This window comes from Perna viridis, chromosome 8 (assembly GCF_037379345.1).
Source record: "Perna viridis isolate PV_CMFRI_1.1 ecotype Kerala chromosome 8, ASM3737934v1, whole genome shotgun sequence".
In the NCBI taxonomy this organism is placed as follows: Eukaryota; Metazoa; Mollusca; class Bivalvia; order Mytilida; family Mytilidae; genus Perna; species Perna viridis.
In genome coordinates, this window is record NC_142452.1 from 7,084,550 (window position 1) to 7,142,184 (window position 57,635).

A 57,635-nucleotide genomic window follows, 5' to 3' on the forward strand; every position below is an offset into this window, starting at 1 on the left:
AATGTTTACTATAAAGATTTGTACGATAAAGTTACAATCATTAATTATATAAAGCCTCTTTCAAGGAGATACTTAGTGATAATTTTTTTCAAAGAGGATATAATTGGCGGAAAAATAGAGAAATGTAATGGGAATTTAAGTTTTTTTTAATATTACAAAATGTTCTCTTTAACATGTGAAAGAAGGTCAATTATTTGTCGTTTACATAAACGTGTAAGAAATTGTATATACCAGATTTTTAATTAGCTACCAAAAAATGAAAATTTTCTACATAATGCTTTTAAAATGTAAAAATATGTTTTTTATTTCGGCTCAATTATCCCAAAATCAAGTTCAGTGACCTATGTTTCATAAATATGTTCATTGAAGGTTATCTTGGAAACCTAGGAAAATTTATCTACTAGAAAATATGAGGTAAGATCTTCCTTTCGGAAGGACCGTCAGCAACGTCATATATATATATGTATATATATATATATATATATATACAACGTCTCAGAATGTGACGACTCTATTCGCTACACTGCTCCATCGGATCAAATTGATACAGGGAAGATATGTAAACGTATAGAAAGGTCTGAAAAATTCCCAACGATGTTAGAACTGTCAAATTTGCGATGCAAATTTTTGGTCGTTCCCTCCGCGGGACTCGAACTCGTACCGCTGTGACATCTATGGCAACACCGCCTACACAAAGTCCAGTGCCCTAGACCATTCGACCAGCTAGGCTATATAAAAATATAGCTTTCGCTGGCCGGGTCATTCCTCCTCAGAGGATGAATCTAGGGCTGTAACTTAGTACACGATGTATGGTAGTACGGGACAGTTCATATAGATGTTATTATGTAGGATAGAGGATCAAATTGATGATGCATGTCACAACATAGAATAGAGTCGTCACATTCTGAGACTTATATATATATATATATATATATATATATATATATATATATATATATATATATACACACACGTCTCAGAATGTGCATCGGATTAAACTGATACAGGGAAGATATGTAAACGTATAGAAAGGTCTGAAAAATTCCCAACGATGTTAGAACTGTCGGGTCATTCATCCTCGTAGGATTAATCTAGGACTGTAACTAGCCTATCTGGACTTTGTGCAGGCGGTGTTGCCATTATAGATGTCACAGCAGTACGAGTTCGAGTCCCCCGAGGGAACGACCAAAAATTTGCATCGCAAATTTGACAGTTCTAACATCGTTGGGAATTTTTCAGACCTTTCTATATATATATATATCTAGATGCTCTAAAACATGATTGGCGTAAACTCTTCATGTCGGAAGTGACGTATTTCTGAAATGATATATGGAATTAGTTAGTGATTATTTGAACTTTTAATGCAAACAAAAAGCGTGTGTTATTGGCAGTTTCGTATATTACCGTTTGATATAACTTCATAAAGGTGCATTATCGAAAAAGTTTAGGGTTATGAGTACAAAAAGCTGTGTCCCACATAAACAAAGTTTAATATATTATCCAAAAATTAATACGATTTTTGTCATAATTGTACTGACTATCGAAATTGCTGGAAATTAAACAATGCGCCAATTATAAAAGTGACTTGATTGAATGATTATACATGATTCATATGCCATTCGTTCCAAAGGACACATTCACTTAAAAGAAAACTTAGTATGTTAAAAATTTGAGCTGACCTACTGATAGAAAATCATACAATGGCAATGAGGAAATTATTACTAACAGATATGAATATTAATGGGTTTTTAATTACAAAAACTCAATGAATTATTCTGACCTTAATTATGGGCCCTGTCATTCCTGTGATATCGACAGGTGGGTGTTACAATTGACCCTTCGTTATTTGATATCCAATGGAGTGATAAAGGTAAGATGTAATGTGAAGGAAATGAGAAAATATGTAACGAGTGGCATTTCACGAAGATACAATAAAGTTCCGCAAATTGTTTTAATTCGATCTGTTTAATTTCCCAACAATAATTTGATGACAACATGCTTCGACAAGCCTTATTTGGTAACTCCAATATCATTTTGTGTTCAAAATTCATGGAAAATATAGAAGTGCGATTAATTGTGTTACGCACTACAATGTACTAAACTGTCGCTTGAACTATATACGAAGTCATTTTTGCTTTTGAATTTAGGGCTCATTTGATGTTACACGCATTATTCAGTTAAAAATTTTAAGCTGAATGACATTTTCCTTAATCAATATTATATTGACAAAGAAGAAAAAACGTAGATTATACAGTATCATGTTTAAAGAGATAACTAATTTCAAGGAATGTGGTATAAAATGCAGTACAAATAAACCAAAAAAGTTATAAACGATGAAATTTCACACAAGTATTATATACGAAAACACAAAATAAGAAGACATTATGCAAAATGAGAAAACATTATACAAAACAACATGAATGAGGACAACAACAATTATTATAAGACAATGTGACATAAAGAGTCAAGTAGAACTCAAGATAAGAATCATGCAAAATGTGATTCATGGCTGGAAAGCCTACATAGTTTATTTTTGATATTTTGTTTAAAATTTTGTAGTAAACAGAAATTAACATGTGGATTTTCATATAACCCTTTTCTTAGGAGATAAGAGTTATATAGAATGTACAGTATAATTCAAAATTAAGGGCGATAACTCTGTAGATGACACTAAATACAATAGAAACTTAGTTTTTCAATGTGGATTATCTCCTGAGTAGACAGATTGGCATGAATAGTTAAACATTTCATGGAAAACCATAAATCTGTGCAAACCTCTTTTGGTCTCTCTACCAAGGACGATGATTGTTATTTACCGTCTATGTACTGGATTCCTAAACTCCGTAAGAATCCATACAAACAACGTTTTATAGCTGGATCTGCAAAATGTACCACCAAACCTCTTTCAAAACTTTTAACTTCTAAACTCACAATTGTCAAAGAGGGTCTACAGCCTTACCACAATACTTGTTACTCTCGTAGTGGTATTAATTCAATGTGGATTCTGAAATATTCGAAAGATCTTTTGGAGACAATCAGTTCAAGACTATTATCTGAATATAATAGCATTAAAACCTATAATTTTTCAACACTGTATACTTCTATTCCCCACACTCAGTTAAAATCCCGACTTAAAAACATTATACATCGTTGTTTTTTCCAAAAAAGGTGATACACCTAGATACAAATATACAATTCTTGGTAGAGATTTCTCATACTTTGTAAGAAATAATTCCAAATCATCTCCCAAATATACAGAGGAAGATGTTTACGAAATGCTGGAATTTTAATCGACAACATATTTGTCCAGTGTGGTGGACGTGTTTTTCAACAAACGGTCGGCATTCCAATGGGAACAAATTGTGCTCCTTTACTTGCTGACCTTTTTCTTCACTCTTATGAGACTGACTTTAGAGCTGATCTGATTCGAAAGAAAGACTATCGTTAAGCTAGATCCCTTAATCTCAGTTTCCGCTATATAGATGACGTATTTTCTTTAAACAATCCTAATTTCGGGGATTTGATACATCGCATATACCTCAAAGAATTTGAGATAAAGGATACTACAGACACTGTGAAGTCAACCTCATATCTTGACATACACTTAGAAATCGATGGTGAAGGAAAACTATTGACCAAACTTTACTTTACGTGATGACTTTTCATTCAAAATTGTCAACTTTCCTTTCATCTGTGGCAACATCCCTTCGGCGGGTGTTTCGAGAAAAGCAGAGGACGTTTGCCCTACCGGTGCACCTGGTCCATGCTCCCAGTTTTTAGTGGAGTCCGAGTTGCTCATTTGCTTTTGTTACTTTGTATGTATGATTTTAGTTACTTTATGTTCTTTGTTGTGTATGTCTGTTTTCCATGTCTGGTCTTTGTCCCTGGATTACATTCTTTTGATTACCGCAATAACCTTGGTTCCATTGATTACTCTATCATATATACCTATAAATCAATTTAATAACAAAACTAAAAGTGTGTAGCCTTTTTTGGAATGCGTCACATATTACAGAATTTGCATGATCTTACAAAAACTAATACTTGACAACAATAATCGTTAACAATAAATACTAAACACTGAGCCGGTCACATTCTTATATGACAAATTCTAAATGTATTTCATACAGTGTAGTCTTAAAAAAGGAGTATTAATAAGCAAAGCTGGCTTTTATGATACCAAGTAATATCTTTGCTGTTGCTATTACCAAATCATTTTTATTTGTCAATTAATAAAAAATTAGAGTATTACAAGTATTGTCTTGTAAAAGCGCCAACGACCAGTTTTACTGGTAATTTGATTACTTTTTTTTCATTCAAACATTAACAAAAAAGTCCACACAATAACAGGTTGAATGAATAAGCACTTATCGGGTATAGTTATACATTTGTGTATCCATCATTCACACCAATAAAAAATGAAGTCAAAATAATCGATATGTATTAAAAAAAAATTATTCCTCTGGTAAAATATCAAAAAGTGGTTCCTGTACTGTCTCTACACAATGTCATCGATTACATTTTGGTAAAAACTCCCTGAAACAAGAATTAACCAGAATATTACATAATTTTTAAGAACAAAACGTCAATGAATTTTCTCCATAAAGTTTTAATTGGTGAACTGTATATCTTAAGGTGAAAATGAATTTACACAAACCCATGTACTGATAATATCGTCTCTGAATATTGTCTACTTACATGAAACATGTAAAGAGTTTAAGAGACAACAAAATCACAGCCCGGGCACGATTTGTGCACTATATACCCCCAAAATAACAATTAAAACAAACAAACCAGAGCTAAATAAAAACCAAAGAAACAAACTTGAACTAAGTTAGAAAAATATGGTATTGGTTACCGGTATTTGTTTCGTATAAATAGAATAATCAAGAGGTAACCGTACCGCGTGTGTTAACCACAGGAGTGGTTTTAAGTACCTATTGGGTGGGTTGCAATGTCACACTACAATTTCATTGGCTCTTCATGGACCTTAACGCAATAATTAGCACCTGCAAACTGACCAAATTATTTCCTGGATCCGATAGGTCTGCTGGTCCATATTATTAGCAAATACACACAATTTACATTTTTATTACCATTACCGATTACAAAATATATAACAAATAATGCCAAAGTGTCAACCTGGTGAAATCAATACTTTATTTGTGATAATTGATTAATACAGTACTTAAGTACTTACCTTAATGATAGATAACATTTTGAATAATTATTCAAAGTTCATTCACATAAATGACAGCAATACATAATGATAAATACTTACTTTGTTTAAATTGCTAGTATTAATTGTTTCGTCAAATGTGAATACATTTTCATTTAGTGAAGGAGTCTCCGTTGGATCTGGAGATAAGGAGAATGCTACAGGAGATGTCGGAGACTGTGAGAGTCCACTGTCTATTGACACAGATCTTAAGATATGATCTGCGGCTTTCTCCAACTCCGAGCTTGTCATTTTCAAATCTTCGTCTTCATCATCGGAACTTTCTCTAGTAAGATCTGGTACGCTTGAGACAGCACCAATCATTGCTAATGATGCAAAACTATTCATTGCAGAAAGTACAGTGCTGCTCTTTCGTCTTTTCCCTTAAATTAATAGGTTTTACTCTTTTACATATGAGCATATTTTTGTCTATCAAAGTTCAACGAGCAATAAATAAAATTCCGCTTTCTATAAAATGGTTGATTAATTACTTCAAAGCAAGTGTGAGCTTTAGGTACCAATCTTGCATTTCAAGAGCGGGTGTACGTCACAAGAGGGTATAAAAATCATTCGTTTTCTTTTTGTTTCTTTTAATCTAATGTTTGTCAAAAAAATGAACTATGGATTACAAAATATAGCAAACATAACTCTTGAAGATGACAACCTTTTTTGTTGAGAAAGTTTAACATTATAATATAATATTGAAAAGGTAGGTTTGATAAGTGCAAAACGAAAGTAAAAGTATAGAAAATAGCTATTGATAGTTTAGGGCTACTTTCCTATTTTTTTTTTTTTTATATTTCTAGCATTTCCTAATGACTTAGGAAGGTATAAAAAGGAAAACTTACTATTAATGTTGTCAAAAAAAAAATCAAATTCATTGAAGAGATGGGTCGTGATTAACATTTTTATCGCTATGGAGCGGACATACGAACAAAATGATAATATGAAGTATATAACCGAACCTAAACCAAAAGTCCTGTTATATTCCTGTGTATTAACATTGTTTGATAAAATTATATTTGTCTTTATTTTCAGGTTTTGTCTGAGGGCCACTGTACGTTATTGCTCCCTGATATTACATTGTCGAAGGTTTAAAACTATTGAATAAGAGTCAGAAAACATAGTATCTTGTGTGTCCTGTTGTGTTAGGATTTCCTCGTCATTCATTGAAGACTCATTGGTGGCTTTGAGCTGACTTGTTTCATCCCGGTGATGTTGTTGTCTATTTCATGTGGACATATATGAACATATTCACAATATCGATTCTCGTTATACTGTATGTTTTCGTTATTTGAATATGAAATCGTATAAGAATCAAGTCTTCAATACTGACACTTTTATGCTCTATTGAATCGCGAGCATAATTAAACATTTCAGGTTGAAAGAAATGGAGGCAGTAAAGGGTTGTCATATTAGTAAATATAAATAATTGAAAGAATAATGCATTTGAGAAAGAAAAGAGAATTGGGAGAATGGTTATTTACAAATTTCTAAAGCAACATTTAACAGGTTTTTAATAAATATACAAATGTAAAAACATCATAGGCATTGAAGAAACTACAACATAGTTTTTAGATTCCTTGTATCTGTTTAGTAGATAATGTTTAAGGGAAACAGACTTACCAGGATACATTAAATAACACGGTAATAATTATTCTAGATTATCGAAAGACAAGAAAAATAGACAGAAACAACAAAGACAATGAAATATCCAAAATAACCCATACAAAGATATAAAAGTAAATGAATAACCTGAACCCCAACTAAACACTGGAAAATAAGACCAAGTGCACTGGTAAGGTATGCGTCAAATAAGTTAAGAAGTTTACACTGGTGAACAGAAAGATAACTATTTTAACCATGACACTTTTTTCTATCATGCATAATAGTTAGCTAAAATTTCGTTTTTTTTTTGCAAAATCTTTCAGACAAAAAATATGACTTAATTTTCACTACATCTTTTGTTTTCATTTTTAAATAATTTCTGATCAATTCAAATGAGTAAATTCTGGTAACAGTGTTGATTTAAAACAAACGTATGACAAGAAATAAATAACACGAAAATAATAATAGTGAAAATAACAATAGTAATAACGATGATATGGATAACCAGAAATTAAGTGAGCAGGCTCGCAAAGAGAATACACCCCCACTTGAAATGAAGTTCATTATAAAACCCGTAAGTTCAATTATCTCCCTTTGGAGTAATTTGAAAGAATCTACATTCCTCAAAAACATCTACATATAATAAATTCCTTTAAAATTTCATTATAATCCCTTCAGTGGTATAGGAGGAGTTGTGCTAACGAGGTATTAAGACGTAAAAGTCTTCAGTTGGATTATCTCAGTGACTATTTTCCTTCGTGTGCATCTACATATGATTACCAACCTTCCTATAAAATTTCAGCTTAAAGGAAACGTGGACACATGGAAAGACAGACGTACAAACGGGGTGGTACTTTTATACCACCAAACTTGTATGCGGGGTATAATAATCTCCTTTTTAATTTAAGCAGGGAATATACATAAATTATTACTAGGTTAAAATATGGTTCTGTATTATAAATACATTCTTTAATAGAATATGAAAGTTCTTCTTTAAATGCACCAGTGATAACTTGATAATTTGTAAGTCTCAATTTGATGCCAGGAAAATTTAAGTTCAACTGAAAAAAGTCAGTTTTTTCGTAGTTTTAAAAGGGTAGAATTTAAGACAATACTTTCACTTTTGTTTCGAGAAAAATATTGTACTATTCTGTCGTAAGTATAACAATTTAAACCTATTTAGTCCTGAAGTAGTTGCTCAATGGGGAAAGAATGAGATGCTTTTAGGTATCATCAAAAGGGACAAGATAACCCGAACACACGAACGAACGACAGGTTAACATAACAGTCATGATGACATTATATTTATAGATCGTTACTAACCCTGTCATATTATATCACATTAACACATTAAGCTTCTATTACTTATCTACAAAAACAATCAAACTTTGTGTAATAATCATTCTCTTTCATGTCAATCATTTCGATGATGTATTAACTTTGTGACCTGTTTATACACAATAAAAAATTGCAAGTGACCCAGTTAGCGAAAGATACGTAATTAACTTCGAAAACGACAAGAATGTTGTCTCATATAACTTTGTTATGAATGGACACGGCAAGCAAGTTATTTTTTTTTATCAGTCATTCACTTGTAATTACATTAAATAAAGTTGAATAAAGCGAAGGATTTACCCTTTTCAATTTGTAATAGAAATTTTTTAGACATCAATGTATGATTAAGCAATATTGTAACTTGAAATATTTGACCGTTTTCGACAGTTTTCATTGTGTAGAAAAAAGATTTGATTCTTTATATACTTGAAGCCCTTGTTTTTTTTTTATTTTGGTCAACACAATTTAAATAAATGGTAGAGATTCGTCCTTACTACATGTACACTTACTCATCTACATGCTTTATTAACCAAGTAATAGAACATATTACAATTTGAACTATCTAACTAGTAGTTTGACTATAGTTAAAATTAAAGTAAAAAGAAACATCCCAAATGTGCACCACGGGCATTAAGGTTATTTCAAATAGACCGAAAACATATAACAGTCATTCCTTATAATTTGTACCCAACTTACCAAATGGAGCACAAGACTGTATCTCATCTTCGTTAGCTCCATATTTACGACTGAGACCTTGAAGTTTTCTTGTTTCTGCCTATAATAAAACGCCAAAAAATAAATGAATAAATAAAAAGTGTTACTATCAAGCCTTGTGGCTTGTGGGATTACGATTTATAGTGAAACCATTTAGAGTAACTTTGAAGAGCACTAGTTCACTAGTTTGATTAGGTAACTCTTGATAACCCATATATGTTTTTTTTATAATGAACGTCGAAACTTAATTGATTTTAATCGTGTTCCATTCAGTTTTTATTCTATAAAAGGATGCCCGTGGAAGTACGGTCGAATGAAAAAAGAATGAACACAGTACTTATTTGACGGATTCAAACAAAATGAGTAATCGTTGTAAAGGATCTAAGATCATCTACCATACATCAATGGTGTGCAGTTTTGTTCAAATTGCTTTAGTGGTTTAAGAGGAGTTGACCATTAATTTTTCAGGGGGACTTGGTTTTCTTTTTGACTCAGAATTGTTCTTTTGTGCGCGCAGCGCGCAAAATATGTCTTTTTCTAACTCATGCAAGCGAAGTATTATGTTTTTTTTATTCTCATTACTTACTTATTAATCCTTCCTTACAAAATTATCTTTTCTCCACAGTCAGGATCAAAATATTTTTTAACAACCAAAGAAACCCCCCTCCCCCCGGAAGTTAAATGGTGCGTCCCTAAGCAAAATTTCATATCATCATGCCAATGAACTTTCCTGGAAAAATGGGTTTAATCTGGGACTAAGAAGCTGTTTTATTGTTCCAAGGTTTAATTTGACCCAGGGGTATGGAAGGAGCTGATGTTTTACGACGACGATGATGACACCAACAAACACATACTGAAGACTTCAAAAGTTGATATGGCCCGTTGAGGAAAAAACAAACTCACTAATTAAAATACACTTGCAATAAACAATCTGACTGCTCAAGACATGCATTTCGTCAATGACGTATTTTTGCAGCGATCGATTTATTCAAGATTAGCAGTCTCTACCTGTAACCCTGGTGCTATTAGCTGGTTACCTGAGACTTCGCCCAAGTTTTCACTCCATTGGCAGTGGGCAACATAAGTGTAACCTTGATTGTTATGTTATCAATAATTCCGCTTATGTGCATGATACACGTGGTCTTCTTTGTCTGGTGTGAGGGTGTTAACGTTTTTTCATTGTTGAAGACTCTCATTCAACATCAAGACGCAGAAGAAGCATCCAAGCCCTGTTCCTTGATATTGGTTATTTTCAATGTATCGTGTGAGTTTTTCAGACGCACATTCACTCCGTAACCACCCTTTTACATGTATATACAAATTTGAGATCAACCCCCAAACTGGGACGTTCGCTCGTAATTTTCTAATAGGTAAATTGGCAAGAAAAGTGGAAAGGGGACATTCTAGCATTTTGTCCTATAAAGTGGTGTCTTGTTAATTCGAAAAATATTTTGTATCTAGCTCAAAATTGACATGCATGTATTTTTGTGCTTAACAACTGTACAAAGTTTTGTTTATCAAATGAAAAACACCGGGAGATGAAGGGGGAAGGTTTACCCGCGTACTTCGAGTGTACGTGTTTTTACACATTACATGGGAAAGGTTTACTTCGACATATTCTAAATGTGTGAAAAATGTTAATTTCTGTTTGTTTGTGATTGATGATCCAGTCGTTTTTTTTTGTGTTTATATTTGGGGAATGGGGTGGGAGGGAAGGGGGACCTGGGTTGAACACCCTTTAATTTTCTGAAGGTTCCGCTCCACCCAGTTAAAAATGCATAATATAATAAATTATCAAATTATTCAAAAGAATGGGTGGGGGGTTTACCAATCATGCCAGTTTACAAATAAAAAGGAGGAGATGCAGATGTTTATACATAGAAGACGGAAGGTTTATTTCGACACTTTCTACGCCTTTCCATGTCTGGACAGTTTTGCACCCCCCAAAAATGGCGTATGTCGTTGAATTCAGCAAAACAATGAAATTGCAATACTCGTGTAACACATGTACACATGATCCGGACAGTACGTCGATTGTGCATGCGCTAAAGCGTATTATAACACATGGACCATTGACGGTCTTCGAATTTGGATATTTTCCAAAAGACTGTTTCAAAGACAAATTTAGGGAGTACACAACACTGCATTTATACCTCATATCACAAATATATTCTACTTTATATGGTTTCAGAAAAGTTGCGGCTCAAAGAAATCGGTCTCTTCCTTTAGTAGTATAGATATTTATTATAGCGTTTTGACATATCATTTGGTGCACTTATCAGCCCTGACGAGGAGAAAGGTTGACAGTAATCACAAACTCACACTCAAACTGCATCAACTTTACAATTGAAATTGACTTTTCAAACCAATATGTCACATCTATATTGTTTATCTGATAAGCTTGTATCATGAATCAATTCATAAAGTCCCAAATCTTACTGTGATATTCTGTGCATTTTGTTTGTTATGCAGTTTTTCACAGGAAATTCGGAGAAAGGATGTACACTATATCGTATTGAAGTACATGTATGTATTTAAAACTTTACTATTTCTTGACTGGTAGGAAATGGACATGAAAATCACGCAATAATCAAGGATTTATAATAAATAATTTAAATGTCCCCTATCTTTTTATTGAGGTAAAATTGTCTATAACTTACGGCCTTCAAAACAGTTTCTCTGTCATTTTAGGCCATGTTTGACATTATTATTTTAGATATAGTATAGTATAGTATAGTATAACCTTTAAACAAAGAGACATGGACTGAAAAAGATTACTCAATTCATTGTTAACTTCAAGATTTTGACAGACTGAAATACATGTGTGCAAAATGAGAAAGTGGAATCATGTAAAAAGTAGGTCAGACTTTGTTTAAATCTATAGTATTTATTAACTGTTTGTTTGTTTGTTTGTTGGGGTTTAACGTCCGAGCAGCAATATTTCAGCTATATTCAGAGGGTGAACATGAAATGGATGATAAAATGAACATGAAATGATGAAATAAAAAAGGATGGGACACAAAGATAATAGGGTGGACAAATTTTGATTGCCACTAGAAAAAGGGGGGTGGGTAAGGTCGGGCAATTTAGCCTCCTGTAGCGGAGCGCAAAGGTTCCTACTCCTATCGAATACCACAGCAGGGTTCTTTAACGTGCGAGGAACGTGACAACTTTCCCAACACGGTGCACCACTATGATTTGTGGTCAGGTTTTCCGTATTATAGCCTGACAACCCCAGCACGTAACACGCCAGGGGTACCCTATTCCACCACCTGGGACACACATCCCAGTTGCTCTGTGGGCAGAGCCGCTAGCCCCCGGCTAGGTTTCTGAGCACTATTTAGTCGCCTTCTACGACAAGCTTAGCGCTGCTGCAGGCCTATTCTTTTGACACCCGGACCTGCACGGGGCTTTATTAACTGTAAGATATTGCTTAAGTGGAAGCGCGTCTTTTCAAGAGCATGAAAGCAAAGGTTAACAAATAGTAGTATACAACACGAGAGTTATCTAACACAGACACAGACATGCGTTCATACTCGAACGCATGTCTGTGTTACTTCATATGTTGGTTATTTTCAAGGATTTTCCTATTGCATAAGTGATTTGACGCTGAGTCAAGTCAAGAAAGGTCTTCGTGGTTTGCTAACTGCTGCTTTCAACCTTTAAATGACAAATGTGGTTTAAAAAATTCTTATTAATGTTTTTACGCTTCCGCCATGTGTACTCGGATTATGAATATACATGTGTTGTCTCTCAATTTTTATGCTTCGGTATAATTTGCCGATATTTGGAAAAAACATTTTTGATGTGGGATTCAAAGTTAATTTTTTTTTTATCATTTTGTTTACAAAATTATTTTTAGAAGAGGAAGCTACTATACTGGTGCATCTGGTCCATGGTCCCGGTTTTTAGTGGAGTTCGAGTTGTTTATTTACTTTTGTTTCTTTGAACACGTTATTTTGATTATTTCATATTCTTTGTTGTGTGTTTCCGAGTTTCCTGTCTAGTTCTTTATCCCTGGATTGTATTCTTTTGATTTCCGCTAGAGACTTGGTTCTCGTGCTTACTTTTACATTCGGTGAGTGAACCGGAAGACTAATTAAAGCACAAAAAGTCAATTAAAAAATAAACGCTGTAAACAAAAACACGGCACTTGCATGATAATTCAATGACATGAATAATAATTAAATTATATCAAAACATTCCGTAGAACATTTTGTGATTAGACACCATGATAGAGTTGACTTGATATCTACAATGCTTACCTCCTAAAAGTCATGTAGAAATAATGCTTAATAAATGAAAGGATAAGGAAATAAAAGTTACTAAGGACATTGACATTTTACATACCCTGTAACCATCTGTTTTGTTCTTCAACTCATTAGCTCTCTTTACAGTACGTCTGTATTGTTGTTTTACTATCTTCAGTTGAACTAAATCTTTTTCTTGTATGACCAAAACAAAGCCTGGAGAATAAGATAGATTGTGCTTCAAACATGAATGAATTTTTCATCCACGACTTATACACTGACTTTAGTATAAACAAACGTAGCTAAATTTTTTATGTTAGTACAGACTGGGGCGAATGAACTTTTTAGACTACTATTGACATAATGGTATGCTGAAACACCTTTCTAAAAGTTTCGAGGTTTTTCAAGGCCTTATTGCAAAATATATCAATCAAATAACCACGGAAAACCGTAATTAGAAGAAAACATCCCATCAAATCTAATGTTTAATATTTATTTATACACAAACAATTCAACAAAGTCGACCATATGCAAATTTATACACCGAATTTTGACTAGAGGTTATAAAAAGTAAAAAGGGAAAGGCCAGGTGAACTTTAAAAACTTAAATACTTCATTAATCAGAAAACAACACAATTTTCATTTTAACAATTTTTAATTGTGCCAGTATATCATTTAATGTTTAATTTTGAGAAACAGTTGTATACAAAACAATTTGTATTAGTTGTTTTTACAGCTAAACACAAGAGTCTGGTGAAATAAATGAAATAGATTTTATTCAAAATGTGTACGTAAATTGTGACATTGAAAGTAAGTGAGTCATACATTCTTGCAGATATAACCAGAATCCATACAACAGACTCCATGCATAAATACTTTTTACATATTATATAAGTTTTGTGTCTATAAAAAGATAAGGCTGATATGATTAAGCAGACAAACTAGAAACACAGCAAGCAAGCTTACTAAGGGAATTCAAATGAAATTAAATGGAATTAAATTAAATTAAATGAAAAACCCTAAAGTTGGATTATGTTATGCACAGCCTTCCTGTAAAATTCTATCAAAATATATTGAGCGGTTATTGTGGAAATGCGCAGATGAGAAAAATAGACAGACGGGCGGGCAATGGCAACCTAATTTGATTATTTCCTCAAGCAATAATTATTTTTATGCACATGTTCATACGGTGCCCGATATATTAAAACATTTCAACAAAATTTTCTAAACAGTTAAACAAAGTTGTAATATGTAAAATCCTAAATTTGCATTATCCATCATCCGATAATACTAGTAATCTTTAATGTACATCCACATATGACGCCCAACAGCTTAGACATATGACGTTTTAACATGAAAAACATTGTTAATATTCCTTCTGAAAGTCTTTTTTAGTCTTCCATATTTATTTTTTTCCTTTATACACATTTGGTATTCAATCTTGCTAAAACAATTCATCGAAATTCCATTGAGCAGAGAGGGGGAGTTGTGCCCACAAGAAATGTAGAATGATAGACTGACACAGACAGACAGACAGTGTGATTCCTATCTACCCATAAACCTGCTTGCTGGTAGAAAATGAGATGGAAAATGACGTTCGTGTTCTCTCTTGCAACTGCAGCCAGACCCTTTGAACATCAAATTATTCCAATCAACTCATTTATATTAAAAATTGTATAACGTTCCTCTTTAGTTTACTCCGACTTTCTTAGAGGGTTGTAGTAAATTCGGACGTCAGACGTTGTTCGGAGCTTGGAAAAACTTAGGAAAATTTTATTGAAGGAGAAAGTAAACTTTACGGATAAACAATAGAAAGTTAAAACTATAGTCAGTAAAATATGAGTTACAGAACCGAGTAATTAATGTTTTCTGGTTTAAAGATTTTTGTGAACGCAAATTTTTTTATTATTTAAAACCAACCTTTTATTAATTATTGTTGACTTGAAATTCATAACCGACAAAATTTATTATTTCATAAAAATGAAAGTTGTATTATACGAAGGCAGTAATCACTAATATCAGATTCTTACGTATACTGATAGTTACATTACTTAAAAGGTACGATTATGGTTTACTAGTTCTGTCACTTATTCCTTTGTCGTCTTCTAACACAGTTGACAAATATCTAAGTCAAGGAAATTCCCACTTTACGAGCTCTTTGCGTCTTAATTGCATTTTTTGTTTCAAATAGGTGTTTTAATATGAAGTTAGATAAATTGTGTGCCCATGACATTAATTTCAGGTAAAAAATAAAGTGGCAGATAAGCAAAATAAGTGACAAAATGACTGTTACCCAGACACATTCATCTTTGTTTCACTTTTTTTGCAAAATATTATACATATATATATGTATATATTATAAAGATAAAAAGTTATGGTTTTTTTTTTTTAAAGATTTACTTTTATCATCCGTACGATATTCTTATATTCAGTCATAATTTAATACCATAAGTAGTTATTTATTAACTGGTTTTATCGAAATTTATAAAAGGAAACGAATGATACAACAAACACACATTTTTGGATTAAATTATTTTGATATAGTGTGTTTTATCGTGTATTGTTCATCTATCAGGTACACTTCATTATATTGAAGTTATATTGGAAAATAATACATGTCATATATTGTCATCTTATACGATTTGGTATATTAGTAATATTAAATTGAAACTTATAGAAATTTTAAACAAACAGCGTAATAAGGGTTAATGTATTTATGTATATATTTTCAGCTGAATACCTCTGAACACTAGTCAAAGTTATGTCAATATTGCATCAGGTACAATTACTATTGCTCTCGAACACTGTACTCTGCATTGTAACAATTGTTTCTGGTGAACACAATAACCATTGTCTTCGTACAATATACTATTCATAGTCACCATTGATTCTGGTGAACACAATTACCATTGTCCTCGGACAGTGTATTATGCACTGTCACCATCAATTCTGGTGAACACAATTACCCTTGTATTTCGACAATGTACTATGCAGTGTCATCATTGTTTCTCGGGAACATGATAGTCATGCCTTCGGACAGTGTACTATGCAGTGTCACCATAGATTTTAGTAAACAAAATTAAACCCTGTCGCCAATGATTCCGGTGAACACAATTACCGTTGTCTCCGGACAGTGTACTATGCATTGTCGCTGTTGATTCTGGTAAACACAATTAACATTGTCTCCGGACGTTTAATCATATGATGTCACAACTGGTTCTGGTCAACACAATTACCATTGTCTCTTGACAGTGTACTCTGCAGTGTCACCACTGTTTCTGGTGATAACAATTACCATTGTCTCCTGACAGTGTACTAAACAGTGTCACCATCAATTCTAATGAACACAATTACCGTTGTCTTTGGACAATGTACTATGAGTGTCATCATTGTTTCTGGTGAACACTATAGCCATTGTCTTCCGACAGTGTGTCATGCAGTGTCACCATCGATTCTGGTGAACACAATTGAAATTGTCCTCGAAAGTGTTCTATGCCATGTCACCATTGATTCTGGTGAACGAAATTACCATTTTCCTCGGACATGGTACTATACAACGTCATCGACGATTCTAGTAAACATATTTACCATTGTCTTCGAAAATTGTGCTTTGCAGTGTCACCATTGTGTAGGATGAACACAAAAACCATTGCCCCAAGCACCGTACTATGTAGTGTCACCGTTTGTTTCTGGTGAACACAATTACCATTGCCCCAAGCACCGTTGTATGTAGTGTCACCGTTGTTTCTGGTGAACACAATTACCATTGCCCCAAGCACCGTAGTATGTAGTATCACCGTTGTTTCTAGTGAACACAATAACCAATGTCCGAAGCACCTTTGTATGTAGTGTCACCGTTGTTTCTGGTGAACACAATTACCATTGCCCCAAGCACCGTAGTATGTAGTGTCACCGTTGTTTCTGGTGAACACAATTACCATTGCCTCAAGCACCGTAGTATGTAGTGTCACCACTTTTCTAGTGTAACACAATTACCATTGTTCTCGGGCTTTGTACTTTGCAATATCACCATTATTTATGGTGCACATTAATTACTAAGGTATGTATCATTATACATATGAATCAAAACATAATAATTTGGTTTGACCAACAAAACATATGTACGTTTCTTATCAGATACAAACAATCTGTCTTTTCTAAATTTGAAAGGATGTACCTGAAACGGGGAGATAATTAATATTTTGGTTATTATTTATATATAGTTTTGCAGGTAATTAATATTTTAACACATTGTTGTCAGTTATGGCAGAATGATGTCTATAGTTTTCATAATTACATACAATGTTGAATATAGCTGTCACTTGAGTTGATATCCTACAATATGTTACTTATGAAAAAAAACCTATTAGAAAAATGATGATCAATAGAAAACTATAGTTTAGTCATCGTATGTTTTTGTTTTGCCAAATTAGATATCTACAACAGATATTGAGGTTACAAGCATGTGTGTTTTTGGATAATTGAAGAAACATGACACATTTTATCAAAGAACATATTAAGATTTTAAATATGTAATTATGAAATAATGGTATGAAAATGCATACACATATGAAGCATTGTGTAGAGTAAGTTGAGCATTCAACGTTCTGTTTCCGATCATACATTGTTACTGACTTTCTATTCGTTTTACGGTGTATCCATCCGCACCATAAAAACTGATTTGTTCAATGTGGCATAGATTTCCTTTCCTCTGCCGTCTACCTTGGACTTGACTTTTTATGAGGAACTAGGCCTGTGTTTCTAGAGAAGCAGAGGACGCTTATCTTACCAGTACACCTGGTCCATGCTTCCAGTTTTTCTAGCGGAGGGGTCACAATGCTCATTTGTTACTTTTTTTACTTTGTATGTAATATTTTGGTAATTTTATGCTGTATTTGTCTGTTTCCATGTCCAGTCTTTGTCCCTGGATTACATTTTCTTTTAATTTTCGCTAGAATTATGGTTACCTTGATAACTCTTTTGCATTTGATTAGTAAATATTGAATAAACATTTGCTGCCCTCGAATTCATTCATTAACAACCAACTTTCATGACATCTGTAAAATGTCTATACACAGACTTTAATAATTTTGTGTACATGAAATTCGTATACCACTGTAACACCCCAATCAGTGTATAATATTATCCTTTCATACTAGTAAACTTAACTATGTTAAAGACATTAAATATAACTTGAGAACTTACTGTTGACGATCCTTATCACTCTCCATGGCAGAATAAAGATAAGTATAGTTGCTGCTTCAGTTCCAGGTTTTGCCCATATACCGTCATAAAAGGCAATATCTAAGCACCATGATACTGTTACAACAAAGGCGTCAAAAACCTGACGGAATTTAAATTATGAGGTATACATCCGTCATATAGTACATTGTACTATGTTTTGTTCATAAAACAGAAAATGCTCCAAAATAGAGTTTTAATCTTACAGGCTTTTGGGTATGTTAATTTTGTATACAATTAGTACTTATATGACATGAGGAACCCGTGTGCGAAGTAAAAAAGGTTAAATGCATTCTTCATTTGTATCCATCTGCACCATGAAAACTGATTTATTCAACGGGTCATAGATTTCCTTTCCTCGTTTGTCTACCCCGGACTTGACTTTTATGAGTCGGCGTGTGTTTCTAGAAAAGCAGAGGACGCTTACCCTACCGGTACACCTGGTCCATGCTCCCAGTATTTAGTGGAGTCCGAGTTGCTCATTTGCTTTTGTTCCATGTCTGGTCTTTGTCCCTGGATTACGTTCTTTTGATTACCGCTATATCCTTGGTTCCCTTGATTACTCTATAATGCGTATATACCTATAATTTCAACTCTATCCCTGGTTTAAATTGTTTGAAAAAAACTCAGAACTCAGACTCTGGTATTCTACCAACTTATGAATAGGTTGAAATTTGTGATTGAAATTGTTTTCAGAAATTAAAAAGGTTAGAAATTCCTTCACGTAAATATTATGAATCTTTTCTTTTACCTTAGTGTATTTTGGACGTTCAAGAAGGTACAATATCCCTGACAGGTATATGAAAATGTTTTTCGGCATTCTGTGACAATGTAAAATGTAATATTATAAACAAAGTTTCAAGTCAATGAATTATCTTTTAGTTTATTTTACTTTGCAGATTTGTATTTTATTGTTTGGTTTATTTTATAAATTGTGATCTCATTTACGCCCAACATCAAAATCAACTGTAAAACAACAAAATCAATTTTGCTTGAAGTATTCAAGTTTCTTATTACCTCTAGTCTGTGGTGCAGAAATTTCTCACCCATTGCGAATATTTTGGTAAAAGTCTGTAACGATTTAAAATAATTAAAAAAAATATATATTACGATAATAAAACTTACCTCTAAACCAAATACTCTATCACACAACAGAGTTGTGTATCTATTTGAAACACTTAAAAAGATATAAAAAAACCAAAACGAAACAAAACAAAATTAACAGAATAAACCAAGTGGTCCGATGTGGAAACTTGGTGTTGCTATTTTAAGCCGTTGGTGTATTTTTTTTACTTTCTTTAAGCTTTAGATGTTGTAGTTTAGTTCTAGCCTTGGGTTTCCTTAATTCTTTTTAAAAATAACATAAACACCAGTAACTGGACAATATCCGACGAATTCAAAGTATAAACCCGTGTAATAAATGGAATAATATTGCCATTTAAAAGCCTTAATAGATAAGTTTAGATTAGTTTACGTCGATTTTTTTTCATAAATATCATCAGGTGTAAAATGTGTATAGTTACTCACCTCTACAAGCAGCAACCACAAGATCAGGAGTAAAATGTGCACAGTAACTCACCTCTACTACCAACATCGACAGGATCAGGAGTAATATATGTACAGTAACTCATCTCTACAACCAACATCGAAAAGATCAGGAGTAAAATGTGTACAGTAACTCACCTCTACAACCAATATCGACAAGATCAGAAGTAAAATGTGTACAGTAACTCACCTCTACAACCAACATCGACAAGATCAAGAGTAAAATGTGTACAGTAACTCACCTCTACAACCAACATCGAAAAGATCAGGAGTAAAATATGTACAGTACCTCACCTCTATAACCAACATAGACAGAATAACCATACTTCCGAGATGAAAAACATGAGTCAACTCCTCAAGAAGAGTATGCTCATTGTGACCGTCATCACCACCTCCAGCAAATGGTTCTACACTCAATAACTTTCTAGTCACATATGAGCTATGAACAGGAATGTCATAATCTAGATTTTGTCGTAATTGTTTTCTATTACTCATTTTTTTATGAAGTGGAATATCATGAATAAGGCTATGTCCATCATCTGTAAGGGAGTTAGGTGGATCTTGGCCACAATCTTTTATTTTGCTTAAAAAGTCAACTATAGACTGTAGTGATGAAGTAGGGTCTGAATTGTTCAATGCTGGACAAACTTTCATGATTGCAGTTGTTGCAGCTTGTTCCAAGACTTCACTGTCGTGTATCTTTTCTAAATAAACATCGAAATAGAAATTAAGAGAACTCGATTTCTATCTTTGGACTTGAAAAGCTTATTCATCAGTTCAACTTGTTATCCATTTTAAAAAAGGAAGTATACTTAATTTGAGGTTTTCTAAATTATTTTGCAATACTTCTTTAGACATGTGACATTAAAAGTACGATACCAGGGTGTAGCAAGCGCCTTCTATTATAAACGTACTTTTTACTAATTTTACCAATTTTGTATTAAATACTAGTATATTCTAAAAAAATAATGAATGTTGCAGGAAGAATTTTTCTAAACTACCTGTCATTATGAGTATGTCGCAGATAATTTGGCCCAACACACACGAAGCATCTAAGGCGCTGAGTATACAGACAGTTATCAGGGCAATATGTGTGTGTAATAACTGAGATACCCGTCGTCTACATCTGAAAAAAAAATATGAAGAATAAAACTTTAAACGAAAGAAAACAGGTTATCTTCCTTGTCACTGTTTTTATTGATTATCTAGGAACAATCTATAAGACAAAAGGGCAAAGATGGATACAATCACTGTTCCTCATGAGATCAGGATATTCTTTAGCCGATGAATGTGTATGAACTGTGGATATTTCAACTGGTAATGTTAAATTTAAAGAGGTTCAGATGAAAGAAAATTAATACTTGGAGCATGTCTGTATGTGTTATAATAACATTTATAGCATTGTTATGCCAAATCGTAGCTTATAACTAAGTTGAAATTTCTGAAAATAAACAAGAAAATGGATAATTTTGTTGTTTTGCATTTGTATTAGAGTTGTGTCTTTGTGATTAAAAGTTATACAATGACTCGTCAAAACTCTCTACACACATATATATATATATATATGTGGTACCCCAACAAAGTTGGAGACATATTGTTTTTACTTCTTATTTGCTTTTTTTTTCTTCTAACCTCTGTCTTGTCAGCCCAACTCCACTGAAACGACTGAATGGATTAAATCATAACATGGCACAACAATAGACATTGAAGCGAACAAAGTGATTTGATAATGGGTGAGCTGTGCGTAACAATTATATTTAATTAATAACACTTTTATTCATGCTATACATGTTTCGAATCGTTTTATCTTGAGATTAGACGAGACTGTGAAATCTTTAATCTTATAATTAATGCCAGGAAACTTTTGCATCCCTTTCATATAAATGTTTATACGTCTCATGTTAATTAATGGCAAAATAGAGAGACAAAGACCTCGCACATACACGGTAAGACATGAAAAGGACATTAAGTAGCTAGCTTTGAAAAAAAATGTCCCGTAAAATATAGACTTGACGCTTTGAGAAACAAACAGGTAGCATTTATATTTTTTTTTATCTTTTCCAAAAAAAAAAAAACCAAAAAAAAAAAAATCAAATAAGATGATTTGCATTGCCGCTGTCATTTAGCACCTTTTAAATCATTGGGGACTTTCAGAATAACATTGTAATTCTTTTGTGAATGGGTTGGGACTCATTTTATGATGACAAAAATCACCTTTCAACAGGAAGTTCATTATGAACCACCTATCATATACACTTTTAACCTGTCAAAATGTACTGTAGCTTAAGTTAAAAAGATTGATACCAATAAAAATAGAGAGTAAAAACCTTAAATCCATTCGTAGACCCCCTACACTGGGTTTGAATAATAAACATGAACAGTTTTGTTGATTTACGACAACATGGAGTAATAATTTGTTTTCCGGTCATGAATGTGATCAAAGATGCGAAAGTAAACCAAACACATTCTATTAATGTCATGAAAACCTAAATCACAACAATAAAAAAGTAGTTTGAAGAGAAAGACATTCAAAAATTCATCATCCATCAACATGACAATGAGATTTAAACGAAAAGTCATCACAAATTCTCTTGCATTGTCCGTTGGTTTCCTTCCTGAACTTTAAAGATCCTAATAACCAAAATCAGAGACAAAATATGAAAAGCAGGGAAAAGACATCGAAACATAAAGTTAACACAAAGAAGTGTCTAAATCTGAAGGGCTTCTATATCTAATTTGCTATATTGATACCCAAGTCATGCAAATGTGGTCCTTCCCTGTATGCATTTCGAACCCTTCTCTGCTTTTACGTCTATACATGGCAACACCGCCTGATGGCAATATTCCTTAATCAACATACAACGTAGTTTATAATGTCAAAAGTCTCTTACACAGTAGATAATTATCAATTGACCTGGTGTGCACATTAAACATTTACTTAATATTTATTACTGTATTCAACATACGTCGAATTAATTGATTATAACTATTGTAATTAGTAATTTATCTACTTGTTTGTTTGTTTCACACTGACAATTGAAATTCATAATAGGGAGTAGTAAGTAACAAGAACAATGCATTCTCGGAACTTCATTTTATTTGACAAGCTCATGACCTAGAAATTACACGTAATTGATCAAAGTTAAACTTTACATACATCTGCTTAATCTTCATTCATGGGATACCAGCTTTCAACCACAATGGTAGCCGATGGTTTACTTTATTATTTTGAATTAACTATGACGATAACCCTGCGACAAAAAGTGCATAGCATTGCTCAAATCAAACAATTAACAGAAATCGTTTTTAGAACATCTTTAATTTGAAAGTATGAATTATATCCCACTCTTTTCCCATTTTTATACTTATCGTTCATGTTAAACTTGCAATCGTCGAAATTCCAAAGATCTAAATGATCATTAGTATTCAGAGAATGACACATAACATGTAAATTCCTTCACATGTTTATTATATAATTTCCTCGGAAAAAGTGACAAAAATTGATTATAAAGAAAGTCTTTTAAAACTTGAAAAATAATACGAACTTTTTGTATAGACTTAAAAGGGTTTTCATGACCTATGCTACCTTCTTATTTATAGGGTTTTGCAAAGGGATGCAATATATTTGTCAGAAACCTGAATGATTACATGTTTCTACTCTACACTGAGTGTATTTGTTACAAACTTAGATGATTACATGTTTTCAATGCAAGAGAAAACAGGCAAATATTTTCAAAATCAATGTATAAATGAACATACATTTTTTGTGGACTCATAAAACAAACCTGGACATTAATCGAAATTGCACATATAAGTAATTTAGAGACTTGTCTCGAAGACACATGAGATTAAAATCGTAAGACTTTCTGAAGCATATATAGTGGAAGCACTTGTTAGAACCCCTAAAATCTTTTGGAAGGCATACTTGTTAGAAACCTGGATGGCTGTCGGGACCATACTTGTTATAACATTGGTACTTGTCGGAGGCACACTTTAGAACCTAAGATGCTTTTTTGGGGACTTTCTTGATGGGAACTTTTTTGCCCGTGAGACAAACGTATGGCCAAGTAAATGGAAAGCTATCGTAAAATTGTCACATGGTATAGCAAGATGTATGAATCATCTTTCCCGTCGTAACAATGTTATGTTGTATATAATATATAAATTAATATCTATTTATTTATGGTTTTACAATTCTTGACCAATTTATGTGAACTTCCCATTGAGAATTCGCAATTTATGAACTGCAAAGCGGAACTATAAATATCGTATCTGTCTTTGTTAGTTACCAAGGAGACAATAGTCCATATCCTCACAGCAGGCGCTTCCGGCTGTCCTACTGCAGTGTTGTATTATATTGTATAACAAATTATTACTGTCCTTTCTTTGTTACCTTTGTTTTAGTATTGTTTTGGAGGGAAGCCATAAATTAACCTATGTTATATCAAAAACCATTAACTACTTCCAAGTGTACACTTGCATATGATAATGTATCACAAAATGTTGTACAAACAACATATAACAGTGCATTTAGCTTTTTAAAAGTTCAAATGTTTTATCAGAATCACAAGGATATAGCGCCCAGGAAAAAGTACTTGTTTGAATTAATTTCGTCCTGTCCTCGAACACGCCGATAACTTCAATTTATCCTATAATTTTAAATATACAAAAACGTGTAGATGTGAATTCGAAATTCATTTCGTTAGTATACGCACTAGGAAGAAATTCAATTCCTTTAACATGCCAAACTTAACGTAGAAATTCAGAAGAATATTTATACATGATATTTACATGCATTATATACTACATTAATGCTATCCATGTCATATAGCAGAATAAACAAATTCACAAGATTGACTTCTTAGAAAATGTATGCTTGTCTGCATTAGCCTTTGGCATCATTAAATGTTTGATGTTTTCCTCATTCTAATATTAAAATTCAATCTGCAAAATCTCTAACGTTAAAGTCACACTAAGTGTACAACTTAACCTCAATTTCGGTGTTTTTCCCGTCAATTAGCTACAAATTTAGCAAAGTAGAGTTTATAAATAGTTTATTATAGTTTAAAGTGTCTGAATTTGAGGTACAATATATAGGATATGTATCTTGATTTACCTGTAATTGTATCATTTATATTCTTTCACGACACATTTATGTATACTTTGCGTAAATTAAGGTTGTCTTTAAAAGGTATATAACAGCTGCTTCCGTGCAGGCCCGGGTGTTAAAAGAATAGGCCTGCAGCAGCGCTAAGCTTGTCGTATAAGGCGACTAAATAGTGCTCAGAAACCTAGAGCAACTGGGATCTGTGCCCCAGGTGGTGGAATGGGGTACCCCTGGCGTGTTATATGCTGGGGTTGTCAGGCTATAATACGGAAAACTTGACCGCAAACCATAGTGGTGCACCGTGTTGGGAAAGATGCCACGTTCCTCGCACGTTAAAGAACCCTGCTGTGGTATTCGATAGGAGTAGGGACCTTTGCGCTCCGCCACAGGAGGCTAAATTGCCCGACCTTACCCATCCCCTCTTTTTCCAGTGGCAATCAAAATTTTCGACCCTATTATCCTTGTGACCCATCCTTTTTTTCATTTCATGTTCATTTTATCATCCATTTCATGTTCATTGTCTGAATATTGCTGCTCGGACGTTAAACCCCAACAAACAAACAAACAAACAAACAAACAGCTGCTTCCGACGTATCCAAGTCAAAATAGGATATCAATGCTTTAAAATATAACACCATTTATAATATTTTTTTTCTATTTTTTGTCAGTCATTTAAGTTTATGAAAGTACATTTTATACATATATATGATAATCATCTATTTCAGGTGTTCCTATTCATGCAATATCTAAGATTCTGATGTCTCTGTATTGACGTTTTGTTTTGATGCTTCGGTATTTATTCGCCGATATTTTAGAACTTTAAATATTTTGCTCAAGCTAAAATAATCTTTGCATCAATTTTTCTGAAAAAAAAACATGGTACAACTAGTTTAAAGTTAATAAAACTAAATTATAAGCTCTTAAATGGTATAAACTTCCCTATTACACCATATACCATCCCCATTCCCCATAGAATTCCCATTGCATGTTTCTTATCAAATAGCCCCGTGCAGGTCCGTGGGTCACAACCATAGGCCTACAGCAGCGCTAAGCTTGTCGTAACTTCTCTCTAACACCATATACCATCCCATATTCCCCATAGAATCCCCATGTTTCTAATCAAATATTTCAGTTATCAGATAAAATTTTACATTTTAAAACATTTTAGATGTTATTTTCAATTAAATTTTATATGTTTTTTTGTATGAATAATACAAAACTAATTCCCCCATCTATCCCCTTCAAATTCCCCATTCCTCCATATGCCATAGAATGGTAAGCTCTCCCCATACAAGTAGTAACTATCTCTGGCAAATAATGTTTAAATATTAGCACACCAGTACTCTTGACGTCCAAGTTAACTACTACTGCGCTAATTACACATTGCGACCAGATATCCATGCGCATTCATGGCTTGTCTTGTGTTATACAGTTTTTTTTTCGGGTTTTGTGTTTGTTTGTTTGTTTGTTTGTTTGTTTGTTTTCTTTTTGGCGGGAGGGGTTACTGCCCTTAAGAATAAAAATGAGACATTTTTTTTGTGGTTGAAAAGTTTAGAAATTTGTTTAAGTCTTCTGTTTGTCAAAACAGTATCTGGATGTTTTGAGTTTGAGTTACTGACATTAGTGTATACATATTATCTCGATTTTTAAGATGTTATGCAGACATATTTTTTCAAACTGTATTAAATATGCAATGATTGAAAATGTACATCTGTTTTAAAGTTCTTGTCTTTTTATGATTTAAAATCAATAAATCCAAATAAACTGACACTTCCTCTGGAAATCCATGATTGTACTCTCTGTACCATCAATGCAATGCAGGCTACGACATTTAGTGTCAGAAGTTAAAAAAATATTGAGTTCAAAACATCGATCAAAATCATATTCGAAATATTTCAAAACAATTTAGCCTTATTAATATTTAAATGTGATTTGTTTTATAAGAAATGTCTCGTGATGTTATAAATATGCACTAAAAATTTAAGCATATCTAGCACATGGTTGATCTTCTTTAATATGAGAGGCTTCAATGAATTGAAAATGAATGCATGACATATCTCCAATACATATGGATTTTAACAGAACCAAGACAAGGAATACCAATATTTACCTTTATACATAATACCTCAGTTACCTACAAAAAAGAACCCTTTCTCAAGACATTACAACGAAACAAAAAAAGCAGAATATATAAGGATGAAATGGTGGTATTTACATAAAACCAGTGACAATCACCTTGATTTAGCTTTCGTGTCTGCAACTTATAATGGAGGGGAAACTTATCCGAATTCGGCTTTCTTGAAAATATAAGTGTTTACATTAATATCAATTTATATCTGATTAAAATGTATTGAACAATGAAGATCGACCTGAGTGGGAGTTAATTAATGTAAATGTTCTGCATTATACTTATTATAATATAAATCATATATTTTACAAATGTGACCCGTGCAAACTTGATATGACTGTTACGTCATAAGATTTGAAAACAATTGAATGCATAAATCTATTAGAAGAAAATATTATGGAAATCTTATAGCACTGAATGCATTCGAGGGTAATAGTCAAAGGGCGATAACTAGTGGCGCTATCTCAAAAATTCACATTTGATAGTTTTCAAAACTTGAGAAACAGTATAGTTATATACACACAGATATGCCGTGTAACCATACGTTTAGTTACTGTTCAACTTCCAGAAACAGTAAAATAATTGAAGAAAAAGCCTGTGTAAAGTTCATTTATAATAGGTGTTAAGGAATGTCTAGTAATTAATCAAGGGGCACTGTGAAAGCAACTTATCTTTAACGATGCATCATGTAAATGACTCAGTTATTGTGGGTGTTTTTGACTTCGTTAACAATTCAACAAACAAGACAGCAAGCGTTAAATGTGCATGTTAACAAAAATGATCAGTTTCGTATATTTTCTTTCACTTTGTTTGTAAAAGGAAGTGTCAAATGAAGTTAATTAACGATGTTGAATTCACTTTTATCTTTTTCCACTCATTCAACTGACAGATTGCACCGAAATCATCTAACGTATTTGTTTGATTACAATTAAAATAAACATTAAATTTTGCAGTTGATACATATGTATTTTTGTTTTGCTGATTGGTTCATATTGCTGTTTAAAATTTCGGGAAAAACCCAGAAAATACCTTCTTTTTTCTTCAGAAATGAAAATAGTTTCATAACTAGATTTTACATAAAGAAATTATCATTAAATTTGTTTATATGTTTTAATGTTTACTATGAATTTAAAGCATCGGTCACGTCTAAAGACTTTTATTAAAGATAGTTTCGTGTGTTTAGAAATCATTAGTCACGCGATAGATGTACAACAAATGGTCGGCATTCCATTGGGACCAAATTGTGCTCCACTACGCACTGACCTTTTCATGCACTCTTATGTAGCTAATCTGATCCTTAGAAGGAACATCTTTAGTCAGCTCCTTTGATCTCAGTCTCCACTACATAGATGTAATATTATCGATAAACAATCCTAGTTTCATGGATTTTATACAACAACATCAAGGAACCTGAAATAATGACATTACATATACCATGAGGTCAAGCTCATTTTTTGACAGTCACAAAGATATCGATGGTAAAAAAAAACTCTTGACGGAAGTATACGACAAACGCAATGAATCCTTTTCCGTATTGTCAACTTTAAGTACATCTGTGGTAATATCTCTTCAACACCAGCGCGTTGAGTTTTCATATCACAATTAATACGCTACGGCAGAGCTTGTTGTAAATAGTTTACAGTTTTTTTTTAAATTTATTAGTCATGTGCTGGTTTCCTGTGTTTCGAAGTCATTAGTCACGTGATAGTTTCCTGTGTTTCAAAAAAAGTTTAGTAGGTTCGAGACTCTATTTGTTCCCCACTTCCTCCTAAATGTAAGTAGAAAAAGAAAGTTTGTAAAGCTCCTTTGATGATAACCCCGCTCCCTTCCTGAAACCGTATGAGTAATTCAGATTGGCAAACAACATTTGAGGTGCACAATGATATTATACGATTAACAATATGTGAAAGTTTCGTCACAGTTCATTCTGGTATTTGAAAGGAGTTGCGGATTAGAACATGGGACGGACAGCATGCTCACATATCACTCTCGAAGAAAGTACGAGTTTGTCTTTCTTTTCTATCGTACACTTTTGAAACGATTTATGCGAAAAATATTGATGACTAATTAAATGCCAACCAACAATTGCAGTGATTTTATTTCGCAGTTATTTGTCGTATTTTAATACATTTAACCTCCCCGATAAAAAGCTACAAAGTGATTGGCCAATGTGATCTAATTATTTTATAAGGAGCTTCTATAACAAATTCTGAAAAGGACCTTGGTCATTTTCCACAGGATTCTGACTATAAGTAAGGCCAAACTTATCCGGAGTTTTCATTGGAGTCTTTAGAAAAAAAAAACCTCTTATTGGTCCCGAAAATGCAAATTTGTGAAAATTTTGATATTTGAAAAGTAGAAAAAATTGAAAAAGAATTCGTTGAAAATGAAAACAGAAGTCTTTGAGTCGGGAATCCCATAGAATCAAATATGTAACCATCACAGTGTATGATTTAATGCGTTGTGTGATTAAAGACAAACACATTTTCTATAAGCTCAAAATGGTTGGTAATGTGCTTTTAGGTGAAAAAGTAACTATTTGTTAGAAACAGTAAACGTTATGTAGCTTATTACGATCATGATTATCATGGACTGTCCGTAGCGCAACTCGATTGACAGTCGCACTCTGCATTAGTTTGAATGTGATGATTTTTAGTTCGAGTCTGACCCAGGGATTTTTTATTTTTTCGGTAAAAATGTTATTTTTAAAATGCCATTTCTTATTTTTGATAATCGATTAGTCATATTTATCACAGGAAAGATCGTATTTTTTTAAGTTCATGTTGTTACACCTATTTTCCAGGTGTTTCCCAATCAACCAAATATATCATCGACGTATTTTTATGCATAATCATATCATTTACTTGTAAGTACGTTTCAATGACGAAATACCAGGAAAGTTGGCCCAAGCCCTTTTAACATGAATTTTTAACCAACGCTGGCTTCTAAACTGTTAAAGTAGAACTTTCTCTAGGATATTAGTTTTTTTAACAGGAAAGAAAGAGTCGTCTCTGTTATCATTTAGTTTATGGATTACAAGAGTACTTAATCTTCGATCTTCAAATGTCATACGAAAGCTGGTAAACTATATAAAGCAGTTTAATCCACTTTTTCATAAATCAATAAAAGCCTTTAAAAATCGGGATTCAAAGTTGTTTTTTTATACTTCGCACATTATAATGGACACTTTAAAGAAATTACAGAGAAAGAAGTACAATAACATCTTTCCTCCTTTTGACTGAGCATTAAAATGTGAAGGTCCACATTTTATACTTAGAGTTGTTTTGCTAACATATGTAAAACTTGTATCCATAATTTCTGTTATTTAGATATTTTAATGATTTTGTTGGGATTTATACATGCTTGAATAAATTAATGCAAACTTCAAATAATTAATAAATTTGAACACTTTTGAAAAAATTTAAAGCATATTTAATTTTTTTTCATTACAGACACCTAATTAAAGAAGTGTTTAAAATCTGATAATTTTCTATAGAACTTTATCAATTTTGCTTCTTCAGCAATCGTTCAGATGAGCCTCCACTGTTCTATGACATTTTAAACACTTCTATTGCCAACCCTCCGTACCGAATCCTCGAGAGTTAGTATTGATCTCATATGAAGTAACTATCTTATAAATAGTGGACTTGATCTGGAATGTTAAAAAGTATGTCTTACCGAAAACTGCGCGATTTCCTTTTTAGCTTATATTTTCGTTCCTTATCAATCTGAGAAACAAACGTTACATCCCCAAATATATTCTTTTCCATGTCTGCCAGACATTTTGTGGTGGGGCTATTTTCCCGCTACTCTTTGTCATCTTATTTCTTTTTTTCTCGAAACATTGATCGCGATTTCAGTCGATATTTAGGCAAAACGTACTTTTACATAAAAGTTTCGATATTATATAGGCATGATAACAATGGTACAATAAATTAGTAAAACTCGATTAAATGTCAATAAAACAGAATTTATTATCCCGGATTAATCCCGTTTAAATGAAGTAGCAACATTACATCAAATTCTCTATTGATACACTGCTGGTATAACTAAACACAAAAACCACACAAGTGGTCGACTTCGCTGTGGAGAATTTATCACACCCGTATAACGTTTGTTTATATAGAAAAGTGAATATGATATACTAGTGTATTGAGTATAGGTCATTGTAAAGAAAGCTCCTTTACCCGTATCTTATTTTTACAAACTATTAAACATATTTTTTGTACAATTTAGATTGGTTAACGTCCATACTTTCTATTAACAAAGGTCATTCTGTTTTTACTTGTAAACATCAGAAACTAGGTGATGAAAACACTGCAGATATCTTAACTGTATACGTTTACCGTTCGAGGAGAATTTCTGCACAATTTTACTTCTGCGATTTCGTTATATATATATATGTGTGTGTATGTGTGTGTGTGTGTGTGTGTGTGTGGTTTGTTTTAATGCAAAAACCAACATTTTGACAGAGATATTTCATCATGTTGAACTGAAATATCATATTCAATTTGTCACACGGACTTTTTGTACAATGCTTCACTACTTAAGCAATGTTACATTACCTCTTTATAATTGATATCGCTTCAATTGTTTTCACTTGAAACATTTTATTCATTTGTAAAATATTGTGATGAAATGTGAATTCCCTTTTCAACCTGTACATAAAATTTTAGAAAGTTCCAACTTAATTCTATAAAAATTATTTTTTTCCGCATCTTGTGAAAATGACAAAACATGTTTTTGTGGATATATTAATATGGTTGGTCTTAATATCAAGTATGTATCATAAATGAAGAATGATTGTACCGTTTCTTTCGTATATGCGTACATATATTTCTTTTCTGGACATGACACAAATGCCGACGCAGGTGCCTCTAGAAAAGTGTATCATTGTTTTTGTTTTGAGGAGTTTGGATTGCCTATGTCCCTCACTTTTTTGTTTAATTGTTTCTGTCCTAATTTTTCTTTGTTAAATTATTAGTAAGACGTCCTAGAATATCAAATGACATTTTAGCATTAACCGTGAATGTCATTGAGTTCACAACAAAAAGAGTTCATCATTATCTTATAAGAGTTACAAAATACAATCAACAGCTCTTGGTTAGCATGAATAATCACTTGTTTGTTTTGAAACACGTGTTGATTCCCAATTTATGCATGTCTTTCGCAACATCAAACTGTAAGCACATGGAAAAGGTTTGTATAACTTTAAACATTGAATAAAACATCACCAGTAATATATAAGGATTGTAGCTTGACAATGGGATATATGATTTGTACACATCTTTTGTAATCAATGAAGAATGTATTGTTCTCATCTATGCAAATCTATAAATCAAATTTTCCACGGGTAAAGGTCACGGACTAAGCATTCTTTTTTAGATTTTATACATTGTGTCGTTGAATGGAAACTGTTATCGTGGTAAATTTGTGTACTATATTTGTGATCCTGAAAAATTAACTACTGTTTGAGTTTAACCAACCTAATGTTCAGTTTCCCAAGTTACAAATTTAACAAAAAAGATCAAAGAGTAATCAAGGGAACCAAGGCTGTAGCGGTAATAAAACAATGTAATCCAGGGACAAAGACCCGACATGGAAAACAGACATACACAACAAAGTTCATAAAGTAACTAAAATCATACATACAAAGTAACAAAAGCTAATGAGCAATTCGGACTCCACTAAAAACTGGGAGCATGGACCAGGTGCACCGGTAGGGTTAGCGTCCTACCTAGTCAAAACACAAAACAAAACAAACACAAAAAACACAAATGAAAGACAAAAAGCCAAAAGCATGTTTGTACTTTGCCGAACTACAACAGAGACAATACAGCAGACAAACAACATATAAAAACTGGAGATAAGGAAAACAAGATTCACACAAAAATGGACATGCAATATGAACTCTAACACAAAGCAGGTCTGGATGGGTCGGTAATATTACAAGTGAGTAAATTCCGGGAAGAATATATCTACAATAAGGTGGAGTACAACCAACCAATGGAGTAACTGCATGTACGATTCACACTTAGGCGATATCACTTAATTTGATAAAGTTTCATGATGTAAACAGTGTGGATAATCAAATTAAAAGTCGAAGATTAAACTTCACCTAGAAAACGATTACAAAGGACAATCAATAAATTAATAAAAAACAAAACTTAATTTTCAAAAAAAAATTCTGATGAAAATGCAAGGACAATGTGTCTCTGTCTATTTTTAACACTCCTCCATAATTTAAGTGTGATCAAAAACTTGTAATGGAGAGAATATTTTTGCACTTTTGTGAGTCACAACAATATGTCCAAGAAGTTGCACCACTTTGTCAAATCAGTCAGACGAAAATCTAACCGAACATTTATTGTCTCATCTATGAGATCTATCCATCGATTACCGCACGGGAGCTCGATTTCCGAGTAAAGATCTTTACTAGTTCGCACTGACAGCTCAATTACCGAGTTAGGATCTTACTAGTTCGCAACTTAAAAAAAATAAATGCTTTTCTGTTTACATCTCATATCTTAAAGTTAAAATAAACTTTAACGAAAAATAAACCCTTGTTGATGTAAAACAACATGAAAGGCATGATTATTTAACAAATAAATAATATAATCAACTTCGTCCTTATACAGGTTACACCGCTCTCATATCGAATGGTCAAGTATTTCTCCGGATTTCTAAGGAAGTTGTTTAAATGTAAATACTGTCCCTTCAAAAGATGCGATTTCACCGATAACACAAAGGGAAACTATGACCTTATTCCTTAGCTTATTTATTCAACTAATTATCAATCACCCTATTAAAACCGAAATTTTGACTGAATAAAACTCTACTTAGAACATACGTGTATGTGTCAAGCTTGCGATGCTGAATTTTATTACAAGGTCACTAATGGCATTCGAGATTTTTTTATCTAGAATTACAATGCAAGCATCCTCTAATTTTTAAGTTGTTTGATACATTATCTTCATTGGGTACATAGACCATCCTTGTTTCCTGTTTTCACGTTTTAACCATGAATATGGATTTTGTTGTCACTGAATTTGTCCTTCTATTCATATACTTCCATAATTGTTGTACATATAAGCTTACACACAGCTTACATTCCTGTCTGATTTAAATCAGGCTTTCATTGCTTCTGAGGTAAAAGGTCAAATTCGCATTGATTACATGTATGAGGACATCAGCCTCTATTAAAGATACAGACATTTTAAAATCATTCCATTGTAATATTTTTAGCGTAGTTTAAACTTTTCAAAATAATCATTTAAATCGTGGACACAAAACATTCAAAATAAACATCCAATAGAAATCCTTCTGGTATTGTAGTCGCATATACACGATGGCTTTTTGACAATTATCGACACGAGACTGTTAATCAAACCGATGGAAATATAATGCATTGCGAAAATTGGGTTATAACTTTTTTTGGAATGCATTTCCAATAGTCAACTTACATAACCATATATTATTGATAGTTATGTCAGTTGAAAAAAAAAACACAAACAAACAATTAAACAAATGAACAAACAAAAGAACAACAAAAAATGAGAAAATGCAAATGATAGTTTTCTTATGTTCACATTTGAATCATATGTTTTTTATAGGTTTAGAACCACTATGACAATCATATAACAAACATATGCTTCTGACTAAGGAAGTTTTCATGAAAATTAATTAAATAAAAATCATATGGCAATTATAGGATTTTATTTACGAAAAGAGTTAGTTTTTTCGAAAAAATAAATATGATTTCATTTATTTTTAAAAGTATACAAGCATATTTCTAGTAGTCCTTAACATAGTTTCCATATGTTTCAAATCATTTGTAAACATTTATTGCCTTTTTTTCTATGTGCATTCTGTTCTATTAAAGTGATTAGTACATTAACATCAATTAAAGTGATACAGAACATCTACACGCTGTAACATGTAACAGTTAAATAAGTGAAATGAAAAGTATAAGAAATACAGTTTGTGAAGCATCCTAAATCAGTTCTTTTTATTTACCAAAAAAATAATTTTAAATAAACCTTTTTTGCTACAGTTATAAATATTTCGCTTTCGTGCATGATATTGCCCATTAATGAGACAAAACAGTGACTGCATTATTACTTAATTAATTTATGCCGTACGTGAATGAAGTTTTTGTAATATTTACGCATATCTTCAAATTAATATCTTCAAAATCGTTGTTAAGCTAAATTAAAGAAATGAAATTGACAGAATTTATTATCAGCAATAATTTGTTTACTTATCTAATATATCTACTGCACTCTAACGAGCCCAACATATTGTTAGAATTAAGCCGATAAATAATTGTAGGCATTTTAAAAATATACTGTAACCATTTTATATTTTTCTACCTTTTACTTTTCTTCAGTTTCTTGTGTGGTTTTTCTATTCCATTTGTTAAATTGTTAGCAATTCCATTTTCAACTTTCTCACTAGTCATGATGATATGAAATTAGAAATCTACACTACTGATAGTGAAAAGCACGGCCACACCACAGAACCAAAATGTGATCACTGTTTAAGTACCCATTGTTTTGGTCCGGAGCACTCTTTTATTGGTATTGTAAATTTATTACTGTATTAGAGAAAACCACCGTTTTACAGTTATTACCATTGCACTCCTGTTCAAATACTGGAGTTTTATTGTAATGAATAATTTACTTATATCATTCAAAGTCATATCAATCTGAAGGTTACTTCTAATCACAAATACATTCAAAAATAGATTCTGGTCTTGTTTTCATTTTTTTACATTTTGTTTTAATTCGTACTTTGATAAGCAGTATTATCTAAAACATTTTAAAATCATGTCATTCTATTATTCGATGGGACCCTTTTGTGACTCGTCTCAAGGAGCTGTATTATTGTTGCTAGACAGTTAAAATATTACATTCACTTGCAATATAACGGACGCCGCTTGCAGAGCAGGACATGCTTACCCTTTCGGAGCACCTCATGTAATTCCCAGTTTATGTGGAAGTTCATATTACTAGTGCTTTAGTTTTTTTGTGTAATCTATTTTCTTCGGATAACTACATTGTGTAAAAAGATAATCTTTGTTTTCCTTTTCATGTTTTGGCCATGTATTTTGATTCTGTGATATTCTAATTGTTCACGTTTCGGTTAGGGTATTCAGAATCATCGTAATATAGCAACAAAGTTTATAGTGATCTATAGTATAGAAAAAAAATCCATCAATGGGTTTTCATACATAAGTGTATTCATATGAATTTTATGCATTTCGAAGATATCACTATGAATCTTTGTGGAAATGGAAACACGTAATGCAACTTTAACATTATTGAATGACAGGAAAACCATCATTATTTCCGCGATGACAGAAATCAGAATTAAATAAATATACCAAAATAAATCAACCAAGATATTTGCCTTTCTTTTGCTGTAATCTATTTTCAAAATCATATACATGTACTTCATTCCAGCTTAAAATTAAACTGTCCATTTTTTAAGTAAACATTATACGTGCAGTCGGTGAGAAAAATGAATTTGTCACTCACTGGTTAACACAGAAGTAGGTAGAATTGAATAGTTGCAGTTCATGACACTTTATGAAAAGAGACTACTGTGCTGAATTTTCTTTAAAGCCAAAATCTTGGCAGTAGACTGGTGGTGCAAGTCCAGAACAGGTTAAACCAGTTTGTTGAGATTGGTCCCTGGTCTGGGATCTGGGAAGTATTTTACTGATATAGCAAGTTATTATTTTTATAATTTGTTTATTTTTATAGCATGGAAAGTAAAGACACATATTTACTGAAATTCATAATGTATATTACGAACTACAAAGAAAGTAAACAAAAGAAAAAAAACGATACTTTTCTGCTAGATTTTAATTGACACCACAGTTTGTAATGGCAACCATCTTTTACAATAATAGTTTCCTTGTACAGGGGTGTATTCCATAATGGTACACAATTTGAAGCATCATTCTTATTTTATATAACTATGCTTTGTAAAATTACCGTTGGTGTAATTTTTTGTATTGTGCATGTCGACCGAAATCAAGGAAACCGGAAAGAAAACGTTAATAAAAAAGAACACCCTATTGTAAGTACCATGGAATAAATTACTAGTCTAGCGATATAATTGGGGAAAATCCATCAGCAAAGGAATCATCCCCAGTGGTGTTAAAGGGAAATCAAGGGAACCAGTAACAGTAAGATAATAGGGCATAAAATGTTATGGGAATTACGTTTTATCATTGGTTATGTCTTGATGATGTCTTTATACATGTAAATTGGTCTTTCGATTATAGTGACTATGTATTATGTAGAATGATAAAAAAATTGTCGATCTGACAAAATCTAGGCAATACTCAAAAGAAAATATAAAGGTAAAGGTATTTCCAAAATTAACATGAGTTTAATCAGGCTTTGTGACTGGTTGAAAATCTATAACAATTCATTATTTCCGGCTTCAACACAAATGGACTGCATAAAATTGTCACCAGTATCAATTGGCTAAATCAGTAGTCAAAACAAAGACTGAAAATATGAACACTAAAAACAAAAAAGAACTAAATCCAGTAGAAATTTAGTAAATCTAAGACACGATCTTTTTAAAAAGTCTTCAACTTTGTCGGGAAGACGCGTCAAGTTCAAGATGAAATAAAAGTATGAAAGTTAGCACTACAGAAAATTTATTTATAGACATTATGAAAATTCATCATTTATAATTATTTTGGTCAGAAACAGAATTTTTTTTTTCAAATATTTTTGTAATAATATGACTTCTGTCGTCAAATTCGAGTTGACGGTAAAATATGACACAAAGAAAAAAAGGTCTGTCAATAATCACATTATTTCTTATTTATTTATTTATTTTTTTTTTTTTTTGGGGGGGGGTAGATAAATAAACCGAAGCCATTCTCCAAAAGGATAACAAATGGAGATAAGCATCTTTATTATATCGATATGTAATTCCAAGGGATTTAGCCTCTCAAACATTTTCATCTTTCAAAAGATTTCGAAGGAAATCCGATTAATTACAATAAGGATGCAGGTAGGCTAATATGAAAAGAGCATTATTAGTCTCGTCGGAATTCCGATATGTTGTTCAAAATTGACAAATATATTGTCTAGAAAAAACTCGAGCATACTGATCACCTGTTGCTCGATATATTTTTTATTTTTATATTTTATCGGTAAAATAAGTTGAATCGTGGCCTTAAACAGTAGATTTGTAAGAAACAGATTTTTTAAATTCCTTCCACGTGTCAGGCTAATTAGTGTATTACAAATACAGACGTATATATTGTGTGGCCTTGAAATGGTTATTTTTATAATGGCGCGATATCTCCGTCAGTCATAAATGGATAAAACATATATGAAAAGAAATTTCGAATTGTATGAAATTGGTGCCATAAACGGTGACCTACATGTTATATTGTACGGTTATGTAAGAAAACGTGACAAATTAGAGCGATCAGGAAATTAAACGAGATATTTATATTATAGAACTCAAATACGCATAAATGTTTGCCCAATTCTTAAGAGTGTAATTATATATTGTATGTCTGGTTTGGCTTTCCAAGTGTGAATTGTTCAAATTAATTGTCATTCCGTCGCCGAAATGAAGATAGTCTTTATTCATATTTATTGATAAAATGTTTTCTGCTATTTATGGAAATTAATTGTATACGATAGACCATATTATAATAAAAAATTGTTTTGTATTTAAATAATTTAATTTCCTGAATGTACACTGGATAAACATTGTAGTTCTATAAGATGCAAGTTTTCATCAATGGTGTGTAATATAATTTCAAATTAACCTCACAGTATATAGTTTTATATCTTCATCAGCCAGAATTCTTATAAAATTCATTGAAGTTGAAGGGATGTTGAAGTTGATTTCAAAATGTATGTGTATACATGTAATTATACTTTGTTGCGTATCTATTTTTTCAATTCATTTATCTGAGTATAAACAGCATTTATTCAATAATAGTCACTTATCAAATCAATATTCTCATAAGTATTTGGAGGTCTTTAATTTTTTTGGGTTACACTAGAAACAGAACAAGTTGAAGAAACTTTAACAGTACCAAAGTACGACGGATTAATGTCATCAATTGTCATAAACAGTTATCATTCTGAAGACATAAAAGTGCCAACACGGTAGGTACCATTGATTGTTAGTGGGAACGTTGATCAGCTGACATTTATATAAGGTGAGATAAATAGAAGTATTTATTTAACATACATGCAAATAGTTTTATTGTCCGATTTAAATACTTGACTTAATTTATAAAGATAAATAATTTGTCTTTCGGTGATTTGAAGGAGATTATCTATACATGTATGTTTATACCTGGGTTATACTTATAGGAGCGAATTGGAAGTGTTTGACTTGTATATATACTTACAACGTGACCAAAACTGCCTGCTTGTGGTTTTTTTTTTATTTTCTTAAAAATACATTTGTTATAATAATAGTGTACATAACATATAATATAACGTAAATTACAAATGAATATATCTTCGAACGCTTATTTGTCACTTCTACACATTAAGTAATTAAAATAAAATGAAGTTTGAGTCGTCAATTCTTACATAACAAAAAAGGATAATAGATTACATAAAATATCCAAATAAATATTTTCTTTCGGAAAACTTTTAATGTTCGACTTTATTAAGAGATTTCTAAGAATATCATTTATAGCCCAAAATGACTGCAATATCAAAGCCAAGAATCGATTGTTTCGATATTTATGTTTTTTGTGTTACTGTAAAAGAGTGATTTTGAGAAAATATGAAATATTTTTCGATGAAATTCAGTCCAAATGGCGAAATGGCTGGAACATTGTAACGAGGTTTGAAATAAGACTATATATAGGCATAGTTTGTCTAATTGCATCTGCTTAAGAATATTTTAAAATTTACGCAAAGCGTTTTATATATTTACGGTCCTTGAAGTTAGTAAAAGCGACACATACGTCTCGTGGATAAGGTTACCGAACAATATTTATAGAATACAAACTCATATAGAAAAGCTATTTATAGTACCAAGCGAATGCGTCCTGTTTGTATGCAAAGCAACGAGAGTGTCGAATTAAAACCAGGCTTATTTTGTGTACCCTTGCTAACATCCGGGAGTTTAACTTTGCGTATGGATGAACATATAATATACTAGAAACAAATAGCCAGGCTCAGAATATTCATATACATGCGTGTCGACAAATTTATTCCGTTCTTTATTTCAAACTTAGTACAATTAAATGGTAGCGAAAGGGCAAAAGAGCAATCAAGGGAACCAAGGTTATAGCTGTAATCAAAATAATGTAATCCAGGGACAAGGACCAGACATGGAAAACAGACATACACAAAAAAGAACATAAAGTAACCAAAACCATACATACAAAACAACAAAAGCAAATGAGCAATTCGGACTCCACTAAAAACTGGGAGCATGGACCAGGTGCACCGGTAGGGTAAGCGTCCTCTGCTTTTCTAGAAACACCAGCCGAGTTGCTCATAAAAATTCAAGTCCGGGGTAGAAAAACGAGGAAAGAAAAACTATGACCTGTTGAATAAATCAGTTTTCATGGTGCGGATGGATACACCATAACGATCCAAGAGTTCATGCTGACCACCATAAAACTTCTGTAATGATGACTTCAATCTTGTAGCAACATAACCCTGCTCCCGAAGTCTATTTGTTAGAGTTCTAGCGCGATACAAAAATTCTGCGTAGTTTTGGCAAGCCCTGACATAACGTATGATTTGTGATATGAACACTCCATACGCAGGTGCTGAAGGGATGTTGCCACTGATGAAAGGAAAGTTGACAATTCTAAATGAAAAATCTTGACGTTTGTCGTAAAATTTGGACAATAGTTTTTCTTAACCATCGATTTCTAAATGCTGACTTCACAGTGTCTGTAGTATCCTTTATCTCAAGTTCTTTGGGGGTAGATGCGATGTATGAAATCCCCGAAATTTGGATTGTTTAAAGGTAATATGTCATCTATATAGCGGAAACTGAGATTAAATGATATAGCAAACGATATTCTTTCTTTCCTTTGGATCAGATCAGCTATAAATTCAGCCTCATAAAAGTGAAGGAATAGGTCAGCAAGTTAAGGAGCGCAATTTGTTCCCATTAGAATGCCGACTTTTTGTTGAAAGAGTAATCAAGGGAACCAAGGTTATAGCGGTAATCAAAAGAATATAACCCAGGGACAAAGACCAGTCATGGAAAACAGACATACACAACAAAGAACATAAAGTAACTAAAATCATACATACAAAGTAACAAAAACAAATGAGCAACTCGGACGCCACTAAAAACTGGGAGCATGGACCAGGTGCACCGGTAGGGTATGCGTCCTCTGCTTTTCTAGAAACACCCACCCAGTTGCTCATAAAAAGTAAAATCTGGGGTAGACAAACGAGGAAAGGAAAACTATGACCCGTTGAATAAATCAGTTTTCATGGTGCTGATGGATACACCATAACGATCCACGTCCACCACACGGGACCACACACGGGACAAATATGTTGTCGATTAAAAATTCCAGCATTTTGTAAACATCTTCTTCTGTATATTTGGAAGATGATTTGGAATTATTTCTTACAAAGTATGAGGAATTTCTACCAAGAACTATATATTTGTATCTAGGTGTACTATCTTTTTTTGGAAAAACAATGATGTATATATTTTTAAGTCAGGATTTTAACTGAGTATAGGGATAGAGGTATGTCAGGATAAAAACAGTAATGCTACGATATTTAGATAATAGTCTTGAACTTTCGGATTTCTCAGAATCCACATTGAATTAATACCACTACGGCAGTCACAAGTGTTGTGGTAGGACTGCAGACCCTCTTTGACAGTTGTGAGTAAAGAAGTTAAAAGTTTTGAAAGAGGTTCGGTGGTACATTTTGCAGATCTAGCTATGAAACGTTGTTTGTATGGATTCTTGTGGAGTTTAGGAATCCAGTACATAGACGGTAAATCACAATCATCATCCTTGGTAGAGAGACCAAAAGAGGATAGCACAGATTCATGGTTTTCCACAATCTCTTCTTTGGATTGTGGTAGCAGTATAGGTCTTATCACTGCTATTATTTTCTACGTCTACCTCTGCTAATAAACATTGGATGTAAAACGTTTTGCAGACAAAAACAATATTGTTTTGGGCTTTGTCTTCTGGTACGTCAACATATGTGTAGACAATGTTTTTCCTACATCGAGGTCTTTGAAAACTAAAGTAGCCTTGGCACTCATTGACCTACTTAAAACTTTCATTATTTTCAAAATTAAAGACTTCACGGCCTTTTAACACTCTGACAGAGAATCATTGTCTTCTTGTTCTCATTTTATCTATTTTCTTGCATAGTCCTCGACGGTATCCAAAAGAACTTTAAAAATATAATTCCAATTTATGGAACGTGGATCTAGGTACTTGGGACCTATAGAAAGGATATTACGCGGAGATTCGTTTTCGATGATGGTTAAATCTCCCGTGACGACGTTACCAGAAGGACCACATTTGAATGGAGAGCTTTTGAACAGTCAGAAGGTTTATTCTTGAAGTCTTCAACCTCGAGGTTCTGCAATAACCTTTTATAATTGAATATTTTGGATGCAATGGGTGAAGGACATGTATAGGAACATGAAATAATTGGTATGGATTTGTCTTTGAAATATGGGGGAATTATGTTTGGTAACGTTCTTGTGATGGAGGATGTTAGCCAAATTAATTGCATCTATACCTTTGTTGACAAACGGTAGTGGAAGAAATGATCGTTTTTCGTCATCTTGACTTTTCAGGAAAACTGGTTTAAAGAGTCTGTGGAAACATCAAGGTCTTTGACACTCATTGATCTACTTAAATTTTCATTTGTTTCGAAATAAAAGATCTCAGGGTTTTACCCACTTTGACAGAGTGGGTAAAGGTCTATTTTAGTAATGGTGACCATGTTTTCGTCATATAAAAAACTCACATTTAGATTATAAAGTATAACAAAAAACACTAAAGCACAATTTGGTTACAATCTGTCCAGTATGTTCAGAAGAGATGATGTTTGAAAAAGTTAAAGAACGGCAACAACAGAAAACATCGACGATGAATGACGGACAGATAGTGAAGAGAAGAGCTCACAAGGCCCTTCTGTTCAGGCGAGCTAAAAATCACTTCAATATCTCAAGGGTTATAGAAAAAAGTCCACAAAACTAGGGGTCCTGGAATGACAGACGGAAGGAATGACTAAATGATGAACAAACGGGAAAACTATATGCCCCGACCGTTTTGTTCAGGAGATAATTTAACAAAATGTGTCGGTACGACACGAATGCCTCCCCCTGCAGTACAATCAGTATTCCAGCAAAAATCAACACACTAAACCTCTTTACGTAACTCAATAAAAATCTTTAGGGCGATGATCCCTTAAAGTCCCTTATAGCAAAACAAGAGACCAGATTAAAAATGATTAGCTCCCTTTACGAATACATGAACGAAATCATCAGTATTATACTCTTAGACACAATTAAAATCAAACAATCTATATGATTGCCGAAAGCCCACAGTACAAAGAGGATACCAGTTATTATTATACAAAAATACAATACATATATCATATCTCATATGCACGATATGAAAAATTGTTACGTTAGCATAGACAAATGAAATATGAGAAAACATGAAGCAATAACTGTTTAAATAGGTAAGAAAACACCAAACTAAAAAGGAGTGAAAATCTATAAAAGAACCTAATATGATGATCGTCTCTTGAGAATTACCCTGACAGTAATTATAAATGGAAATAAAACATGTCAAAGTTCATATGATAGAAAAATAAAAAAATGACATTAGCCACATGTTCTACATGTACAATGAATTTGAAACGTCTGAACTGGTGTAGATGTGGCAAGAAACTGACAAACCGCACTGGGTTTACTCGATCACTAGATACAAAAATGTCCTTCTATACGCTGCATCGCGGGTTTTCCAATACGATGATTTGTGAAAATTATAAGATTTTAATTTTCTTTCAGTTTAATATTTTTTTAGGAATACATGTTCCAGTACATGTTCATCTTAATACTGCATTGACTTCGAAGTTGATTACCAAATATCAGAAATTGTGAAAGACGATTCGAAATACATTCACTGTTGAATTAAGAAGGAAAAAATTACTTTTACTAAGAATTATATCGTATATTTGTATAAACTCAAACTTGAAAATAAATAAATAAATGAAAAATGAAAACACATTCTTTTACATTTACCGCGCACCAACTAAATACATTAGTTAATCATTTTCAACTTAATTTAACACAGTATTGTTTTGATGGAAAGTGGCAGCCAATAACGTTGGAAAGTTCTTACTGAAGAAATGAGTAGTTATCAGCTTCAACTTTATTAACAGTTCATTTTAAGGAAAAATGAAATTAGTGAACCTATCAAGGTAACGTTTCTGGCTTAGTACAGAATATTGCCAATATAGTTCTCTTTATGACACACGTATAGAATTGGACAATATCATATTGTATACATTACTTTTGGTCATCGATTTTCGCTATTTTCTCAAATGAAACTTGTGGTTTTCGTAGAGACAGTAACTTATTTAAGTAGAATATTTTTTTAAAGTGAAAATGCAACAGCGTTACATGGAAGTTTTCCTTTTAAATAGAGCAGAATAAGTACTCTGAAATTCAAGAGGTGTATTTGTATATTCAATTCACTAAAATATGTTTTGCTGTCTTTAGAAATTTATGTGGCAATATACAAGTATCTTACTTAAGAAAATTAGAAATGTAATTTAAACTGTCATTTAAAAAGTTTTCAAAACCAGCATTCTTGAGTTCATATCAAATACGACGGCCTCTTTAACACCTTCGTTTCATGTATTCAAATCCTAGATTTGGTTATTTACCTTTTTAATTGTAAACAGTTACTCCCGTTACTAGAAAATAAAAATAATTGTGAACATAAATTTCGGTATGTAAGTTTTTCCCTTTATGTGTGTTTTTCTGTGTCACAAGTTTATTTATATTAGCGGAGAATAAAAAAAAACAATGAACAGTGACATGTACAATTTTCTCTTATACATTAATGTTTTACCGCGTGAAGAAGTTTTTTGTTCCAATAACTAGATATTAAAAGATGCGAAAGATAGGACCAATTTTATCCTGTCCATAAAAGTAGTTTGACCTATGCCTTGTTTTCGGAGGATTCGTTCTATTGTGGACATGAATTCATAATATTTGAAATCATCACAATATAACTGAATTAAATAGTAAATCAATTCACATTAACTAAAAACAAAATTGAATTCATTATTTCTGCAACACTATTTAGTTAATTTTAACAGCTGCAGACAAATTTTGTGGTGTTAACAAAACACAGACATTTAAAATGGTAAATAATTAACAATTTTAAAGAATTTAAAAGCGTAAACAAGTCCAGGTATGAGCTTACAAGGGACCTGTCTATGCTTGTCAGCGTAAATAAATATTACTTTAATGTTAGTAAATAATCCTTATAAATATTATAATTAATCTTTTGTTAAACTGATACATGGACAGTGAGTATTGTTTTGTTCAGGTCAATAATAAAGTTACAGAACTGATAAAATCTTGGCAATGGTAAAAAGAAATACTCAAGAGGAATGTCTCTCTAAAGAAAGGGTGATATCAGGATAAAACAAAAATTGGAAACCATTACAATGGTCCTCGCCTTGCCAATATGAAAGGTGGATCAAATCGGGTTTAATTACACACTAAACCTCCCACTTCCAGTTCTCTGGTATATCGCGGGTATTGTGTTCATTGTTTAACCATCTGTATCTTCTCTTTTCACAATCGGTTAAGTCACATACATTTAAGTGCATCTGCACCAAATCAGTCAAATGATGCAGTTAACGTTTTTGTTTTTTTTTAAATTTACATGTAATTCTTTTTTTTTTTATCAACAAACGCTTAATCCACATATTTCTTCTGGACATCTGGAAGTACATCATTTTGCTTGTGTTCTTGTTATTCTGATACAAGCTTGTAAATTGTAATTTCATTAGTGCCTTTTTATTACATCATTAAAACTGTTTATTTTATCTGCACTCTTTTCTAAGTGTTTTAAAGCAGTGTTATAAATTGATCTTCAAAATGAATTAGCGTTAATGGAAATAAAACCGACTATACAAAAATCTCAAGGGAACCGTGCAAACGCCAGCCGTGATTTGAATATCATAAGTGTTAAAATATATTAAAACAGAAATACAATTTCTTCGGTTAATCTCATATCAGTTAAACGAGAAATCGTATTAGATCATGTAGTATATTCTATGATATGATTTATTTAAAGGATAAAAAGAACAGTTCCTTCTGTTTTACTAGAGAAAGTCCATTTGGTCTTTAACAATCACACTTTGAGTTTAATTACTCAATTAAATGAAATTACGTAATAGGCAATATCATCATGTGAAAATAAATAAAGGAAAGAAAACTTGAATGAATTCGTAGACTTACGTAATCAATTATTTAACAGGTGGCTAAACACTGGGATTTGATTTTTGCATAACAAAATTTGTAAAATAATCATAGAGCATCGGAAAGAAAAAAAACATAAGGATAATCTTTATTCTTACATTTTTAGACGGTTTAAAAAAAATACCAAGGTTGAAAACATATATATCAAAGACCGATAAAACGCTATAATTTATCCAGATTTGTTTGTTTGAATGATATACGAAAAAAAAAACATGAAAATTAGGCAATTAAAATATATCTCTTGCATAGAACACAAACACAGTGTTGAACACAGATATACCCTTACATCAATACACCTTAAATGAAACTCGTCTTAAGTCTGTTTTAAAACATGTTATATCACAGACAATGGAAAACGTTAATACTCTTCAAATATTACATTTAAACTATTGACATATGTATCTTCAATATTAAAAGTTAAAGGGGAATACCTCTTGACTTTCAAATGTTAGACATGTATTAATCTTTCAGGATATACCCGAAACGTGACAGTATGACCTACGCTTAAAATAGAACAAATGCACGACTAAAAAACATTTATAAGGATTTCACAGGATACCAATGTACCTGAATAGAAAAAAAAACTGGATTTCAGAAATGCATTTAATCAAGATGCACATTTCACAGATGGCCTGACGAATATCATTAAACGTTTAAATTGTAGTAAAATTACAGATTTTGTGAAACTCAAAAACAAACATTTATATTAATTACGTTTAGAAGTAGAGGAAAACTGAGAACATCTATTGGTGTTTCTAAGTGGAGAATTTGATATTCAAATCTTTCAAATATACATTTAATTTATTTTTTTTTAAATATTTACAGGATAAAAATTGAAATGGTTAAGATAAAAGTAAGTAAAATATTAAAACCCACAAAAACCATTGCTGTTACAATGCAAAACAACCGAGAACAATGTAATTTTTATCAGAAGAATAAACTATTCTAATGATTTCAGCCGTTATCCTTATCTAAATAAAAACTACCGTAAGGAAAGAGAGGAATACTGGATACGCAGATAAGGTACTGCAATACCTTACGGGTGCAATAACATCAAAAGTATATGAAATCTTAAAAGCCAGTATAACAATAACAATAACGTAAAACAATGATGATTTTTTAATTTGTCAAAAATCATGATTGATTGATTGATTGTTGGGGTTTAACGTCTGAGCAGCAATATTTCAGCTATATTCAGACAATGAACATGAAATGGATGATAAAATGAACATGAATGATGATCAAATGAAAAAAAGGGATGTGACACAAGGATAATAGGGTCGACAAATTTAGATTGCCACTAGAAAAAGGGAGGGATGGGTAAGGTCGAGCAATTTAGCATCCTGTGGCGGAGCGCAAAGGTTCCTACTCCTATCGTATACCACAGCAGGGTTCTTTAACGTGCAAGGAACGTGGCATCTTTCCCAACACGGTGCACCACTATGGTTTGCGGTCAGGTTTTCCGTATTATAGCCTGACAACCCCAGCATATAACACGCCAGAGATACCCCATTCCACCACCTGGGGCACACATCTCAGTTGCTCTGTGGGCAGAGCACCTAGCTCCCAGCTAGGTTTCTGAGCACTATTTAGTCGCCTTTTACGACAAGCTTAGCGCTGTTGTAGGCCTATTCTTTTAACACCCGGACCTGCTCAGGGCGACAAAAATCAATGACGGATACGGAGTCATTGCCATCGCCACTATACATTATATAATATATGATGCATCAATAGATGGTCTTCTTTCTTTCATACAAAAACCTCTTGGAGTTCATCACATTCGAACTAGACTCTATTCTAAACCTCTCGCTTTACTATATTCCATTTACAAAAGTCTTGACACTCCAAAACCCAAACTCAATTGTAAGATAATAAGACAATAGCATTTAAACCTATGATTTTTCAACTATTTCTACATCTTTTACCCAAAGTCAGTTAAAATCCCGACTCAAAAACACTATACATCGTTGTTACTAAAAAGGACGGAACACCTAGATACTGATATATAGTACTTGTAGATTCCTCGTACTTTGTAAAAAAGGATTCCAAATCATCTTCCAAATATACTGAAGAAGATATTTTCAAAATGCTAGAATTTTTGATCGGCAACATGTTTGTCCAGTGTGCTTGACGCGTTTTCAACAAATGGTCGGCATTCCAAATGGAACAAATTGTGCTCCTCTACTCACTTTCCTTCACTCTTTAATCAACAAAATCATTCAATCCTCTCTATGAAAGTTCGTATTTTAGAAAAAATACCATCCTACGAACAGTACCGTTCTAAGGAAAAACTATTGTATGGAAAGAGAGGAGTACTGGATACGCAGACTAGGTACTGCAATACCTTCCGGATGCAATGACAACATCAAAAGTATAGGAAACCTTTCAAACCAATATAACAATAGCATAAATATGATTTGACAGAAATCCAAGACGGGGAAGGAGTCATGGCATCGCCTATATACATCACCTAAGTTACATGATATCTCCATAGATGGTCTCCTTCCTTTCATACAAAAACCTCTTGGACTTTATCACATTAGAACCAAACTTTATTCTATACCTCTCACTCTACTATACTCCCTTTACAGAACAAGTCTTGAGACTCTTGGTTCTGACCCCACATCATCATTATACAGACTTGTTGCCATCATTTGGATATTGGTTTCCACACTCTTTAAACCAGTTTGCGTGAAAAGTCAAGATGACGAAAAGCGATCATTTCTGCCACTACCGTTTGTCAACAAAGGTATAGATGCAATTAATTTGACTAACATCCTCCATCACAAAAATGTCACCAAGAAAATTCCCCCATATTTCAAAGACAAATCCATACCAGTAATTTCATATTCCTATACTTCACCCATTGCATCCAAATTTTCAATTATGAAAGGCTATTGCAGAACCTCGAGATTGAGGACTTCAAGGATAAACCATCTGACCGTTCTTGCAAAAACTCTCCATTCAAATAAGTTAAATGCCATCGAGAACTATCCAAGTAAACGGATAAAACGAGAACAAGAAGATATTGATTCTCTGTCAGAGTGGTTAAAGGCCGTGGGGTCTTTAATTTTGAAATGGATGAAAGTTTTAAATAGGTCAATGATGCCAAAGCTACATCAGTTTTCAAAGACCCCGATGTAGCAAAAACATTGCCTACTATACATGACAAATATGTTGTCGTACCAGTAGACAAAGCCCAAAACAACATTGCTTTTGTCTGCAAAACGTTTTACATTAAAGATTTATCATCATAGGCAGACGTAGAAAATAATAGCACTAATAAGACCTATACTGCTACCACAATCCAAAGAAGAGATTGTGGAAAACCATAAATCTGTGCTATCCTCTTTTGGTGTCTCTACCAAGGACGATGATTGTGATTTACCGTCTATGTACTGGATTCCTAAACTCCACAAGAATCCATACAAAAAAAAGTTTCATAGCTGGATCTGCAAAATGTACCACCAAACCTCTTTCAAAACTTTTAACTTCTATACTCACAACTGTCAAAGAGGGTCTGCATTCCTACCACAACACTTGTTACGTGTGGTATTAATTCAATGTGGATCCTGAAACATTCGAAAGATCTTTTGAGAAAATTAGTTCAAGACTATTATCTGAAAATATTAGCATTAAAAGCTATGATTTTTCAACGCTGTATACTTCTATTCCCTATACTCAGTTACAATCCCAACTTAAAAACATTATATAAGTGCTGGATTCTTTAATCGACAACATATTTGTCCAGTGTGGTGAACATGTTTTTCAACAAAAGGTTGGGATTCCAATGGGAACGAATTGCTGACCTTTTCCTTCACTCTTATAAGGGCTGACTTTAAATCTGATCTGATCCGAAAGAAAGAATATCGTTTGGCTAGATCCTTTAATCTCAGTTTCCGCTATATAGATGACGTATTATTTTTAAACAATCCTAATTTCGGGGATTTGATACATAGCATCTACCCCAAAGAACTTGAGATACAGGATACTACACTGTATGGTCAGCCTAATATCTTGACCTACACTTAGAAATCGATGGTAAAGGAAAACTATTGACCAAACTATACGACAAACGTGATGACTTTTTCATTCAGAATTGTCAACTTTTCTTTCATCTGTGGCAACATCCCTTCAGTACCTGCGTATGGAGTGTTCATATCACATTTCATACGTTATGCCAGAGCTTGCCGTAACTATGCAGACTATTTTACCGCGCTAGACGTAGTTTTCAGTGAAGTCCTCTTTTATTTTTGTTCTTTTGTACCTATTATTTTGGTTAGAATCTTGGTTCCCTTGATTATTCTTTTTAATTTGATGGCGGGGTGAGGGTGGTGGTGGTGGTTAATTTACATAATAGCTAGCTCTATGTAACGTTACATGAAAGAAATAATCTGAATACAATATTTTGTTTTGCTAAGGATTTTGGCTGTTCCAAATTTTAATTTTATGTATTTTATGTTGTATGTGTTGTTGTACCTATTTTCAGTTTGATAAATACAAAAGTGTTATGTAAATTACATGTTATTTAATTCCTAAGATATAAGTATATATACAGATCAACGAGACAAATCATTTTCAATTGCATATTATTTTGTTGTTTACATTGTGCATTTAGATTGTCTCTGTTTCCTGTTTTTATATAGTTGCTTTGAACTTGTATTTCAATATCCCTAAATTGTCATTCTATTTTTTGGCCAATATTTATTTTATTTCAAAACAGACGATTGTTGATATATTGAAACTATTTTAAAACTTGTATGATAAAAGAAAACAGTTGGCTATTGTTAGATGAATAAAATCAGCCTTTGGTTTTCGCCACTATTGCTTCCTTTTTGTGAATCAGTATTTGAACATTTATCACTCTGGGTAACTAGTGGAATCTTAATGCAGAATATGTAGTAGCTTGGTCTATAAATGTATGACAAGCATCAATCCTATAATAAAGATGTAGGTCACTCCTTATAAGATCAACTTTTTTAATAGTCAACATATCTTTATGTAGTACTTCATATCGTATAGCGGATAATATTCGAGATTGCCAACTTCACAATTCCCTCTATGAAAAGAGGTATTATGATATATTACCTTGTATCTGCAATAACTAACAATAAAGCAACCGAGAGTCATGCCACAAACGAGGAATTGTTCCATAAAGAAACCATGTCTTCCACTAAGTTCCATTATATTTTGTGATTCTACCAATACTCTAACTATAATTAAAACAAGAGGGGTTGATCCAAGTGCGATCTTCAGAACCAGTTTATGGAGTTTTCAAATCAAAATTTATACGTTGTCAGAGCTTACCGTAATTACACAGACCTTTTGTACTGCGCTAGACTTCTTACAATTAGGCTTCTGGAACAGTGTTATGTTGCTACAAGATTGAATTCATCACTACAGAAGTTTTCTGGTCGTCATCATGAACTCGTGGATCGTTACGGTGTATCCATCTGCAACCTGAGAACCGATTTGTTCAATGTGTTAAAGTTTTCCTTTCCTGTTTCGTCTACTCCAGACTTTTTATGAGCATGCCGGCATGTGTATCTAGAAAAGCAAAGAACTCTTACCCTACTGGTGCACCTGGTCCATGCTCCCAGTTTGTTTCTTTGTACATATTATTTTGGTTATGTTCTGTTCTTTGTGGGTGTGTCTGCTTTCTCTGTTTGGCCTTTGTCCCATGATTGCGTTCTTTTGATTTCCGCTTGAAACTTGGTTCCCTTGATTACTCTTCGACTATTAAATATGGAATATTTTAATTCTTCAAAAACAAAAAACAAAAAAACAAAAAACAAAAAGACAAAAATATTTAACCATTTCAATTTTTATCCTGTAAATATTTAAAATCATCACCATGAGAACCGACTTGTTCACCACGTTATAGTTTCCATTTCCTCTTTCATCAAGTCCGCACGTGACAATTAGACAGTGGTACTTTACCAATTCACTTGGTCAATGCTCTCAATTTTAGGGGAGTCCGGGTTGCTCAAATTAAATTCTTTGTATTTCTTTATGTGATTTATCTTTAAACTAAACAAATATGCATGCAATGTGAATGTTTTGGAAAACGATTAAGGTGAATTCTAGTTTTTCACCGAATTACATAATCAAAATTCTTTAAGCTATACTTGAACAATCAACAAACGTATCCTTGAATTACGTTGAAAACTAAATTAGCTGGATTTCAAACAAATGTATTCGCCTTGAATTTTCAGCAAATAAAAAATATATTCTGTAAGTCTCGAAATAATCGTCTATGGACTTTCCCAAGGATTTTGTCTCTATATTTATCTTAATAAACGATCTAAGTGAGTGATTTTTTTTTATCTCAAACAGTTTTTGTGCACTCAGAAAAGGATGCAAACTCGTGACTAAGTAACAAAGCAGTTTTATTTATATAACTTATGATAAAATATTGATTCATCTCTTTTAATCATTTTTCTTTTGTTTTGTATATGTTTCATACACTATTACAATTGTGTTTTATAACTTTGAATGATATGTTTATTTGTATCCAACTGACAGACACGAGTGTACTATGCTAAAACGGACGAGTTGGTTATTGGAGATACTTTACCCTTGTTATCTGAAGAAATATTGGAAATTTAAGACATGCAAATGTCAGGAAAATGAAGTTATTTTCCATTCCCCTTTCTAAATGTTATGGAATTAAAAATGTACGAGAACATGTATCGCTAACGGAAAATCTACGAATAATGTAATAATGAATGATTAATGAAATCAAAACCAAATAAATAATAATTTAATATGATTCTGTATATATGTATACTCTATTTCTTTATACAGTAGTGGAAAATTGCTTTTAATACTTTTGTCAACAAAATGTTGATATTTTATAAAGTGTATTGTTACATATTGCACTTAATATCACCACTAACTACATTAGGTGAACGTACTTTACGTGTCAAGTTTGGCGTCAATTCAACCGCGAATTTGAAGGGATGGAGAAAAGTAACAGGCATTGTGCGATAAGTATTTTGTAGTAAAGTGGCAGTCTATGTAGATAAAACCTATTACACGGAGCATTTCTGTTTGCCATCTGGCAAAATTATATAGGCTTACATATTTTCTTATAACTTAAAGAATTTAAATTATGTAGAAAATATATGTTTAAATTAATTTTAAATAATTTTTGACATAAAAACTTGTATAGAAAAATTACAAACATTAATAGTGATCTGCCCTTTTCAAGGGGAGATAATTGGCAGGAAAATTCTTTCGAACGGAGATAATTGGTGGGAAGATGTTCTTCAACTAGTCCTCTGGAGCAGGGTTATGTTGCTACAAGATTGAAGGCATCACTACAAAAGATTTATGGCCGTCATCATGAACTCGTGGATCGTTATGGTGTACGTATCTGCGCCATGGAAACTGATTTGTTCAACGTGTCATAGTTTTCCTTTCCTCTTTCGTCTACCCTGGACTTGACTTTTTATGAGCAACTCGGCGGGTGTTTCTAGAAAAACAGAGGACGCTTGCCCTACCGGTGCACCTGGTCCATGCTCCCAGTTTTTATTGGAGTCCGAGTTGCTTATTTGCTTTTATTACTTTGTATGTATGATTTTAGTTACTCTCTGTACTTTGCTGTGTATGTCTGTTTTCCATATCTGGTTTTTGTCGTCCCTGGATTACATTATTTTGATTACCGCTGTAACCTTGGTTCCCTTGATTACTCTTTCAAAAAATGTAATGAGAATTTTAGTTTTTTTTTTTCTTATTTTACAAGACAAAGAACTCGATGATTCCACGTTTACTTTTTGAAATACGAAAGTGAATATTTCTTAACATTACATTTTAAGAAACCTTGATATACTAGTTTTTAATAGTTTGCAAAATAGTGAAAGCACCAAACAGAATCAGTATAAAATGTTGTAAAAAATTACCCTTACTAAGGCTTAATTATCGCGAAATCAAGATCGGTGGCCTATGTTGTTTACATTAAAATGCAGAAATATGATAATTCTATGTTATCTTTGAGAAATACTAAGAAAATCTTATTACTGGCAATATAAGGTGTGATCTACCTTTTACTCTTGTTTTAATTTTTAAATATTTCATTATACCCCTACAAACAAAGTTTTGGGGGTATGTAGGAATCACCCTGTCTGCCCGTTCTTCTGTCCATATTTTTGTAAGTGCATCACCTCAATAACCGCTCTTTTTGATTTTGATGAAACTTTATAGAATGGTTGTGCATTACACGTAGATATGCATGAACGAATATAGTTACTGTCAATGGACTCCAAAGGGAGATAATACATCTTGAGGGTTTTATGTTAAAATCTTGTAAGCGGAACTCCTTCTAAGAAAGGGATTTTGATTACACTTTTTAGATCACCTGGCCGAAGGCCACGTGTGCGATTGCCATCACTTGGCGTCCGTCGTCGTCGTCCGTCGTCGTCGTTAACAATTTTTCAAAACTCTTCTCATCTGAAACTACTTGGGGTATCCTGCATATAATTGATGTGTTTTTTTTATCCGTTGAAAAATATGGCCGCCGTTGCTAAAAATAAAACGTAGGGGTCAGACAGTAGATTTTCGCATATATCTCCAAACCGTTAGGTTTAGTCAAATTCTGACACGGGGTAAAAGTGTTCAGCATAATGAGATCTATCTGTGGTCAAATTTTCATTTTGATATGTTAAGCCATGTTGGCGTTATTGCCCTTTTTCGACGTTTTTTGCTATTTTGAATATTTTTTTTTTAAAAACTCTTTTCCTCTAACACCACCTGACCAATTGGAACCAAACTTGGTATGAATGTTTCCTGGGATATCGTGCATAGAACTGACGTGAGGATTTTTGATGTGTTATAAAGTATGGCCACTGTTACTAAAAATTGAACATTGGGATCAGGCAGCAGATTTTTGCATATATCTCCAAAACGGTTAGGTTTAACCAAAATCTGACATGGGGTAAAATTATTCAGCATGAAGAGATATATCTGGTCAAATTTTTGTGAAAATATGTTTACCCATGTTGGAGTTATTGCCCTTTTTGGACGTTTTTTCCTGTTTATGATGTAATTTCTTAAAAAAAATCTTCTCAGAAACAGCTCTACAGATTTCAATGAAAATTGTTTTTGTTTTATAGGGCATCCTTAACGAAATGGCAGATTTTTGATCGCTGAAAAACATGGCTGCTGTTTCTAAAATAGTACAATGGGGTCAGACAGCAGATTTTTACACACATCTCCAAATCTGTTAGGTTTAGCCGATAACTTTCAATTGTTGAAATGATCATTAGTGTAAGGCTTACAAATGTGTCCAATGAATCAAATGGAGTCAAAATTGTTGTCTGACAACTCCTTGTTAGAGTTATTGCCCTTAAAAGGCCAAAAAATAAACCAGGTGAGCAATTCAGGGTCCTGGGAGCCTCTTGTTTTTAGTTTTGCTGACTCCTTGGTTATCTTTCGACTAGCAGAACCCAATAAACGGGCCTAATTTTTGTTAACATTATTATTACCACTAACACCTCTCATATCGTTTGATACATGACGTGTAAACCATTATATCTTAATCTGAATTAATCTGACTTAAAATGCATTTATATTTTATCAAATAAAATATTTTAGTCATTAATCGTCTTTGTTTTTTTATTTTTGACTTATACAAAAACTGATTATAAAGAGGGATCAGCAGAGGGAATGTCATGTGATAATGCAGCGGGCATTCTCATAATGACCTATTGACATTTTTTAACCAATAGGAATAGCTTAATATTCTTCTCTGATATGAAATAACATCTATTCAATTGTTAACATTCACGAAGTAGTAATGACCACAGCATAAGCTGCCGTTTTTATAAAGTAGTTATTGAATTGACACTGGTTAATAAAGTGCATCTTGTATTGCTTGAGTGTAATTGCATCAACCAGTATACACTAGTTTGTTTGTTTATAAGTAAGATCGCCAATTTTCGTTTTTTTAAGTGGCACAAAAAATTAAGAAAATTTTTAAAATATTAAAGAATCCAAGATGAATTATTGATTAATTAAGTTACAACAGTGTTGAGAAGATAAATTAACAAAACTATATATTATGTTAACTGAACAGCAGTTTATGTCATGTATGTTGTATCTGCATGTTGAGTTAATATCATCATACTCGTTACCTCATAGTATGCATGTAAACTTAATCTGTGCAACACAACAAGTTATAAAAAAGTCCAGTTGAGAAGTTCATTTTCAAATCTTATGTCGTTGATAACGTCCAATATTTTTTTTATTAACTAGACAATTTTCTGTTCGCATAATTACTTACTATTATAATAAAACGCTGCAAACTATATAATACATACTGGTTCAGTTCAAGGTTCATCCTTTTATCATAAATTAAATGCTTGAGATATGCATTCTTTTGTCATATCTTACCCTTCTTATTACTTTCAACGAAGTAAGACTTAAGATTTATCTTTTATATCGTCAATTATCATTTTGAGAAGTAACTGTTTATTTTAAATGTTGCATAAGCTTTCTTTTCGAAAATCAATCTTCTTAACAACTACTCAAAACATTCACATAACAATTTCCTCACATTTCAGTATCAAAAGAATTATCGGTTTTAAACATTTCCTATTTTTTGAAATCTGCAACTGTATGAAATCAAACAGAATATCGAACTGGTCACAAAAGAAATTGATAAGAATATTCTAAGTTGGCAAGTGTTGGCCATTTTTTTTCAAATGTTGGAGCTGACGTAACCATGCATATTTAAGTTTTTTGAAGATCCCAAGGTAACGATTAACAAATACGGTTGATGTTTTCGGCATATTTCAATACAAACCTACACATGAAAATTGCCACCGGGAAAAGTTAGTAAATTTTGATGTCAAAATAGTACAGAAAATATTTTATATGAACATACAGAAACTTATTTTTTTGTCAAAAAAAAAAAGAAAAAAATCTCTATAACATCTAGGTTTCGGAAATAGTACA

General features: G+C 32.6%; 1 protein-coding gene across 2 annotated transcripts; it reads right to left on the bottom strand.

Moving 5' to 3' along the window:
* Positions 1-3,973: 3,973 nt before the first annotated feature.
* On the bottom strand, positions 3,974-35,768 carry LOC148609140 (uncharacterized). Of its 2 annotated transcripts, none has more exons than XM_088541415.1 (9): positions 35,519-35,768; positions 20,913-21,037; positions 20,206-20,615; positions 19,384-19,437; positions 18,331-18,469; positions 13,226-13,341; positions 8,858-8,936; positions 5,282-5,601; positions 3,974-4,536 (listed from the first exon to the last, which is right to left on the bottom strand). In XM_088541415.1, exons 1-9 carry the CDS (start codon positions 35,605-35,607, stop codon positions 4,516-4,518), a joined length of 1,353 nt encoding a protein of 450 aa, XP_088397541.1. In that variant the 5' UTR covers positions 35,608-35,768; the 3' UTR covers positions 3,974-4,515. The 2 variants fall into 2 exon arrangements, with proteins under 2 accessions (XP_088397541.1, XP_088397540.1); XM_088541414.1 differs by lacking the exon at positions 35,519-35,768 and adding an exon at positions 30,825-30,939.
* Positions 35,769-57,635: the final 21,867 nt, after the last annotated feature.

Bases quoted from the DNA above. Each gene is read 5' to 3' on its own strand.
- LOC148609140 (XM_088541414.1), bottom strand. From the start codon at position 30,916: ATGGAAAAGAATATATTTGGGGATGTAACGTTTGTTTCTCAGATTGAT. The intron at 19,438-20,205 runs GTGAGGTACTGT...AAATCGTTACAG, and splicing joins TGTCTATGTTGGTTATAGAG to ACTTTTACCAAAATATTCGC. The intron at 8,937-13,225 runs GTATGTAAAATG...GTTTTATTATAG, and splicing joins ACAAAACAGATGGTTACAGG to GCAGAAACAAGAAAACTTCA.